This window comes from Pleurodeles waltl, chromosome 10 (assembly GCF_031143425.1).
Source record: "Pleurodeles waltl isolate 20211129_DDA chromosome 10, aPleWal1.hap1.20221129, whole genome shotgun sequence".
Taxonomy (NCBI): domain Eukaryota; kingdom Metazoa; phylum Chordata; class Amphibia; order Caudata; family Salamandridae; genus Pleurodeles; species Pleurodeles waltl.
In genome coordinates this window covers 510,447,352-510,519,440 of record NC_090449.1, presented here as the reverse complement: position 1 = coordinate 510,519,440, position 72,089 = coordinate 510,447,352, and the positions used below count along the sequence as shown (strand labels likewise).

The following is a 72,089-nucleotide window of genomic DNA, read 5'->3' as shown; positions in this document are numbered from 1 at the left end:
TCCCAAGCACACCATCAGACAAGCATGCACACACCTCACCACACAAAAGTAGCTCAGGCAAACATAAGCACCACACAACCCACAGGCACTCACACAAGTATCACCCACATACAGACACAGCAACATCCACTGCCTCCACTGTGTCCCCCTCGTCGTCGTCTCCCTCCTCCCTCCCAGTGTCGTCTACACTCTCACCTGCATGCACTACATCTACAGGCACTAGGACTCGCACCAGAACACCCAGCACCACACCCCGCTCAACTGCACTCACCACCCCCACTACCATTTACACCTCCCCTGTGTCCATTCCCAGTGTGTCTGTGACGCCCCCTCCCAAAGTACACAAATGCAGGCACCCACACACCCAACATCCATCCACCTCGCGACAGCCTCCAGTACCTGCACCCAAATCACCTAAAGTTACACCTCCTACAACCACCTCCTCTTCCTCCACTCCCAGACCCTCTCCAGCTACCCATCCCAGTGTTCGTCAGAAACTCTTCCTCAGCAACGTTGACCTCTTTACCACCACCCCCACCCCTCCAATTCATAGGTCCCGTAGTAGCACCTCAGCCAAAAAAAGTCCGGTACCAGTGGTGCGTGTCAAAGGTGTGTGGAGTGCACCGGCCACCAGGGCAGCCAGTGTGACACGGAGCCAAAGCACTGCCAGTCCACCCCCTGTAAAGCACCTTAAGTTGGAAAGTGGCCGACGGGAGAGGGTGAAGACTCCTGCCGGCAAAACATCTCACAACGGTCCTGGGGGGAGTGCCGAGTCAGCTGTGACGCCTACCAAGGTGGTGAAGGGGCAGTAGAAGTCTCCAAAGTCTGGTAAGAGCAGCACGGCGGAGAAGGCCGCCATCCTCCCCTCCGGCCAGAACGCCACCGCCAGCACTGTCGTCACTGGTCCGGAGACCACCGCCAGAGTCAGTGCCCTGGAGGGCAGCAGTATCGTCACTGGTCCGGAGACCACCGCCACAGTCAGTGCCCTGGAGGGCAGCAGTATCGTCACTGGACCGGAAACCACCGCCAGCGTCAGTGACATGCCCCGCTGGGCACTGAGGGACCGTAATGCCACACACCGCTGAGCAGGTCAGAGACAGCAGAGGCAAGCACCGCTGAACAGGACAAAGACCGCCATGGTGAAGACCGCTGAACAGGGCAAAGCACTGCTGAACAGGCCAGAGACCGCCATGGCAAAGCACCGCTGAAGAGGTCAGAGACAGCAAAGGCACAGCTGAACAGGGCAAAGACGGCCATGGTGAAGACCGCTGAACAGGGCAAAGCACAGCTGAACAGGCCAGAGACCGCCATTGCAAAGCACCGCTGAACAGGTCAGAGACAGCAAAGGCAAGCACCGCTGAACAGGGCAAAGACCACCATGGTGAAGACCACTGAACAGGGCAAAGCACCGCTGAACAGACCAGAGACCGCCATGGCAAAGCACAGCTGAACAGGTCAGAGACAGCAAAGGCAAGCACCGCTGAACAGGGCAAAGACCACCATGGTGAAGACCGCTGAACAGGGCAAAGCACCGCTGAACAGGTCAGAGACAGCAAAGGCAAGCACCGGTGAACAGGGCAAAGCACCGCCATGGTGAAGACCGCTGAACAGGGCAAAGCACCGCTGAACAGGTCAGAGACAGCAAAGGCAAGCACCGCTGAACAGGGCAAAGCACCGCCATGGTGAAGACCGCTGAACAGGGCAAAGACCGCCAAATCAAGCATCGTTAGCCCATGTGCAGCTGGGACAGTGACGGAACTGGGACCGTCACGGGGAGTGTGATGCACTCTGGGCACCAGTCCCCCTCCAGAACCAGTGGAGACCTGCATCCACTTGAGAGACTGTGGCTTTGCACTCCCCAGGATGGTACAGTGGGCAAACCACCCACTGTAGAGACTTGAGAGACAGTGGCTTTGCACTCCCCAGGATATGGCAGTGGGCAAACCACCCACTGTAGAGACTTGAGAGACTGTGGCTTTGCACTCCCCAGGATATGGCAGTGGGCAAACCACCCACTGTAGAGACTTGAGAGGCTGTGGCTTTGCACTCCCCAGAATATGGCAGTGGGCAAACCACCCACTGTAGAGACTTGAGAGACTGTGGCTTTGCACTCCCCAGGATGGAACAGTGGGCAACCCACCCACTGTAGAGACTTGTGAGACTGTGGCTTTGCACTCCCCAGGATGGAACAGTGGGCAACCCACCCACTGTAGAGACTTGTGAGACTGTGGCTTTGCACTCCCAGGATGGTACAGTGGGCAACCCACCCACTTTAGAGACTTTAGAGACTGTGGATTTGCACTCCCCAGGATACATCAATGGGCATGGAGCCCCGTCGTGGATCTGGCGTGGTGCTGTAATCCGGCTGAGGTCCCCCCCCCTTCCTTTCCCCCTGAGGTGCCTGTTGTATTTCTATCTGATGCCCCTGCAGTGTTCTCTCCGTTTGTGGACAGGTATCTAGTGTTGGCCTCGCCCATGCATTTTGGGCCCAGTGGTCCACGGACATTGATATGTGCATACCTGCAGTACTACTCGTGATGTATGATTTTCGATTGTTTATATATATATATTTTTTTTAATATATTTTTTTTATTATTATTAATTAACTTTCACTGCATTACATCTGCAACATTCTTGATGGTCATCAACAGATTTCCATTTAGTGCATATAATTTATCATTGAATATACAGCATATTCTTGCATTTTCTAATGCCCCCACCACATTTCTTCTTATCCTAGACGTGCATAGGTTACTTGGGGGTGCAATGCGCCTAGGTTGTTTCGGTGTCCTAGGGGTACATCCCTATCCTGTGGTCGCATTTAATCTGGAGTGTCTACTTGTCCGTATTGCAAATTTCTCTAAAACTACTTATTATTTTAACTTAACTTGATGGTGCTAATTCAAACAGGCTACATTCACAGCCGTGGTGGGTGTTACTCATTGTTTCCTTGTTCTTCTTTTTTTTTCCCCACCTTCTTTCGTTCAATTGAGACCTGGCCGGTACCTTCCTATGCTTATTGTCTCTGCTTTCTCATACTGAGTCGGGTGTGCTTGGGGGCCGAGAACATCCATGTTCTGTCTCTTGGGGTTCAGTCATCCTATCCCTCTAACTGCCTGTCCCAGGTGATCCTGGTCACCTTCTTTCCACTTATTTTCTCATGGTTCCCCATCATGCTCGATTGACTGTGCTCTACCCTATTAGTCGCTCTGGGTTCCCACTGCCACCCCCATTCTTTAGTCTGACTATCCCATCTCAGGAGTATTTCTTCCCACGCCGGGGCAATGGGGGTTTGGCGCATACCCCTTGCCTCCTCCCTTTTCAGCACTTGCAATTCTGCTCGGGCCCATCTTGACACATCCCGCCGCCATACGCTGGCCAATGGGCAGCTAGGAGATTTCCAAACTATCGTGATTCGTCTCCTATAGAGGACAAGTGCAAGGTCCAGGAAGCGTCCCCTCACTTTCCCTAGAGGCGAATGCGCTCTCAAACCCAGTAAGCATGACGCCGGGGATAGCCCAATCTCCACCCCCAGCACCCACTCCAGATCTGCCTGCGCTGCAGCCCAGCCCCTCTGGAGCTCGGGGCAGTTCCATACCATGTGGTCAAAGTCTGCAGTTACATTTCCACATCTAGGGCATGTCTTGGGGGTTCCCCCATAAATTCTTGTCAGTCTATGTGGGGTGAGGTATGTTCGGTGCGTGTAGTTGTACTGTATGTATCTCAACCGTGTGTTTCTGGATACCGTCCGAGGATAGGCTAGTACCCTGCTCCATTCCGTGTCTGTTAATTCCCTGCCCACTGTCTTTTCCCACTGTTCTCTTCGGGGCTGTAGTGCGTCCAGTGATTCCTCATTTTGGGACCTGTAGATCCTAGCTATTAAGTGAGATTCCCCACCAGACGTTAGTAGTAAGTGTAGTACTCTGTGGGTTGAGGGCTCTGCGTTTACCGTTCCCCAGTGCTCTTTGAGGATGTGTGTTAGTTTCCTGTACTGGAGAAACTGTCCCCTTGGGAGGCCCATTTCTATTAAGTCTGAGAAGGACCTCAGCACCCCCTCCTGAAACAGCGCTCCGACTGTCTCCACTCCCGCTTTCCTCCAGGGTCCGAGGCCAAAGCCCACCAGATTCCTATCATCTATTCCTTCCCCTAGTACTGAGAGTGGGAGCTCTGGGGAATAAGGTTGTCCCACCCCTACTCTTCTCGTACTTTTATTCCAACATGCTGCTGCTTCTCTCGTCATCATACTGTCCGCGCGCTTGGTCACTCTCATGTTCACCATCTGCGCAATGATTCTTTCCATTCCAATTTCTCCTTGAACAGTGTATCTATCCAATTGTCCCTTTCCACCCATCCACGCCGCTATCCACTGCAGTTGTGATGCTAAATAATAAAACTCAAATTCAGGGACTCCCAGGCCCCCCATGTGTGTCGGCCTGCAGAGAATCGAAAGTGCCGTACGTCTACGGCCTTCGTCCCATATAAGCTCCCTGATCACGGTTTAAGTTTGCGGACTGATCTGCAGCGGCAGGTTCGCAAAATAGTAAAGTAACTGGGGCAGGACTATCATTTTGGACAGTGCAACTCTGGCAATTATGGTTAGCCTTAGAGAGCGCCAGAACTTTACTGAGGAACGCAGGGAGCCGAGCGCCCTCCCAAGATTGCCATCCCGGAGGTCCCCCACCTCGTGGAACACCTGTATCCCCAGGTACTTAAACGTCCTCGGCGCCCAGCCTACATCCTCGGGGCACGATGCGGGCCGGTCACATCCCGCTAGTATGGGAAAAACATATGTTTTGCCCCTATTGAGACGCAATCCCGACAAGGACCCAAAGTGCTCCAGTGCATCCAGAGCCCAGGGGAGTCCTGTCTCTCCGTCCCTGAGGTAGATGAGTATATCATCTGCATAAAGGGAAAAGATGTGCTCAGGTTGTCCCCATTGTATCCCTCTGCCCCTGCCATCTCTTTGTAGCTGGGCTGCCAGCGGCTCGATGGTCAGTGCGAATAATAGTGGCGATAGAGGGCAACCCTGCCCAGTGCCCCTGTGTATTGGGTAGGTGTCGGATACCGTCTTGCCTGTCCTCACTCTAGCCAGGGGGGATGCATATAGGAGGTCCACACATTTTACCCAACCCTCTCCTAGGCCCATCTTCCTCATCACTGTCCTCAGGTAGTCCCATCTAACTGAATCGAAGGCTTTTTCGAAGTCCACGGCGAGTAATACCCCAGTCAAAGGCTTCGATTCCCTGGGCATATGTAGAATGGCAAATAGTCGTCTCAGGTTAAGGGACGTGCTCCGGTGCGGGACAAACCCATTCTGATCCTCGTGTATCAGTTTGGGCATGTAGTCAAGCAGCCGATTGGCCAGAACTTTGCTGAGTATTTTAAAATCATTGTTCAGCATTGACAAGGGGCGAAAATTAGCGACAGATGTTTCTCTAGCTTTAGACTTGGGCAGTGGGATCACCAATGCCTCCCTCAGAGTGTTCGGCAGCACACCCTGGCTCAATGCCTCAGAGTACACTTCCGCCAGTCCGGGGGCCAGCAAGGTTTCGTACTTCTTATAGAAATCCATAGGTAAACCGTCCGTTCCCGGTGTCTTCCCGGGCGCTAATTGCGATATGGCATTCTTTATCTCATCTGCTGTCACAGCTGCCCCCAGCCCCTCCTGTTCCTCAATTGTCAGCGTTGGCAATGGGAGATGCTGTAGATATGCCTCAAGAGCCGGTTCGTCAAGCTCCCCAGGTTTCCTATATGAATGAGCATAGTATTCCATGAAAGCGTCATTTATAGTGTTCGGGCTGTGTTTCCTCTCTCCCTCCATGGTAATCACCTTGGTTATAGGCTCTCCTTCCCCTCCAGGTCTTACCAGCCACGCCAGCATTCTGCCTGACCTCCCCTCCTCGGAGTGTAATGAGGCCATATAGTTTTGCACACTATGGCATCTAAGTTGTTCCTCAACCTGAGAGCGGTCTCTCCGTGCCTGGGCATACTTTTCACCTTCCTGCTCATCTGTTCCCTGTCTCCGTTCCCCCTCATGTATTTCCTTCTCGAGTCTGGTCAGTTCCCGTTCCAGCGTTCGTCTCACCCCCGTCGTCTGTCCCATACAGTATCCTCTGGTTGTCACTTTAAGGGTCTCCCACTCAACGGATCTAGAATCAGTGGATCCCTCGTTAATTTTAATATGGTCAGTTAGGAAGAGACGAAGGTCATCTCTGTACACCTGGTCCTCCAAAGCTCCAGGGGCCATTCGCCACATCGGGATGGGGGGCCTAACCTCCCTCACTCTCCAGGTCAGCAGAAGAGGATTATGGTCGGAGAGCGTACGTCCCAGGTATTCAGAGTGGACCATCCCCTGCATTAGTGTTGCTGTACAAACCACCCTGTCAATTCTTGTGTGTACCCTGTGGAGTCCTGAGTAGTATGAATAATCTTTTTCGGTAGGATGTTGCTCACGCCATACGTCTAATAATTCCCATTCATCTAGCCATTCTCTAAGTTTTTGGGCTACTTTGCTTGTCATTGCCCCCGGCAGTGGTGGGGTGGAGAGGTCAAGTTCTATGTCTAACACGCTGTTAAAGTCTCCCCCTATCAAGAGGCCTCCCCCCGCTGGCTCGTGAGTTGACCCGATAACTTTGTCATAAAGGGGATCTGATCCTGGTTAGGGGCATAAATGCAACTCAAGGTAATTGGTACACCGTGTAACCTTCCCTCTAACACCACGTATCTGCCTTCCTGGTCAATTTTGGTGGATTCCACTGCGAAGGGAACCCCAGCACGTATCCATATCAGCGCCCCCCTAGCATATGCAGAATATTCTGTGGCATACACCTGACCCCTCCATCTTCGCCTTATCTTTTCCGCTTCCCCCTTTGCTAAGTGGGTCTCTTGTAGCAACGCCACTTGGATACCCCTCCTCTTTAGGTAGGACAGAGTTTTGTGTCTTTTGTTTGGTGTTCCCAACCCCCGCACATTCCATGTTAGCATATTATACTCTGCCATATCGGAAGGACATTCACTATATTTCCTTTTTGGCCCGTCCCATTGGCCTGAAACCTTCTGTGTCTGACTGTATATCTAATACTAACAACCCACCTACTGCAGAGCGCCATCAGAACTAACAATCTTGAACCCCAACTCCCCTACCCCAGGGCGCCCCCTAAACAGAAGGCTGCCCAAAATATTGTGCAACTCAGCCAAACTGTCAACTCTAGTTCTCGCCATACTATCGGAATGGACGAGATTCTGGTGGGGGGACCACGCCCGGAGGGGCCATCAGGTCGCTGTCCACCTCCATCTCAGTGCTGCGCTGCTTTTCCGGTTACCCGAGCTCATCCGCCGTCTGGGGGGTCACCCTTGGTACCTGCACAGAGCAGCTCGACCCATCCACGAGGACATCACCGTGCCGTCTGATTCTCCGCCTGAGTCCCTGGGGGGCGACTCCTCTCTGCTCATGGAGGCAGCAGCCTCTAGTGCCGCTTTTTTCCCCATTTCCTTTTTGCGATTGGGTTGGTGCCAAGCGGGGTCGGTTCCTGGTTCGTCGCCTTCCCGAGCCCCGGCGTGCTCTCCCGTTTGCATGTCGCACCATTTGGATCCCTCAGTCCTCCAGCCAGTCCCATGCCTCCTCGGTAGTCTGGAAAAAGGTGGTCTTACCGTCCATAGTCACCTTTAGTTTTTCCGGGAAAAGAACCGAGTATTGGATTCCTTCCTCCCTCAAGGCCCTTTTGACTGTCAGGTATGATGCTCGCTTGGTTTGAACATCCAGTGTGAAGTCGGGGAAAAGTGTCACCTCCCCGTTCGCAACTTTAAAAGGGCCCGCTTCTCTGGCTCTTTGTAAAAGAATATCTCTGTCTCTGTAGTGGAGGAGTCTGGCTATCACCACACGCGGAGGGCGGCCCGGTGCCAAAGGCCTCGAAGGCACCCGGTGCGCCCGCTCCAGGGTGTAGAATGGGGTCAGGCACTCTGGGGCCACGACCGTCCGCAGCCATTCCTCCAGAAACTTCAACATGTTCGCTCCTTCGGCCCCTTCTGGCAGCCCCACCACACGCACATTGTTACTGCGGCTTCTGCCTTCCGCGTCCTCCGCTTTTTGTTCTGGGCGCGTAACCCTATCCACAAGGTACGTCACCTCGGATTTTAGGTCTTTTTGTTGCGGTGCAATTTCGGCCAGGACATTCTCCGTGTCTTTTACTCTGTCCACTAACTTGTGGTGGTCTGCCCTCAGTAGGCCAACTTCAACTACGACCTGGTTAATGTCACGTTGTAGAGTAGTTTTAGTGCCTCAATTGCACCCAAGATCTTATCTAAGGTGTCCTGCATTTTAAGCTGGGGAGGGTCCAGCGGCTCTCCCTCTTTACGTTCAGTGGGTGTCATATTGCCGATTATTTTGTCTTTGTGGCGATTCTTAGGAGACATCTGGCACCCGGGTAGGGCCACCCACGCAGGATGGGCCGAGTTCTGGGATCTCGCAAGTTTCCTTTTGGCCTCTCACTTCGTTCTCCGCCTCCGGCACCCCACGGCCACCTGTCGTACCAGATCTACCGGTGTCGCTCCAGTGGTCAGTGTCTCTTTACTCGTCGCCCTCCGAGGCCGGAATTCTCTTTGGTCCAGTTTCCACTACCGCCCGCCGGGTTACTCTCTCTCTGTTTATTATATTTTTATTTATTTGTTTAAGGGTACCCTTCAGGGTGTTGATTTTTGGGAGCACAGGTGTGTTTCAGCGGGAGTGCCAGGAGAATCACTTGCAACACCCACCCCCTTCTCTGCGCTGATTTCGGGTCTCCACCATCTCCTTTCTGTTCCTCGGAGCGGCCCCGTGAATTTTTTTATGTATCTAGAGTGTTAGGTCCTGTGTTCTCTCTGCCCCCACTCCGGGCGCGATTGTCCAGTGGTTGGGGCTCACTGACTCCGCCCGCCTCCTTGCTGCCGTATTTCTTTAGGGTTCACTCCTCTGCTCTCCGCAGCACGCCTTCAGCACTCCTTTGGCCTAGTGAGCGTCCCCCGGCCCCAGCGCCGTCACCTGCCAGGCTGCTCCGCACCCGGTCTCTCCTGTTCAGACCAGGTTCCGCCACCTTGCGCCGGAATTTCTCTCTCTCCGTTTATTATATATTTATTTATTTACTTATTTATTTAAGGGCCCACTTCAGGGTGTTAAACTTTAGAGGCGCAGGCATGTTAAAGCGGGGCTCCGCCGAAGTGCCAGGAGTACCCCTCGCAACACTCACCCTACTCCGGGGCACTGATTTTGGGCCTCTGCCGTCTCCTTTCTGTTCCTTGGTGCAGTACAGTGACTACCTATGAATTCAGAGGTCCCGTATTCTCTTTGCCTCGTCTTCGGGCGTAGGTTTCGATTGTCCGGTGGTCGGGCCCACTGGCTCGCTTCCTTGCTGTTGTGTTTCTTTGGGGCCCGCACCTCGGGTCTCCGCTACACGCCCTCGGCACTTCCTCGATCCAGCGAGTACCTTCTGGCCCCGGCGCCGTCACTCGCTAAATCGCTCCGCTCCCGGTCCCTCTTGTTCCTCGAACGCAGCCGGTCGTCTCTTCACTGGCCGCGTGCTCATACTCGGGTCCTCGGTTGCGCCGGGCTCACCAAGTGGACAGCTCTGCAGTTCCCCATCCTGCATCGGAGCCTCGGCACACCCTCGGTCCAGCTAGCGCCCCCCGGCCAACTCTGTCACCCGCTAGACCGCTCTACTCTCGGTCTCTCCTGTTCGGACCGGGTTCCGCCGCCGGATTTCTCTCTCTCTGTTTATTATATATTTATTTTTAAGGGCCCCCTTCAGGGTGCTGATCTGATCTTTGGGGGCGCAGGTACGCTCCTGCGGGGCTCCGTCGGGGCTCCGTCGGGGCTCCGTCGGAGTGCCAGGGGAATCACTCGCAACACTCACCCTACTCCGGGGTGCCGATTTCGGGTCTCCGCCATCTCCCTTCTGTTCCTCAGTGCAGCCCCGTATATTTCTTATGTGTTTGGAGGGCAGATCCCACGTTCTCTCCGCCCCGACTCCGGGTGCGGGTGCGGCGAACGGGGCCCACTGGCTCCGCCCGACTCCCCGCCACTGTGTTTCTTTAGGGCACGCACCTCGGGTCCCCGCAGCACACTCTCGGCACCCCCTCGGTCCAGCGATCGGTGCCCACTGGCTCGCTTCCTTGCTGTTGTGTTTCTTTGGGGCCCGCACCTCGGGCCTCCGCTACGCGCCCTCGGCACTCCTTTGGTCCAGCAAGCACCCTCTGGCCCCAGCGCCGTTACTCGCTAAGTCGCTCCGCTCCCAGTCCCTCTTGTTCTTCAAGCACAGCCGGTCGTCTCAGCACTGGCCACGTGCTCATACTCGGGTCCCCGGCTGCGCTGGGCCCACCAAGTAGTTCCTCAACCTGCCTCGGAGCCTCTCAACCTCGCTCCGTTCAGGCTCCACTGTTTTGCAGTGTCCTCCACAGCTCTCCCGCTTTGCGATCGCGGTTTGCCCCGAGGGCTGGGTGTAGATTTAACAGGATTATTGTAGGCCCCTCCGGAGCTCGTAACTTATGCGTGCACCATCTTCGATCGCGTGGCCACGCCCCCCATTGTTTATATATATATATATATATATATTTGGTTACTCTATTTTAATACATTACAATGTTTGGACTGATTTCCTTTTGTCTTTGCATTCTTCCGGGGGGGTTGTGGGTTATTACTGTGCGGTTTGGAAATGCATTGGAGTGTGTGTTGTAGTGGGTGAGGGTCAGGTTGGGGGTGGGGGTGTTGCGTGTGTGTCCCCCTGACTTTTGCCTCCCCCCTCCCCTATGTCGTAAGTGCAGTACTCACCGTTGTCTTCGGCGCCTATGTTGCTGATGTTCGTAGAAGAGCAGGTAGACAAGCGCAGGGAGTATTTGGAGTTCGGGCTCCATGGTGGCCTCCTTCCTCGTGGCGTGTGTTAAGGTGAGCGTTTCCCCATTGCAAAAGCTGTTTCCGCCGTGTTTTTATCCACGGTGAATCCGCCCTGGAAAAGGTGGCGGATTGGCGGGTTGTAATACTGTGGGCGGTACTTTGTCTTCCGCCTGTCTGTTGGCGGTGACCGCCGCGCTGCTTGTCTGTACCGCCGTGGCGGTCGGAGTGTTATAGTGGCTGTCTATGTTGGTGGTTTCCGCCACAGTCATAATTCCCTTTTTTGGTCCGCCGGCCTGTTTGCGGTATTACCGCAGCTTTAACACCGTCCGCCAGGGTTGTAATGACCCCGTATATGTTTGCTACCACTTCAAAAACATCATGAACCATTAAAGACTTTCACAACATTAACATTAATTCATAATTTGAAAAATTGTGATTTTAAACCGTATCTTCTTATCCACCAAGGGGTAGCTATCTTTGGGTGTATTTAACAGGCCACACTTTAAGACGTTTTTGAGAGGCAATGTTGAAAGGGGGAATAAGAGGAAGCTCTGAGGTTGCTCTAAAGTCCAGTAGGAATCAGTTGGAAGCTACCAGCCTTCCTTCAGGAGAGAAATGTTAATTAGTGGGTCTGATGTCCCTAGCTATTTCTAGGCAACCTATTATCCTTTTGTGACCATTCACAATTAATTCTACTTAAAAATAATAAAGATTGGTATAGAATTCGCAGAGCATTTGAAGGACTTTCCTATTCTCTATACCTGTAGCCCGAAATTATGATCAAATCTTTCCAAAGTGTACTACGCTCATTCCTTTCCTATCCATGATGCCAATTTTCGTCTACCAATTCTAGCTGCTCACAGGCATTAACTCTGCTTCTTAGTGGGAGTTCCTGGTTCTACCTTTCAACTCACGACCACTCCATGAATCTTCACCAGAATCTAGGATGTGGTGATGACTGCTTCCCTTGGGAGGTCAGAGTGCCATCTACTTCCGTACATGGACAACTAACTGGTGAAAGGGGAGTCTTCTGGATTGGTCACCAGGCATCTGCTGAGTAACATGACTCTTCTTCACCACCTGGAATTCTCTGTCAAGCTGCCAAAGTCACACCTCGTCCCTGCTCAGAGGTTGAACTAGCATCAGAGCGATCCTAGGTACAACCTCCAAGAGTTTTTCTTCCACCTTAGATGACCAGGGATATTCAGGATATGATTCTGATGTTTTGGGGTCCCAATATGTTCCTGCTTCTGTGATTTGGATTTGATGGTCATATGCATCTTGTTGGTGCTGTACACCACACTACAGATGAGGTCCCTTCGGTAGTGCTTTAGGAAGCATGACTCCAGCATCAGAGAAATGTATTTGCTCATATAGAGATGTTTTGCTCTGTCTTTCGGACCATTAGCGGCCAATGTGTTCCTCCAACCTCACAATGGTTCACCCTGTCAGTACTCCACAGTTGCATGCCACTGTTATTACAGATGTCTCCTCATTTGGCAGGAGTGCTCCTCCTGAGCAAATGATGATACAGGGCCTCTGTTCCTCATTGGAACAGTACTTTCACATGAATGTGCTGGACTAGAGGGTGGTCTGTCTAGCCTTGAAGGCGTTTCTTCCCTCCATCGCTGGACATGTTCTGCAATTTCTTCCAAACAACATCATCCCCATTTGGTCTTCGTAGCATACCTTTTACAAACATTGTTCTCTGACACCTTAGGTGCTCAGTGATAGATATGGTGCCAGGGATGCATTGCATGATTTCCTACGTTAATCTGCCCCACTGAGTTTCACCCCACAGGAGGTATTGCCTTGGATCCCATTCATAAGGTGAGGGATTTGAGGGAAGAAGTATCCATCAGGAAAAAAAAAACATTTGTTTAGTAGTGACACTTCTTATGGATACCATGTCTTCTGTAGATACTTCACAGACCCCTTCCTGCCCTTCTGAGGTAGTGTAGGGCATAATAAGATCCCGCGCTATGCACTATTGGTTCTATAGTTAAATATCTGTTTTGCTTAAGCTCTCTCATTTACTCCCCGCACGCCTCAGTTGGGCAGTAAAACATTTAAAGCACTAATGCCAGAATTGTAAGTAGGATAATGTTTTCACATTCTGGGTGGAGCTTGAGAGCTATTTCTGAGAAAAAGAAATCAGGGTCCGACTGCCACCTTTCGGTTATTTATCAGGTAAGGAATCTGTGGGAAGATATATTGTCTACCAGAAATGTTGTTACTGAGAGGAAGTAACTTTTCATACTGGCAATTTCGAACATCACAAAATGAATAACCTTGCATGGTGTGTATTTGTAGAAACATTGCCTAGCCCTAATTGCTAGTATCTGAGTTCTGCCATCATGAGAAGCGGGTCACATACCTGAAACAGCCTGAATACTGCCTTTTGTCTGCAAAGCCTACAGAAGGAATATAGCTGTGTCCGATGAAGATGCCCCATGTTCTTCGAGGTGCTGCTTTCTGCGTGCTTTCATTTCCTGCTCTTCCTGAATGTATCATTTCTCAAACACTGCATGAAAAGGTGTCTGTCATAGTGGCATAAGGTGAGGACAGCATACTTACTGGATTTACCGTGGATACCTTAGTGAGGGACATAATAACATAATTTGTATTGTGCATGCTTGCAATATAGACCCATTAGAACAAGGATTACTAAGAACATTAAAGTATGACACAGACTACATGGAAAGCCTCACACAGGAAGAAATCTCATGTTAAGTTCTACAAGAAGACGTATATCTCACACATTAGAAACAATGATGCACATGTGACGGGGGCTCCTTGGTTTGTACCCTGCTTGAGGTAGCTGCTTCTTGAATGGACTTAGTCATGAAACATACATTTTTCTTTATGTTTTGCACTAGTTGCCAAAATGTACCTTCAGGGGTTGATTGAGTACACCATTGTCTCCCCTCTCCCTCAAGATGGCTATACCACTTGGAGCCGGACCGCTGGGACCTGGGGAGGAAACATAACAGCCTCTGCTTCATTAACCATCAAGGTAGCCTACATTTTCCTCTGCATCAGTGAGCTCCTGCATGGTTCTTTGTTCTCATGGTTGTAAACATCATGACCAACCACCAACTTCAGGTGAGCTACTTTGATGATGCAAAACGGTTCTGTCTCCAGAATCCTCTGCCGGTGCACTAGGGAGGTAGCTGACGGTTTACTTAACCTTATTCTCCCAAAATTGTAATGTAATAGCAATTCCACACTTTGCCATGTACCAGTTTGTCACAGCTGTGTTTTGTTGTTTGATAGCAGCCTTCTAGGTCAACAAAATAATCATCTGTATGATGGATATTTCTGACTGCAGATTCCTCACCTTGTGAATATCCCCCAGGCATCAGACTGGATCTGAAAACTTTAAAACAGTATTTTGTGTGACTACGTTGATGATTTGACACAGTGTTCAACTTCGACCGGTTGGGGCATGGAACAGGGCCTTCCTTTCAACTTTGATTGATTCAGGCATAGAGTCTTTGGATGTTTGACAACATACTGTTTTGTCCACAGTCCCACATAGCCAGGGGCGTAGCTTGGTCAGTATGATTGGGGGGGTGTGAGCTTCAGATTTCCAAACAATCATGATGGGACATCTTGTTAAAACACATTATATGAGAAGCAGGGACGTGAAGGGGGCTTAAAGGACAGTAGAAAGAAAAAGGAATGTGGATTGGTTGGGTTATTTAAAATGCAATATATTTATAGCTGATCAATATTTTGTAAGTCCTTGAAATCCAACATACACTTCACATTACAGACGGAAAGCTCTTTCACCCAACTATTTACTATTTAAGAATACATTTTTAGGGGTGTAACAAACTTTCCTCCTGTAGCTATGCCGCTGCATATAACTTCGGATACATCAAGACACAGTCATCACAGGCCTTGGAATCATGTTCTGACCCCAGGCACCGTAGACCTATTTCTTGAAAGTCTGTCATGGATATCTGTTTGTGACAGTCCCTACACAAATTGAACCCTGTTGACTTAGGCAGTGGCATTTTCTTTTCTGGACTGATAACATTAAGAAGAAAGGTCTTAAAAAGAGCAAGGAATAGCTCCTGATCAGTGTCTGATCATCAGAAAAGCAGGGAACTGACTTTAGCGCACATGGGTGGCTCTGAAAGGCGGTTTGGTTTGTCATTTGCAGAGCAGAACACTATTGCCACAAAACTGTGCGACACTACCTGCCAGTGAGCAGGAGTACTGCTTTAAAGTTTCCAGATTTAGTTACACACCTAAGAAATATTCACAGGGTAAGGAATCTACAGTTAGAGTATCCATCAGAAAGAGCTTTACAGGAGCTAAGTAACTTGTTTGTCTACTTAGTTTTTCCAGAGTCTCCAGTAGCCTTCTCATGGCCCCTGGCTACCTTACTTGAGTGAGGTTCAAGAAAAGTGGCGGCTGGGTTACCTGGCTCCTTCGAATCAGAGTCTAATCAATGACACCTGATCCACAGCCTGAGCGGCTTCATGATGACAACTTTCTGTGTGGCTTGACGACGAAGCATCCTATTCACTTCAACAGATTTTGATGCCTTCACTGGACCTGATTGTGAAGATCTGAACCGAAACAACTTGCCCTCGCCTTTGCCACTTTGCTCCGTCAAAGGTACTGTTTCAGCTGACCCTGAGTTACGGTGAAATTTCACATGCACTTGAGGTGATGCATCAGTTTTTGCAGGATTCAGCTCCAGAGCCCACTTGTGAGGCCCAGTACTGGGGAGGGGCACCCCAGGCTAGGGTAGGACTCACAGATGGCAGAGTACAGCAGCACCGGAAGAGTTGCAGGCAGTCTTTGATGTCCCTGAGACTGCAGAAGAACAGAGGGCAAGCCAGCAAGCCCTTGGAGACACACTGGGTCAGCGAGATGGGTCCATTCCTTGTCCTCAGCAGGGCAAAGAACAGCAGGCAACAGGGCAGCTCAGCAATGCAGAGAAGCAGTTCCTTGGAATAATCAGTCCAGGCATCGTGCCAATCCTTATAGCACTGCAGTCTTTAGTCCAGCAGAGTTCTTCCCAAGTCCAGTAATGATTTGATTTCAAGGGGCCAGAGCCCCAGTACTTATACCAAAAAGTGCATTTGAAGCAGGGGTGACTTCAAAGCGGCTCCTTGAAGTGCACATGCCCCCTTTTATTCCAGCCCCAGCTCCAAATTATCACTTGTGGGTAATCAGTCCTTTGTGTGAGGCTCAGGTCACTATCCTTTGAAGTATAACTATGAGCCATTCCCATTCTTCCTGCCCATGAAGACTGACCACTATACAGAAGAATGCAGATGCAGGTGAGTGCCCTGTTTTGTGGCTTTTTAGAGGGAGTGCACAAATATAGCTATCACCCAGCCCAGTCTAGACGTGTATTGGAGACAGGCAGTCAGACACACAGTGCAATAGAGCAGAAAAATGCCCACTTTCTAAAAGTGGCATATAAATAGTAATAATAAATCCAACTTCACCAGTAAAGAGGATGTATCAATTCCAATTATATGAAATATGATGCTGCTACTCCTTTCTGATCAGGAATTACAGCTTATAAGTGTGTTAAGGATTTCCCCATGCTGGCCTGTGAGGGACCTAGGCCTCACAATAGTGGGAAACAACTTTGGGAGCTTTTCACTACCAGGACATGTAAAGCTGAAAAGTGCATGTCCTGCGTTTTGCTTACATAGCACCCTATGATATGGGCTACCGAGGGCCTACATTAGGGGTGATATATATGTAATAAAAGGGGAGTCTATGGTTTGGCAAGAGGTTTTAAATGCCAAGTCGGAATGACAGTGAAACTGTGCACACAGGCTCTTTAGTGGTAGGCCAGAGACATGTTTACAGGGCTACTTAAGTGGGTGGCGCAATCAGTGCTGCTGGCCTCCTAGCAGCACATAATTTACAGGCCTCGGGTATATGGAATACTACTTTATAAGGGATTTACAAGTAAATTAAATATGCCAGTTGTGAATACACCATTGTTACCAAGTTTAGGGAATAAGCTCATGCACTTTAGCACTGGCTAGCAGTGATAAAGTGCCCAGAGTCCAAAGGCCACCAAAACGATACAGTGAAAAAACGAGTGGAAAGGCAAAAGGTCTGGGGTAAGACCACCCTAATTATGCCAAATCTAACAGTATGTGGTAACTAGGTTATAACTATGCCTTTTCCTTTCCTTTAACACTTTCTTTTGTGGGTTATGTCACATTGACTACGGCAGTGGTTTAATATATAATAGTCGTATCCAGTATTGTACTGTGTATTAATTATTGTTCTAGCCCTGGTGAAGTCTATTGGTGTAATAATCTCTAGAGATGAAACACATGTTTGCTAGTGTGTGGTGGAAATGACAGAGATTCATTGGTTGCTGTTTTGTGAATAAAGAACAAAAGAAGACTGAACACAAATGAATTGATGGTGTTGGATTACTTGAGTGAAGGTGATGTGCTGCTTTAACTCTCATCTGGAGATGTATTGCCAAAGCGGCTGTTTCTGCATGTAATTGTGTGGTACATATGTTCAATTCTGACAGGGAACAGGTGGAAGAAAGAGGATAGTATGAGAGTATATGATAGATTGAGATGGACATCAGAAGAGGTTCTTCAAGTGGCCAGGTGGAAGCTGCCTTTCTCTCTTCTGGTTAATGCTAGGACATTCATGCCCTGTATATATTTCTTCAACTCAAATAACTCTTGTTCCTCTCCCAAACCCCACCAAAAAAATCAGACTCTGTCCATCTGCACTTGTCAGCTTAGCTTTTCATTCCTTCTGAATCTATAGTCCATAGTTTCCCAGTGATCTCTGCTGCCTAACCCAACCTCACCAAATGAGGCCTACAGGCCTCTTGCTAATCCAGCAAAATAATTTCTAAATGTATTGTAACATCCCTGATGAGGCCGCAAAGCACTCCGATTTTGATGTTTTTTCAGATTCCAAATTGTATACTGGAGCAGCAAAAGGATGACTCTTCACCTCTCTTTTCTACTTTAGTGAGGCCTTTTCATAAAAAGTGAGTTTCTGTGCTTCTAGGCATCTTGGGAGAAAACTTAGCCATCATGTGTTTCCAGGATAAATTCAGCCAGGAAGCAAACAATTTGGAATTGGCTGTGAGTGAAAAGTTTTTTATTTGTCCAGATGTGCCTGTCTCTAGTCTTCTCTTCCATATTTCCACAAATTCACATTTCGTCATCTGTCATTCTTTGTGCCTCTGTGTCTATCAGGGTGCATATATTTCCATCTGTCTAGCAATGCAGGTGGTTCCTTGTTTATAATTATGTATGTGTGTGGTTGTCTGTGTATGTGCACGGTTGTGTCTCTCCCCACACATATGAATGTATTACCTCCTTTGAGTGCACATTACCCATATGTTATCCTTTCTTTGTTACCCTTTACTTTTCTATGTTCCTATTTCTTTATGTTTGTGTCTCTATGTCTTGCTATATGTTACGATATGTTCTGTGTATTTTCATAGTGCACTATCACCTATGAGAATAAACTGGTGCTGTGCAGATGAGGCTAGCCTTGTGAAGATTTACTCAAACAGCCAGGTCTTCAGCTTCTTCTGGAAATCTAGAAGAGAAGAGGAGGCTCTGATATGATGTGGGAGGTTGTTCCATGCTTTGGGAACAATGAAAGAGAAGGCTTAACCTCCTTATCTGCTTTTGAATTTGCATGGGATGTATGCTAGTAAGAGTCCAGCTGAGTGGCGATGTCTGGTGAAACTGCACACAGCTGTTCAGGTAGACTGGACCACTGTTGTATAGTGCTTTGTTTGTGTGTGTGTGTGTGTGTGTGTGTGTCAAGCTTGAACTATGTGCACTTGTGTATTGGGAGCCAGTGGAGGGCCTTTAGGTGTGGTGTGACTTTGGATTGGCGTGGGAGGTTGAGAACCAGTCGCGCTGCTGCCTTCTGAGTGGTATGTAGTATTTTCTTAGTTGTTTGGTGATTTCTGCCTGGGGGTGTTCCCGTTGTACAGTCTGCTGGTGATGAATGGTCTTCCTGGTGTTTTTGTTGGCCATCTTTTTCAGCATCCTCAGGGTATAGAAGCAGGAGATGGTGACATGTTGACCTAGGCAGACATGTCCAGCTTGCTGTATATAATAATCCCATGTATTCTTGCTGGGGGTAGGTGTGGGTCCCAGTTTTTAGGTCACTAGGTGGCGTCCCACAGCAAAGCATCTTTTCCGAAGATCACTGCTTTCGTCTTGTCTGTGTTCAGCTTGAAGCAGTTGGACTTCATCCAGATGACCATTTTGGGCATGCAGGAGTTGAAGTTGTTTCTTGTACTGGGTATTGTCCAAAATAGACAGTATCTATTGTGTGTCATCGGCATAGGTAGGTATGCTGATTTTGTGTGCGCGTATGATGTGCCAGAGGAGTCATGAAAATGTTGAAGAGGGTTGGACCAAGGGAGGAACACTGTAGGACTATGTAAATTACCTCTCGGGTTTTTGAGAAGTATGGCTGTTTGGGTTCTTCCAGTAAGAAAGGTGCAGAACCATTGAAGAGCACGTTCTTTAATGTCTGCCTCCTGAAGTCATCTGATCTAGTGAGACTGGATTGAAGGCTGCAAAGAGGTCGAGTAGGATGAGGGATGCAGTTTCTCTTCTGTCAAGGATCATCTTGATGGCATCTGTTTCTGTGATGAGGGCTGTCCTAGTACTGTGGTTTGGTCTGAATCCTGATTGTATGGTCTTCAGGAGCTGGCAGTTTGCAAAGTGTCATTGCTGGCTTTTTTAGAACCTTGGCTGGGTATGGTAGAGAGATCAGATCAGATGGTAGTATGCAAGCTTGGCTGGGTCTCCTGAGAGCTTCTTCAAGAGGGCATTGAATGCTTTGTGCTTCCAAGAAGGTGGCTGTGTCGATGGATGTGTTGAGGATGCGGGTCAGGGCCTTGATGATAGGGTTAGAAACTTTATTGAAGGTGAGATGGCAACAGGTGTTTAATGGATCCCCTGAAGAAGATGTTCTTCATGATTGTTATGGTTTCCTCTGTGGTGACGGTGTTCCATTTGGTCAGGGGGTTGCCTTTGCTTGATAATTGTAGACTTGTTACAAGGTTGCTGGGGTCCGGTTGTGGGTCAGACTTACAGTATATGCCTGTGATGCTGCTTCAGGAAAAGTTTAAGAGGTTGTTGCAAGGTTCTTGGGCTGGAGAGATGCTGCTGGTGGTTACCGTGGTTGTGGTGAAGTCCATGATGATTGCAAAGATTTATTGAGCTGTTCTTGATGGGCTCGGCTAGGGGCTTATTCTTGTTTTCCTGGATTAGCTGGTGAAAGCATCCCTGGGTGGGTTAGAACATATCCTCGCCCGCTTTTCTCTGCCCTTTTTGCCTCCTCTGTTTTTTTGGGCTGTTTTATATAGCCCAGACTTGACCCGAAGGTGTTAGAGCACCTTCAGTGAGCACCATTTACATTACACAAAGTCATATTCATTTTTTTATGCACAGGGAGATTAAGTGATTTGCCCAGATGTATAAGATGTTGAGCAGATGGTGAGAATCGAACCTAGTTACCCAGTTTCAAAGCCTGCAGCTCTGGTTACAATGCCACACCCTCTCCATTCTAGTTACCTGCAAGTGCCATTTGGTCATTCTGAGTTCTTCTGTGTACCAGCAAGCCTGCATTTGTGTCCTTGCTGATTGGCTGACAGGGTACTGATGCAAGTGGTAATCCAGTCATTAAAGTTGTTTATGTCACTTAGTAAGTGACCTGTGTGCTGTGGCTAGTTCTTGTGGAGGGTGGAAGCCCAATCCACTTCTGATATGTTGTTCCAGAGTTAATGGTTGGGCTTGTTGTGGTAGTTCTTCAGCGGTGGGTGGTGTTGATTGTGACATGATTATGGTGTGCTTGCTCCAGGTGATTGATGTGGGTGTGTCGATCATAATGTTGTTGAAAGAGGTATAAATGAGGTCCAGGATGTGTCCGGCAGTGTGAGTGAGGGTTGAGATATGCTGAGTGACTTGGAAGCTTTTGAGAAGTGTGACGGAGTTGGGGTTGGTTTGATCTTCTGGATGAAAGTTAAGGTTTCCTTGTAGGATATAGGCACTGGAGTCGGTGACTAAAGATGAGATGAAGGCTGCTGGTTTGGTTGTGGATGTGCTGGAGAAGTGGATGTGATGGGGCAGGTGAAGTGTGTAGAGATGTAGGTGAAGGCTCCTTCTGTGTTGTGTGGTGTGGTGTGGTGCAGCAGCAGTGTGGCGAGCGGCATGTGTGGTTATGGTAGCGGAGTGACACAATGGGATGGATGGTGGGAGGGTTGCAGGAGTTCTGGAAGGAGTGGGGGTGTGATGAACAGGTAAGGAGCGGTGGGGTAGAGAGAGGGGGAGCTGATAGGGCAGGAAAGGGAGCGCAGGAGGAGGCATGAAGTAGGGGCATGGCGAGAAACATCAAAGGAAAAAGGAAAAGGCACCATCACGGATAAAATGAATGGCATAATCACAGGAAAAGAGACACTGCAGCAGAGTGGCATCTGTGGTTAAGATAGCAGATTGATGTAATGGGTTACGGTTGGAAGGTCACAGGAGAGCTGAAATTAATGGAAGGTGTGTGGAACAGTTAAGGAGCAGTCGGGGGGAGGGAGCCAAAAGGACAGAATAGGGAGTGCAGGAAGAGGCAGTGAGCAGGGGTGTACAGCAGAATAGCCCATGGCAAAAACAAATAAAGGCACAATCATGAGCAGGACAAGTGACACAATCACAGGAAAATGAGAGAGACAAAGGCACAATAATTGCACAATCACAGGAAGAAAAAGATGGAAAAGGGGCACAATATTAGCAAAAACAGTGGTACAATTATGTGAGAACGAGGCAGACAAAGGCACGGTAGTGGCAAAAACAAATAGTATTATCACTGGCAAGACAAACAAACAAGGCCCAAGTTCAGGTAAAGCAAACAAATCAAGGCATAATCACAGGCAAAACAAAGGCACGGTCACTGTTCAGAGAGAAAAACAGTGGCACTGTAGTGGAAATCAGAGTCGAAAAGTACCCAGGAGAGAGAGGATTCAAAAGAGTGGGTTGGAGTGAGCTAGAGAGAGGGGGAACTGGGGCTGAAGCCTCGAGGTGCTGGAGCCAGGTCCAAACGGGCTTTGACAGGTCAGAGGACTGGTCACAATTACGTCCTGGGATGGCATAAGGCTCCCACTTTTGAGTCCATTTTCCACCTTGTTTATACCTTCTTTAAGCTCATGTCCGCAGAGTATTTTGTGTTTTTACCTCTTTCCTCACAGCTGGGTCTTCCCATGTGCAGGTCAAGTAACTGTCTTTATCGATTTGGGTGTTTTTCTGTACCTCAATATCAGTGTAACGCCACATGCTTGTCTGTCAACCTCTCCCAGTACATGCCTTTCAAAGCTATAATCCCTTTGTGATTTTATTGTAAAGTAACTGTATTTGTATAGTGCTTACTCCCCCTGACGTGACAGTGAAGCGATTTAGACTGGTCAGCACGCTACTCCAGAAGTTATGGTTAGTGATATTCTTCAATGATTATTATTATTATTGGGATTAGTTTTACGTTCCTAAGTAAACCATTCCATGCATTTTCTCCAGTTTCTATGTGGTAGATTGGATTAAGGAGAGCAAGTGTGATCTTTGATCTAAGAGGGGGTATGTGAATTCATGGAAATGGTTGGCAGCATTAATAGATGAGCTAAGGAAGATTATGTATTGTTTGGTAGCAGGGGTTGACTTTTAAAGAAGAGGTTATGATCCTTTAAAACAGGTGTGGCAGTTAGCAGAAATACAATAATAGGGACTAAGGCCAACATGCTTGATACTTAGGGTAGGTTGTGCTCGGAGAGAGAAGGCATGCATAGGATATTTGAAATCAAGGGGAGACGAAAACTGAACGTTTAAATCAAGGTCATGAGAATACAGTGGAAGTTTTTTGGAGATTGCATGCAATCCCAGGGTGCAACAATTTAGAAGGAAACAATGTTATTTTCATGTGATAAAGTGCTATATTAGATACTTTTGATAAGTGCTAGAGTCAAGAGAACAGTCTATCCTTCGAAAGGCTAACGCTAAGCCCCTGCTAGACCACTGCTTTAAGAAGAACACCTGATCAGGTCAAGGGCTGGAAGCTAAAATAGTGGTTGTGCGAATATAGAGAGAAATATGTATCATGCAACATGACAGAGTATGTAGGGCACCTAACGCAAACATCAAAAAGGAGATTCTGCAAATGCTGGAGTAGATCTTATACATCAGAGTTTTAGTGCTGCAACTGCATCTTGAGTTGTTGCTCCTAAATTTGGGTGCCTTGTGCTGGGTTTCCCGACATTATCTCCCATACTTGTATGTGTGCATGCGGTCACTCGTGTTCAGGAATTGAACGGCATAAGTGCACATCATACTGGTGCCAGTGTTGATGCAAGTGCCTCATACATGTGACCATCCTTGAGTAGGTGTCTGAGCAGGGGTGAAGGCATCTTGTGGTTTGTGGATGAAGGTATAAAGTTCGACTCTGTCGGGTCTGAGTGGTTGTGTTGTCAGTTCTGGATCATGGTATAGTCAGTGTGGTTGAGTAAGAGCAGGAACTCAGTGGGAAGACAAAAGAGACTGAGGTTTTCTGGTGGTATATGGGCCAGTTTGTTTTTAGGTGGAGTTCTGTATGGAGGTAGCAAGATTGCAAACAACCTTCTCCCTACGTGTGTTATATATCTGAATATATAGAAGTGTGATGCTTCTCAAGACCTACGTGTTAATTGATCGATTTATTCTGTCGGAAAACTGTCCCGCTGTTGTGAGTTGCTCTGTGTGATGTATGGATACTGCTGTCTTGTGATTTTATTTTCAATGGTGGAGATAAAGACATGGTGACAGCATTAGTACACGTTGAAGACAGCGGGTAAGGGTATTACCCTGTCTGTGGAATAGCTGTTTTACATCTCTTAGTCAGATGAGATAGGCTTGGAAAAATAAAATCATGTCCAACATCTAAAAGAGGAAAGTAGTGAAACGAGAAGAGATCAAGAAGAATGCCAATGTGACAACAGTGGAATTGCTACTAAGCAACAAAGCTTTACACACGCACACAATTAAGGAGTCGTCAAACTAGTGTTTAAACATCAGCTGTCAGGCAGATGGGGAATGTAATCCTTGAGGAATTACGAAGTGGCTCATAAAACATACCCATGAAAGTAATCATATAGTTGATGGCCTTAACTTAAACATCCACGGAAAATAGAGCTTCATCTGTGAATAAAAACCAGATTGCAAATGTTTTGTATATATGTCAGCACATGGCCACACTTCAGTAGCGTGAAATAATTTGTCACATTAATTAACAGGGCACATGGAATACAACTGCACACATGATGATGTAAGTAACACATACACAAGCACTCTACTAGTATTTCATGGCAAATGTCATATTCCGAACAAAACAGCCCTCTTTTTCTCTCAGACAAGACAATATTTATATCCCACATTCATGCCTAATTGTGACAAATCCATTCTTCCTAAAATAGTATGGCTGGTGAGTGGGGAATGCCTGAACAGTATTAAAATGCTACACAAGAACGGGTTGTTAACCTTTTGATTGTGAATCGACAAATAACGTTACTAGGCCCTAGTTGTGTTATTGATCCCAGTTTAGGAAGGAAGATGGCATTGGAGCAACATATCCTGGATACTCTCTCATGGATCCCTGGGCATTTCTATGGAGGAGGTCAAGCCCTGACCATGGGCGTAGGAAGTGTGGGGGATGCAGGGGATATGTCCCCCCCAGATTTTGGAGTGGGGGGGACACGGGGGACAAGGGTGGGGGGGACGAGGGGACAGAAGAGTTTTCCCTTCTCTTCCGTAATTCGCAGGGCCATTAGCGCATGAAAGCGCAACCTATACTGGCCCTGCACTTGACCTGTGACCTGCCTCCAGGACACTCTCCCACTGCCCTTTTGTTGTGCAGCAGCACACAAGGGATTCCTTCTCACCTTGCCATCAGCTGCCTGCAGTCTGCACTTCGGAAAACAAAGGGAGATGAGAGAGGCCCTGGCCCTTTGTTGATTGGCGTCTGCATCCCGTCCCTCCTGAGCCAGACCTTCCTGTCCCTTGAAGATGGAACCCTGAAGACAGCAGTAAGACTTGTGGAGGTTTGGGTAATTAAATAAAGTATTTCCAAGTATCTCCCCTTATTTTTAAATACAGTGTTGTGTTGCCAAGTATCTCCCTTTTTAAATACATTATTGTTGAGTTACTGTGAAATATGAGCAGGGCAGGCTTTAGCGCGCTGATGTGACAATGTTTGTTAGGGCCCCCGTTTCTGTCGCCTCTCTCTCACTCTCTTCTCTCCTCTGTCTTCAGCTTGCCTACCCCAGTGCTAATTATTGTCCCCTAAATCGACATCCTGCCTCCCCAACATTCCGGTCTCCTGTCTCTCCCTCAGCCATCCTGGCATTTGTGACAGCCCACTCTGAAGGCCAAGGGCTGTCTGTAAATCTAATTTCCTGCCAATGGCCTGTAGATGCAAAGCCAGCATAGTGGCAACTCAAAGGCTTTACAGGACTTCACAGGCTGTGGTGGAACAGAGCCTGACACTGCTGGATAGACAGCAGAGAGACCAGCACACAGCATGGGTCCCAGAAAGAACCAGATGGGCTGAGAGATGGACAGGGCCAGCTCTAGGGCGATGCAACTGGTACCACTGCACCAGGTGCTTACTTAGGATGGGGGCGCCATGTTTGCAAGTATGTTGTGGCTTTAAAAGCACCTGCTGGGTGTTCCTTGCCACCAACAGTTTTCAGGCAACAATAAAAATCTCAAGATAATTCCGGTGATTAATGGTCTGAAGAGAGATTGAAGTTTTGTCTAGTTGAAGTTTTGACTCATCATAACGTACAGGATTACTATGCCTGCTGCAAGAACGTCTACATGCAGATCACAAAGTGCATATAATGTGAATATGTCAGTGGGTTACTGCTTTTGTCAGATGTAGGAAAGTATCCTCTTTTTGGCATGGTTACCCCCACTTTTTGCCTGTTGTCAATAAGTTTTGACTTTGTTAACTGGGATTCTGCTAATCAGGACCCCAGTGCTCTGTCCCATTAAATTTGGTTGCTTGGACCACACACACACACCACATTTATCATACTGGTGCCCCTTATAAGTCCCTACATATGGTACCCAGGTACCCAGGGCATTGGGGGATCAGGGGTTCCCCATGGGCTGCAGCACGTATTATGTATTATGCCACCCATAGGGAGCCCATGCAAAATGTGTCTGCAGGCCTGCCATTGTAACCTGCGTGAAAAGGTGCATGCACCCTTTCACTACAGGTCACTGTAAGTCACCCCAATGGTAGGCCCTCCTAGCCCCGAGGGCTGGGTGCAAGTACCTGTGTGTGATGGCACTCTGCCGGAGCAGAGGTGCCCCCACAAACCCCAGCTCCATTTTCCTGGACCTCGTGAGCGCGGGGTCACCATTTTACATGTGTACCGGACATAGGTCGCTACCTATGTCCAGCTACATAATGGTAACTCCGAACCTGGGCATGTTTGGTATCAAACATGTCAGAATCATACCCCAATACTATTGTCAGTATTGATTGTATGATTCCAATCACTTTGGGGGCTCCTTAGAGGATCCCCAGCATTGCTCCTACTATTTTTCTGGGGTTTTCCAGGCAGCCCACGCTGCTGCCACCCTTCAGACAGATTTCTGCCCTCCTTCTGCTGCTTGAGAAGCTCATGCCCAAGAAGGCAGAACAAAGGATTTCCTTTGGAAGAGGGAGGCAACACCCTCTCCCTTCAGATATAGGTGTTACAAGGCTTGGGAGGGGTAGCCTCCCCAAGCTACTGGTATGCTGTGAAGGGCACATTTGGTGTCCTCCTTGCATAAACCAGTCTGTGCCAGTTCAGGGACCTCTGCCCCTACTCTGGCACGAAACTGGACAATGGAAATTGGCGTAACCACTCCACTGTTCATCACCACCCCAGGGCTGGTGCCCGGAGCTGCTCCAGGTAGCCACTTGATTCTGCCATCTTGAAACCAAGGTGGGCAGAGGCCTCTGTGAGCATCTGAGTGGCCAGGGCAGGCAGGTGACGTTGCAGCCCCCTATTAGGTGGTCACCCTGCTAGGTGACCAATCCCCCTTTCTGGCCTATTTAGGGTTTCCCTCTTGGATGGGTCCTCAGATTCGACGTGCAAGATTCCAGCAGGACTCCTCTGCGATGTTTACTTTGACTTCTGGCCACTGGAACCGCAACTGGACTTTACAGTAACCTACAATTTGCAGTTCCAGCGACAACTTCGCCCTGCAACACTGTTTCTCTGGCTCCTTCCAGCAACTGCAACATTTACCCGGGCTGTGCTTCCTCTGAGGGCAGCAAGTTTTCAGTCTGCATGAGAAGAAAGAAGGAAAATTCCTTGGAGTGAAGGAGTCACTTACCTGCATCCGCAGGCACCAACTGCAACAACAGCTGGCTGCGTGGATCTCCTCTCCTCCTGAACTGCGTGGATCTTGCATCAGGGGTAGTAGTCTGGAGTGGTCTCCTTGGTCCTCTCTACCAGCTGACCAACTTTGGAGCAGGTAGGTCGTTGCCTTGCCTTGTGAAGAATTACTCAAACAGCCAGGTCTTCAGCTTCTTCTGGAAATCTAGAAGAGAAGAGGAGGCTCTGATATGATGTGGGAGGTTGTTCCATGCTTTGGGAACAATGAAAGAGAAGGCTTAACCTCCTTATCTGCTTTTGAATTTGCATGGGATGTATGCTAGTAAGAGTCCAGCTGAGTGGCGATGTCTGGTGAAACTGCACACAGCTGTTCAGGTAGACTGGACCACTGTTGTATAGTGCTTTGTTTGTGTGTGTGTGTGTGTGTGTGTGTGTCAAGCTTGAACTATGTGCACTTGTGTATTGGGAGCCAGTGGAGGGCCTTTAGGTGTGGTGTGACTTTGGATTGGCGTGGGAGGTTGAGAACCAGTCGCGCTGCTGCCTTCTGAGTGGTATGTAGTATTTTCTTAGTTGTTTGGTGATTTCTGCCTGGGGGTGTTCCCGTTGTACAGTCTGCTGGTGATGAATGGTCTTCCTGGTGTTTTTGTTGGCCATCTTTTTCAGCATCCTCAGGGTATAGAAGCAGGAGATGGTGACATGTTGACCTAGGCAGACATGTCCAGCTTGCTGTATATAATAATCCCATGTATTCTTGCTGGGGGTAGGTGTGGGTCCCAGTTTTTAGGTCACTAGGTGGCGTCCCACAGCAAAGCATCTTTTCCGAAGATCACTGCTTTCGTCTTGTCTGTGTTCAGCTTGAAGCAGTTGGACTTCATCCAGATGACCATTTTGGGCATGCAGGAGTTGAAGTTGTTTCTTGTACTGGGTATTGTCCAAAATAGACAGTATCTATTGTGTGTCATCGGCATAGGTAGGTATGCTGATTTTGTGTGCGCGTATGATGTGCCAGAGGAGTCATGAAAATGTTGAAGAGGGTTGGACCAAGGGAGGAACACTGTAGGACTATGTAAATTACCTCTCGGGTTTTTGAGAAGTATGGCTGTTTGGGTTCTTCCAGTAAGAAAGGTGCAGAACCATTGAAGAGCACGTTCTTTAATGTCTGCCTCCTGAAGTCATCTGATCTAGTGAGACTGGATTGAAGGCTGCAAAGAGGTCGAGTAGGATGAGGGATGCAGTTTCTCTTCTGTCAAGGATCATCTGGATGGCATCTGTTTCTGTGATGAGGGCTGTCCTAGTACTGTGGTTTGGTCTGAATCCTGATTGTATGGTCTTCAGGAGCTGGCAGTTTGCAAAGTGTCATTGCTGGCTTTTTTAGAACCTTGGCTGGGTATGGTAGAGAGATCAGATCAGATGGTAGTATGCAAGCTTGGCTGGGTCTCCTGAGAGCTTCTTCAAGAGGGCATTGAATGCTTTGTGCTTCCAAGAAGGTGGCTGTGTCGATGGATGTGTTGAGGATGCGGGTCAGGGCCTTGATGATAGGGTTAGAAACTTTATTGAAGGTGAGATGGCAACAGGTGTTTAATGGATCCCCTGAAGAAGATGTTCTTCATGATTGTTATGGTTTCCTCTGTGGTGACGGTGTTCCATTTGGTCAGGGGGTTGCCTTTGCTTGATAATTGTAGACTTGTTACAAGGTTGCTGGGGTCCGGTTGTGGGTCAGACTTACAGTATATGCCTGTGATGCTGCTTCAGGAAAAGTTTAAGAGGTTGTTGCAAGGTTCTTGGGCTGGAGAGATGCTGCTGGTGGTTACCGTGGTTGTGGTGAAGTCCATGATGATTGCAAAGATTTATTGAGCTGTTCTTGATGGGCTCGGCTAGGGGCTTATTCTTGTTTTCCTGGATTAGCTGGTGAAAGCATCCCTGGGTGGGTTAGAACATATCCTCGCCCGCTTTTCTCTGCCCTTTTTGCCTCCTCTGTTTTTTTGGGCTGTTTTATATAGCCCAGACTTGACCCGAAGGTGTTAGAGCACCTTCAGTGAGCACCATTTACATTACACAAAGTCATATTCATTTTTTTATGCACAGGGAGATTAAGTGATTTGCCCAGATGTATAAGATGTTGAGCAGATGGTGAGAATCGAACCTAGTTACCCAGTTTCAAAGCCTGCAGCTCTGGTTACAATGCCACACCCTCTCCATTCTAGTTACCTGCAAGTGCCATTTGGTCATTCTGAGTTCTTCTGTGTACCAGCAAGCCTGCATTTGTGTCCTTGCTGATTGGCTGACAGGGTACTGATGCAAGTGGTAATCCAGTCATTAAAGTTGTTTATGTCACTTAGTAAGTGACCTGTGTGCTGTGGCTAGTTCTTGTGGAGGGTGGAAGCCCAATCCACTTCTGATATGTTGTTCCAGAGTTAATGGTTGGGCTTGTTGTGGTAGTTCTTCAGCGGTGGGTGGTGTTGATTGTGACATGATTATGGTGTGCTTGCTCCAGGTGATTGATGTGGGTGTGTCGATCATAATGTTGTTGAAAGAGGTATAAATGAGGTCCAGGATGTGTCCGGCAGTGTGAGTGAGGGTTGAGATATGCTGAGTGACTTGGAAGCTTTTGAGAAGTGTGACGGAGTTGGGGTTGGTTTGATCTTCTGGATGAAAGTTAAGGTTTCCTTGTAGGATATAGGCACTGGAGTCGGTGACTAAAGATGAGATGAAGGCTGCTGGTTTGGTTGTGGATGTGCTGGAGAAGTGGATGTGATGGGGCAGGTGAAGTGTGTAGAGATGTAGGTGAAGGCTCCTTCTGTGTTGTGTGGTGTGGTGTGGTGCAGCAGCAGTGTGGCGAGCGGCATGTGTGGTTATGGTAGCGGAGTGACACAATGGGATGGATGGTGGGAGGGTTGCAGGAGTTCTGGAAGGAGTGGGGGTGTGATGAACAGGTAAGGAGCGGTGGGGTAGAGAGAGGGGGAGCTGATAGGGCAGGAAAGGGAGCGCAGGAGGAGGCATGAAGTAGGGGCATGGCGAGAAACATCAAAGGAAAAAGGAAAAGGCACCATCACGGATAAAATGAATGGCATAATCACAGGAAAAGAGACACTGCAGCAGAGTGGCATCTGTGGTTAAGATAGCAGATTGATGTAATGGGTTACGGTTGGAAGGTCACAGGAGAGCTGAAATTAATGGAAGGTGTGTGGAACAGTTAAGGAGCAGTCGGGGGAGGGAGCCAAAAGGACAGAATAGGGAGTGCAGGAAGAGGCAGTGAGCAGGGGTGTACAGCAGAATAGCCCATGGCAAAAACAAATAAAGGCACAATCATGAGCAGGACAAGTGACACAATCACAGGAAAATGAGAGAGACAAAGGCACAATAATTGCACAATCACAGGAAGAAAAAGATGGAAAAGGGGCACAATATTAGCAAAAACAGTGGTACAATTATGTGAGAACGAGGCAGACAAAGGCACGGTAGTGGCAAAAACAAATAGTATTATCACTGGCAAGACAAACAAACAAGGCCCAAGTTCAGGTAAAGCAAACAAATCAAGGCATAATCACAGGCAAAACAAAGGCACGGTCACTGTTCAGAGAGAAAAACAGTGGCACTGTAGTGGAAATCAGAGTCGAAAAGTACCCAGGAGAGAGAGGATTCAAAAGAGTGGGTTGGAGTGAGCTAGAGAGAGGGGGAACTGGGGCTGAAGCCTCGAGGTGCTGGAGCCAGGTCCAAACGGGCTTTGACAGGTCAGAGGACTGGTCACAATTACGTCCTGGGATGGCATAAGGCTCCCACTTTTGAGTCCATTTTCCACCTTGTTTATACCTTCTTTAAGCTCATGTCCGCAGAGTATTTTGTGTTTTTACCTCTTTCCTCACAGCTGGGTCTTCCCATGTGCAGGTCAAGTAACTGTCTTTATCGATTTGGGTGTTTTTCTGTACCTCAATATCAGTGTAACGCCACATGCTTGTCTGTCAACCTCTCCCAGTACATGCCTTTCAAAGCTATAATCCCTTTGTGATTTTATTGTAAAGTAACTGTATTTGTATAGTGCTTACTCCCCCTGACGTGACAGTGAAGCGATTTAGACTGGTCAGCACGCTACTCCAGAAGTTATGGTTAGTGATATTCTTCAATGATTATTATTATTATTGGGATTAGTTTTACGTTCCTAAGTAAACCATTCCATGCATTTTCTCCAGTTTCTATGTGGTAGATTGGATTAAGGAGAGCAAGTGTGATCTTTGATCTAAGAGGGGGTATGTGAATTCATGGAAATGGTTGGCAGCATTAATAGATGAGCTAAGGAAGATTATGTATTGTTTGGTAGCAGGGGTTGACTTTTAAAGAAGAGGTTATGATCCTTTAAAACAGGTGTGGCAGTTAGCAGAAATACAATAATAGGGACTAAGGCCAACATGCTTGATACTTAGGGTAGGTTGTGCTCGGAGAGAGAAGGCATGCATAGGATATTTGAAATCAAGGGGAGACGAAAACTGAACGTTTAAATCAAGGTCATGAGAATACAGTGGAAGTTTTTTGGAGATTGCATGCAATCCCAGGGTGCAACAATTTAGAAGGAAACAATGTTATTTTCATGTGATAAAGTGCTATATTAGATACTTTTGATAAGTGCTAGAGTCAAGAGAACAGTCTATCCTTCGAAAGGCTAACGCTAAGCCCCTGCTAGACCACTGCTTTAAGAAGAACACCTGATCAGGTCAAGGGCTGGAAGCTAAAATAGTGGTTGTGCGAATATAGAGAGAAATATGTATCATGCAACATGACAGAGTATGTAGGGCACCTAACGCAAACATCAAAAAGGAGATTCTGCAAATGCTGGAGTAGATCTTATACATCAGAGTTTTAGTGCTGCAACTGCATCTTGAGTTGTTGCTCCTAAATTTGGGTGCCTTGTGCTGGGTTTCCCGACATTATCTCCCATACTTGTATGTGTGCATGCGGTCACTCGTGTTCAGGAATTGAACGGCATAAGTGCACATCATACTGGTGCCAGTGTTGATGCAAGTGCCTCATACATGTGACCATCCTTGAGTAGGTGTCTGAGCAGGGGTGAAGGCATCTTGTGGTTTGTGGATGAAGGTATAAAGTTCGACTCTGTCGGGTCTGAGTGGTTGTGTTGTCAGTTCTGGATCATGGTATAGTCAGTGTGGTTGAGTAAGAGCAGGAACTCAGTGGGAAGACAAAAGAGACTGAGGTTTTCTGGTGGTATATGGGCCAGTTTGTTTTTAGGTGGAGTTCTGTATGGAGGTAGCAAGATTGCAAACAACCTTCTCCCTACGTGTGTTATATATCTGAATATATAGAAGTGTGATGCTTCTCAAGACCTACGTGTTAATTGATCGATTTATTCTGTCGGAAAACTGTCCCGCTGTTGTGAGTTGCTCTGTGTGATGTATGGATACTGCTGTCTTGTGATTTTATTTTCAATGGTGGAGATAAAGACATGGTGACAGCATTAGTACACGTTGAAGACAGCGGGTAAGGGTATTACCCTGTCTGTGGAATAGCTGTTTTACATCTCTTAGTCAGATGAGATAGGCTTGGAAAAATAAAATCATGTCCAACATCTAAAAGAGGAAAGTAGTGAAACGAGAAGAGATCAAGAAGAATGCCAATGTGACAACAGTGGAATTGCTACTAAGCAACAAAGCTTTACACACGCACACAATTAAGGAGTCGTCAAACTAGTGTTTAAACATCAGCTGTCAGGCAGATGGGGAATGTAATCCTTGAGGAATTACGAAGTGGCTCATAAAACATACCCATGAAAGTAATCATATAGTTGATGGCCTTAACTTAAACATCCACGGAAAATAGAGCTTCATCTGTGAATAAAAACCAGATTGCAAATGTTTTGTATATATGTCAGCACATGGCCACACTTCAGTAGCGTGAAATAATTTGTCACATTAATTAACAGGGCACATGGAATACAACTGCACACATGATGATGTAAGTAACACATACACAAGCACTCTACTAGTATTTCATGGCAAATGTCATATTCCGAACAAAACAGCCCTCTTTTTCTCTCAGACAAGACAATATTTATATCCCACATTCATGCCTCATTGTGACAAATCCATTCTTCCTAAAATAGTATGGCTGGTGAGTGGGGAATGCCTGAACAGTATTAAAATGCTACACAAGAACGGGTTGTTAACCTTTTGATTGTGAATCGACAAATAACGTTACTAGGCCCTAGTTGTGTTATTGATCCCAGTTTAGGAAGGAAGATGGCATTGGAGCAACATATCCTGGATACTCTCTCATGGATCCCTGGGCATTTCTATGGAGGAGGTCAAGCCCTGACCATGGGCGTAGGAAGTGTGGGGGATGCAGGGGATATGTCCCCCCCAGATTTTGGAGTGGGGGGGACACGGGGGACAAGGGTGGGGGGGACGAGGGGACAGAAGAGTTTTCCCTTCTCTTCCGTAATTCGCAGGGCCATTAGCGCATGAAAGCGCAACCTATACTGGCCCTGCACTTGACCTGTGACCTGCCTCCAGGACACTCTCCCACTGCCCTTTTGTTGTGCAGCAGCACACAAGGGATTCCTTCTCACCTTGCCATCAGCTGCCTGCAGTCTGCACTTCGGAAAACAAAGGGAGATGAGAGAGGCCCTGGCCCTTTGTTGATTGGCGTCTGCATCCCGTCCCTCCTGAGCCAGACCTTCCTGTCCCTTGAAGATGGAACCCTGAAGACAGCAGTAAGACTTGTGGAGGTTTGGGTAATTAAATAAAGTATTTCCAAGTATCTCCCCTTATTTTTAAATACAGTGTTGTGTTGCCAAGTATCTCCCTTTTTAGATACATTATTGTTGAGTTACTGTGAAATATGAGCAGGGCAGGCTTTAGCGCGCTGATGTGACAATGTTTGTTAGGGCCCCCGTTTCTGTCGCCTCTCTCTCACTCTCTTCTCTCCTCTGTCTTCAGCTTGCCTACCCCAGTGCTAATTATTGTCCCCTAAATCGACATCCTGCCTCCCCAACATTCCGGTCTCCTGTCTCTCCCTCAGCCATCCTGGCATTTGTGACAGCCCACTCTGAAGGCCAAGGGCTGTCTGTAAATCTAATTTCCTGCCAATGGCCTGTAGATGCAAAGCCAGCATAGTGGCAACTCAAAGGCTTTACAGGACTTCACAGGCTGTGGTGGAACAGAGCCTGACACTGCTGGATAGACAGCAGAGAGACCAGCACACAGCATGGGTCCCAGAAAGAACCAGATGGGCTGAGAGATGGACAGGGCCAGCTCTAGGGCGATGCAACTGGTACCACTGCACCAGGTGCTTACTTAGGATGGGGGCGCCATGTTTGCAAGTATGTTGTGGCTTTAAAAGCACCTGCTGGGTGTTCCTTGCCACCAACAGTTTTCAGGCAACAATAAAAATCTCAAGATAATTCCGGTGATTAATGGTCTGAAGAGAGATTGAAGTTTTGTCTAGTTGAAGTTTTGACTCATCATAACGTACAGGATTACTATGCCTGCTGCAAGAACGTCTACATGCAGATCACAAAGTGCATATAATGTGAATATGTCAGTGGGTTACTGCTTTTGTCAGATGTAGGAAAGTATCCTCTTTTTGGCATGGTTACCCCCACTTTTTGCCTGTTGTCAATAAGTTTTGACTTTGTTAACTGGGATTCTGCTAATCAGGACCCCAGTGCTCTGTCCCATTAAATTTGGTTGCTTGGACCACACACACACACCACATTTATCATACTGGTGCCCCTTATAAGTCCCTACATATGGTACCCAGGTACCCAGGGCATTGGGGGATCAGGGGTTCCCCATGGGCTGCAGCACGTATTATGTATTATGCCACCCATAGGGAGCCCATGCAAAATGTGTCTGCAGGCCTGCCATTGTAACCTGCGTGAAAAGGTGCATGCACCCTTTCACTACAGGTCACTGTAAGTCACCCCAATGGTAGGCCCTCCTAGCCCCGAGGGCTGGGTGCAAGTACCTGTGTGTGATGGCACTCTGCCGGAGCAGAGGTGCCCCCACAAACCCCAGCTCCATTTTCCTGGACCTCGTGAGCGCGGGGTCACCATTTTACATGTGTACCGGACATAGGTCGCTACCTATGTCCAGCTACATAATGGTAACTCCGAACCTGGGCATGTTTGGTATCAAACATGTCAGAATCATACCCCAATACTATTGTCAGTATTGATTGTATGATTCCAATCACTTTGGGGGCTCCTTAGAGGATCCCCAGCATTGCTCCTACTATTTTTCTGGGGTTTTCCAGGCAGCCCACGCTGCTGCCACCCTTCAGACAGATTTCTGCCCTCCTTCTGCTGCTTGAGAAGCTCATGCCCAAGAAGGCAGAACAAAGGATTTCCTTTGGAAGAGGGAGGCAACACCCTCTCCCTTCAGATATAGGTGTTACAAGGCTTGGGAGGGGTAGCCTCCCCAAGCTACTGGTATGCTGTGAAGGGCACATTTGGTGTCCTCCTTGCATAAACCAGTCTGTGCCAGTTCAGGGACCTCTGCCCCTACTCTGGCACGAAACTGGACAATGGAAATTGGCGTAACCACTCCACTGTTCATCACCACCCCAGGGCTGGTGCCCGGAGCTGCTCCAGGTAGCCACTTGATTCTGCCATCTTGAAACCAAGGTGGGCAGAGGCCTCTGTGAGCATCTGAGTGGCCAGGGCAGGCAGGTGACGTTGCAGCCCCCTATTAGGTGGTCACCCTGCTAGGTGACCAATCCCCCTTTCTGGCCTATTTAGGGTTTCCCTCTTGGATGGGTCCTCAGATTCGACGTGCAAGATTCCAGCAGGACTCCTCTGCGATGTTTACTTTGACTTCTGGCCACTGGAACCGCAACTGGACTTTACAGTAACCTACAATTTGCAGTTCCAGCGACAACTTCGCCCTGCAACACTGTTTCTCTGGCTCCTTCCAGCAACTGCAACATTTACCCGGGCTGTGCTTCCTCTGAGGGCAGCAAGTTTTCAGTCTGCATGAGAAGAAAGAAGGAAAATTCCTTGGAGTGAAGGAGTCACTTACCTGCATCCGCAGGCACCAACTGCAACAACAGCTGGCTGCGTGGATCTCCTCTCCTCCTGAACTGCGTGGATCTTGCATCAGGGGTAGTAGTCTGGAGTGGTCTCCTTGGTCCTCTCTACCAGCTGACCAACTTTGGAGCAGGTAGGTCGTTGCCTTCCCATGCAGCACAGTACCCACATGCACTGCGTCTCTTGCAGCTACCAAGGCTTGTTGACCTCTCCTCCAAGGGATCTTTATGCTCTGTGCAGCCCCATCTGGGGCTGGGGAAAAACCAGTAACTTACCTCTTTTCTCCTGTGGGGCGCACTCTGGTACTTACCTGTGGGGTTTCCTAGTTCCTCCAGCTCCCCTCTACCGATTCCACTTCCTTGGGTGGGGACCCGGCTTTCACATTCCACTTTTTTAGTATATGGTCTGGTCCCCACTAGGCCTTCAGTGTTGCCTATTGCTTTTCACTGTTTTCTATTGCTATTTATGCCAACTTCTGATTGCTACTGTACATATAATAGTGTGTTACTTACATCCTATTGGAGTATTGCCTATCTGGTGTTTTAGTGTTTGTGATACTGTAATAAGGAACCTATATTTTCGTAACACATGTTTCTTTCATGTGTGTAAGTGCTGTGTGACTACAGTGGTATTGCATGATCTTTGCATGTCTACTAGATAAGCCTTGGCTGCTCATCCACAGCTACCTCTAGAGAGCCTGTCTTCTAGACAATGCCTACATTACACTAATAAGGGATAACTGGACCTGGTACAAGGTGATAATACCATACATAGGTACTCACCACACACGAGGCCAGCTTCCTACATCAGAGAGCTCCATTTTTTGTCCCCTGCAAGTTATAAATTAAAACTGAATATATAACAGTGAGCAATTAATTCATCAAAGAGCTGCATGCAAACATCAAGGTATAGATTAGAGTGTTATGATTTCCCCCCACTTTTTCATTAACAATGTTGCAAAACAAGTTAATTTGAGCGCAAATCAATTCTTATTATTGAACCATGGTGTTATGTTTTAAATTCAGAGTTTGCGCTTCTCCAGATAAAGCACTCTTAAACTATACCTGCTACCAGTATGGATGACCTGTGACACCTACACCTTGTAGTCCTCTGTCTTATGTAACATTTCATATACAGCGATTTACACACACATGATGATTGTCTCTGCGTAATGTCTGTGCGATGTAAAGTGCTTTGACACCCTAGACTGGTATGAGGGATGAATGATGGAACAACACATGCGTATATCGTGCATGCCTTAACAAGGTGGTCTCAACAACGACCGTGTCTTTACTACGCATGCCTTTACAACAAATTTCGTTGTAAAAGCATGTTTGGTGAAGGAACATGCGTGGTAAATTCTCCCCGCCCTGCCCCCTTACACCTGATACCATACTCCATCCTGCCCAAGCACTTAAAACTGACTCTGCCCTGAGCCCTAACCCCCCCGCCCTGAGCCCTAAAAGTAACCCTGCCCTGTCCTAAAAAATACCCGACCCCCACTCTGAACCCTAAAACCTACCCTGAACTGCCCTAAAAACTATATTGATGCTCCTGCCCCCACCCTGAACCCTAAAACCTACCCGCTCTGTCCTAAATACTGCATGACCCCCACCCTGTCCTAAAAGCTACTTGTCCCCCATGCCTTCGTCCTGAACCCTAAAACCTACTCCACCCTGACTTAAAATCTACCCTGACCCTACCCTATCCTAAAAATGACCCCAACATCCCACCCTAAACCCTGCCACAGCCCTACTTACCTCTCTCTCCTCTACTTCTTCCTGTTCCACCCAGACTGCTAGACTGCTCTCTGTGCTGTAACCACGCATATGCGTGGTAAAGACGTGTGGTAAAGGCATGTGTGCTAGACCCATATGTGTGGCAATGGCAGTGTGGTCATTGCATTGCATTGCATTGATTGCGTTGTAAGGGATATTTCCCTGTAGAGTGGTGCTATAAAACTAATGAAATGCATCTGAGAGAGAGTGGTGATGGATAGTAGTGAGGAAATCCGTGGCAGAGGTGGTCACTGGGGGGTGCCAACAAACAGTGTCGCACAGGGCACCACCAGCACTAAGGCCGGCCTTGTCAGACAGCACAGCAGTTCACAGGAAGGTAGCAGCACTGCCACTTGACAGTCAGACAAGGACCTAGCAGCAATCATAGGCCTTACTGGCCTTCATAGGCAGGCGGGGACCCAGACTCTGACACAGCCTGACAAGAAAGAAAGCGCCCAACAGGCAGCACAGTGCATGGCAGGCATCACAGGAATCGACAGGAAGCACTGCGCTCAGCAGGCAGCACAAGCCTCTTAGGACTTCACACAGGCGAACAGCAGCACAGAGCCTATCGCTGTCTAACAGGCAGCAAAGGGTCCAGCAGACAGGGAATTGCAGGCCTCATAGGACTCGACTGGAAGTGATCCCCTTCCCCTATCTACCCCCCTCCACCCCCCACAGCAACCCTACTGTGTGCAAACTTTGTGCAGGGGGCCCACCTCAAGGTTGTCCCTGTCCCCCCCAGAAATTTAGTGTCTCCTACGCCCCTGGCCCTGACATAAGGTTACCCGGGGACCTCAGCATTCTTATATGTGGCATTTCATGCTTCAGTCATAGATGTTCCGTGCAATGGCTCTCCTCTGGATGGCGCTAGACTTCCTAGTCATGAGAAGTGCAAATCTGGTCCCTGGGTGCCAGTCCGTGGGTGGATAGGAAGGGAGAAGAATGCAGGGACAGAAATATAGGGAAACAGTGAGAAAGGGATTATAACAAGTCTACAAGAGCGAGAAGTGTAAAACGTGCTGGAAGAAAGCGGCATGAGGGGGAATCAGACAGGTTAGTCTTGGTATTTGGCATTCCCAGTATTCGACAACGGACTCCTAAGGAGTATTTTGGGATTCCACATTTACGTATTTATCCTACATTTTGAGCACTGCTTTTAATTTTAGAATTAAAGCCCTCGACTATCGGATCAGCAAAAACTTTTCAGTTTCAATGAGCAGTCCACAGGGCGACACCGAACCGCAGGCAGTCAGCGTTTTTGCTCTCCCTGGGGTTGTACCGCAGGAGGTGGGCGAAAAGACACACGCAACAATCGCACAAAAGTTCTGTAACAACATGCAGGACAAGTCTGCATTTTGCATAGAATGGGCTGCAGGTGCTGAATTCCGGAATTCCCTGCACAGTACAGACTCCTAACACCCCTTCTGCCACCGCTCATAGTTTTGCTCTTCCAGCTCCCAGCCTTTGATGAAAGACGGACCATCATCCCAGGCTGTAGAAGAAACTGCTGACGTTTGCGACCTGCTGTTGACCTTTGAGGCGGGAAACTGCTAGACGGATTTCGGAAAAAGACTGCTATGCGTCATGGACCACAAGAAAATAAAGATGCGGGGTGGACAGGAAATGGTTAGGGTTAGTGGGTAGTAGTACTTCAGGAGTGGGGGACGCTGAGGGGTTTGGGTGTCTAGTGAGATGGAGGGCTCTTTAAAGGAAACAAAACACAGTTCTTAAGCATCCTGAATGCCTTCCAAGGATTAGGGTATCCGTTGTATTAAAAAAAAGCTTGCGCAAAGGAAGAAATCGAATACTGAGTTAAGCATTTCAGTCGTTATGATATTTCGCGGGAGAGACGCTGCCACATCCTACGAAAATTACAAAGCATCCAATGCACTGCACCACATCACCTCCCCCCAAAGGAGCACATTACTCAATTGCTTGAATCATGACTCCTGCCAATGATAGCAAGACGTTCAGCTTCTACGGCTCTCTGCATTGTTCACAAAACATACAAAGTGCCTTGCAATATCTGTTATTTAAGTTCTTATGACACTCCTAAACAGAACACTACGCTCCAGACTAAAACTATAATTGGTGGCCGTTACCTAGAGTAAAAAGTCCATTGGAAGAATTTAAGTTCCAATGATACTCCTAAACAAAACATTGCTCTCCAGAATAATACTGCAAATTGGTGGCCCTTGCCTATAGGGAAAAGTCAATTGGAACAATTTAAGTTTCATTGATAATCCTAAACAGAACACTGCACTCCAGAATAACACTACAATTGGTGGCCCTTGCCTACAGGAACAAGTGTTACACATTACTTTCTAATAAGGAATGACTGCAATTCAACTCGGGAGCTGCAGAGTAAATCATAATCGACAGCTCATTGCAACCATAATTTGTGCACCTTCCATGACACTGTTAGCTGCTGCATCCCAGGATAAGATAACAGCACTTCCTGGGTCGTAACACACGCCTCTGCAATCCCTGTGGAGCAGGTGGCCCTCAACCCTTCAGAGGCCCCCAAACTCTTCAGATGGGCACCATTCTGCCCAAAGCCAAAGAATATTTGTGAGATACGCGAGACTCACGGGGCCTTCTCCACACTTTGCAAAGGGGAGGGGCAATAATTTTACTTTACGCCACTGACCACTTATCTCGTCCCTTACGCATAACACCAAAACATTTCCACGTACGTTCACAACCAATCCAAAATTATTCCAATCACTTATGCCCCATCCATGTGGCATGTTAAATGTCCGATAATGTTCTTTGGTCCCCAACAATGAGGTATGACGGAAGCGTTATACAAGGGAAACATCCTTTTTTACGACTTTGTTTTTACGAAAGTAGTGGTTAACGAAAGCGCAACAACGCTTTTTTTAACCACAACTCAGTTATTTTGTGCCTTAACTACGTATGTTCTGAACAACGAACATGCGTGGTTAAGGTACAAAGAAGGGAGTTGGCGAAGGAGGACGACGCAGGTGTGTAGTGCTTTCCTCTTATTTAGTCTCTAAGCACTAACATAACACAACAGAAATGCACTTCTGAGGTCAAAGAAGACTTTTATTGTTATTTTATTCTTCCCCAACCACAATGTTTATGAATGAATGACGAATTAGTAGCTTTCAAGTCCGCGTTAATCAAACAAAATATATCAGTTTGCAATATACACAGCAGGTTATATTTATAAGATATTGAATGCAAAGCAAAACAAATACTTCACCGTGTAGGAACTATTTACAGCTACATCTTTCTAAGGTCTGCAAGCTGATGACCCCTGTCAGCCGCGAGAAAGAGTGTCATCTACCCACACGGGATGCTGGCAGCTGGCGCCAAGCTCCAGCACGAGGTCCGGCAGATTCGAATCTGACTCTCTGCAGCCTGTTACATTCGTTACAAAGGTGTGCCCCCTCCTCTCAGACCTGGGAAACTGAGCAAGCCCTTTGGAGACTGGCCAGGTCTCCAAGACTACTCCTGTTCCCAAGCTCAAGGGAAGAGAAACAACGCCCATGTACTCTCTCTTATCAGGTCTAGTCTACTGTGAGAGCAAAACATCTTGGTTCTCTGGAGCAAAAACACAGCTTGGAAAAATACAGAACTCCACGTTAAAGGCAATGGGCAGCTAACCTAAATATCAAATGCAATGTCATGTTAAAGGCAATAGGCAGCTAACCTAAATATCAAATGCAATGTCTAGTGTCATGTCAAAGCCAATAGGCATCTAAGCTGAATACAAAATACAATGTCTTATATCATGTCAAAGCCCATAGGCAGCTGAGCTGAATACAAAATGCAATGTAAAATATCATGTCAAAGCCAAAAGGCAGCGGAGCTGAATACAAAGTGTAATGTATAATATCATGTCAAAGCCAATAGGCAGTTAAGCTGAATACAAAATGTAATATATGATATCATGTCAAAGCCAATAGGCAGAATATCTAATAGCATGTCAAAGTCAATAGGCAGCTAAATTGAATACATCATGTCAAAGTCAATAGGCATGCAATGTCAAAGCCAATAGGCGGCTAGACTGGATACAGCATGTCAAAGCCAATAGGCAGAATACAGAATGTATTGGCTAATGCAATGTCAAAGCCCATAGGCGGCTCAACTGAATACAGAAAGTAATGGCTAATGCCATGTCAAAGCCAATAGGCAGAATACAGAATGTAATGGCTAATGCAATGTCAAAGCCCATAGGCGGCTCAACTGAATACAGAAAGTAATGGCTAATGCCATGTCAAAGCCTATAGGCACAATACAGAATGTAATGACTAATGCAATGTCAAAGCCCATAGACGGCTAAACTGAATACAGAAAGTAATGGCTAATGCCATGTCAAAGCCAATAGGCACAAAACAGAATGTAATGACTAATGCAATGTCAAAGCCCATAGGCGGCTAAACTGAACAAAACATACCATGTGCTACTGGTGAACATTGAGCGACTAATATGCGCAGTGGTGAAACACAAAGTCATTGGTCAAAACAACACTTTATCAAATGGCAGGACATTCCGCCCTTTGACCAATGAATTTTTGTTTCACATATCTCTTGTGTCAAACCAAAAACAAAAAACATCAGCACAAAAAAAAAACATTATGATCAAAGCAATCCCTGTAAAGCAATAGAAGTGAATTAACACATTGATTTCATAACCTTTCACATCAGATACATCTACATAGAAAAGACTGGGCAATTTTTTTTTTTTTTTTTCTCTAAATGAGTCTCTAATTCAACAGTGTTAGCAATTTGATGTGGCATGAGTTCTACTCATGTAAAGGTGCACGGTCCACCTGAAAGGTTTGCTGGAAGATAAGCAAAAGTCAGAGTTCCATACGAGAGGGAAAAAAAAAAAAACACAGCAAACAAGTTGAACTTGAACTGAAGGCGCAGTTTGCGCAAAATGGATCCATGGTGCTGGCACTTTACTCAGCCAGGTTCAGGTTGGGGATTCGGTCCCTTCCCCGACCCCACACGCACACACCGGAAGGGGGACCACGCAGCACACTCAGGGACAGTGGCGAAACGTGGTAGGATCTGCAAAAGAAACAAGTATGACTTTTCTTGCAAATAACATTTTTCATTTAAACTGCACCCTTCCTCTTTCTTTCCCTGTTTTATAATCAGCAGGACGTTTTTGGGGCCCTTTGTTATATTTTCTGCAGGTTCTGGAGGGTCACTTGGGGCGTCAGCCCACACATCAGCACTGAGGTTTTTATCTGCTGCGCCACAGCTCCCCTTTTCTTGCACTGTCAGAAGGGCTGGGGCAGACTCCTTCTTTACCAAACCTCCATTCACTGCATTTTTGTCAAGTTGGGCCATTCTGTCTCCAATTTGTATGAATAAATCAGATTCTTTTCTAGGTATCAGCATAATTTCGATTTTTCCTTGGTAATTTGCAGCAATCACTCTCCCTAAAACCTGATCAATTTGCCATTTCAGTTCTGGCAACTTTCCTCTCCCCAACTGCTCTGTGACTGCTTGCATGACAGATTGCTTTTGTGCATGCTGCACAGTTTTTATCAAATCTAGGGGAATGTGCATCTCTCTCATCTCTGCCCACCTGTAAGTGGCTTTTTCACATTTCTGGTGCACCCACATAGCCATCCCCACTAAGGAAGAATTCTGGGTGAACACTTCTCTCTCTGCATTTTTCTCATTAACATCTGCAAGGTAATTGAACCAGTTAGGTGCTAAAACATTATCAAAGAACCAAAAATCAGCATAAAAATGACACATCTCACGTAGCTCTTGCTTTAAAATCTGACACACATTATACAACTCTGTTCCTTCTACTGTGCCAGAAAGCAACATTTCAGTCAATGAATCATTAGTAAAACAAACATGCTTTTTATCTTCAGTAGACACGAATTCAAATGGTGCACACAATTTCATTGGTAATTCTTTTATCTGTGGTACTCTAGCCCTGTCTTGCAAGTACCAGATCCATTGTATGATTCTAGCTAGGGGCACTATTTTCTTTCCTTGCTCATGATTTAAATGTACATCAGTTTTTCCTTCTTGCACTGCGCAGAAACCTGAAGTCTGCATTATTTCATTTGCCAAATCACAAGCGCGCAGCTGCATATAATTTTTCACAGTGACCATATACAAAAGTGTTAGGATTTCTCTCAAATGAGGGCTATTCTTTTTCCAAAAATCAAACAAGCTAATGAAACTCGGGGTGTCTTGCTCTAAAATCTTTCGTTTTACTTGTGCATTTTGCAACGGTAACTCGTAAATCACATTCTGGTCTCTCTCCTCCGTGTTATCAGTTAAGGAATGCATTTTGGCTGCCAAAAACCCTGGCTCACACAGAAACTCAGTGCAGCTCGGAGCTGTCTTAACCCCCTCATTACTGGAATGGGACAAGAAAGATTCTTCATTTTTATAACTTTCAGCATTATTTTGAATTATCGTATCCTGGCTAATTTGCTCACGTAAATTCCTATTTTCATGTTCCAACTTCCTACATTTCTCCTGCATTTCTCTGTAAGCAGATAAAGGTATCCAGACCTTTCTGTCATCATTACTTCCAAAACACACGTTTTCTACATATATACAACGGGAATTATTTCTCAAAACAACATCAGGCATTTTAGCTACACATGCATTTTCTTCTGTAATTCCCCAAACAGAAAACAATTCACAGTTTTTCTTAGCACCATCAGGCAGTTCATCAACACATGTATTCTCAGACATGGTCTGCCGTGCTACTGTGATTCTCCAAACAGAAAACAATTTCTGTAATTCTCCAAACAACAAAAAACAATTACACTTTTAAAGTGTGCACTTAGAAATCTACTAACTCGTCAAACCCCTTCTTAATCACCTCTTAATGACCGACCCCACGACTCCAGGTACCAATTGTAGTGCTTTCCTCTTATTTAGTCTCTAAGCACTAACATAACACAACAGAAATGCACTTCTGAGGTCAAAGAAGACTTTTATTGTTATTTTATTCTTCCCCAACCACAATGTTTATGAATGAATGACGAATTAGTAGCTTTCAAGTCCGCGTTAATCAAACAAAATATATCAGTTTGCAATATACACAGCAGGTTATATTTATAAGATATTGAATGCAAAGCAAAACAAATACTTCACCGTGTAGGAACTATTTACAGCTACATCTTTCTAAGGTCTGCAAGCTGATGACCCCTGTCAGCCGCGAGAAAGAGTGTCATCTACCCACACGGGATGCTGGCAGCTGGCGCCAAGCTCCAGCACGAGGTCCGGCAGATTCGAATCTGACTCTCTGCAGCCTGTTACATTCGTTACAAAGGTGTGCCCCCTCCTCTCAGACCTGGGAAACTGAGCAAGCCCTTTGGAGACTGGCCAGGTCTCCAAGACTACTCCTGTTCCCAAGCTCAAGGGAAGAGAAACAACGCCCATGTACTCTCTCTTATCAGGTCTAGTCTACTGTGAGAGCAAAACATCTTGGTTCTCTGGAGCAAAAACACAGCTTGGAAAAATACAGAACTCCACGTTAAAGGCAATGGGCAGCTAACCTAAATATCAAATGCAATGTCATGTTAAAGGCAATAGGCAGCTAACCTAAATATCAAATGCAATGTCTAGTGTCATGTCAAAGCCAATAGGCATCTAAGCTGAATACAAAATACAATGTCTTATATCATGTCAAAGCCCATAGGCAGCTGAGCTGAATACAAAATGCAATGTATAATATCATGTCAAAGCCAAAAGGCAGCGGAGCTGAATACAAAGTGTAATGTATAATATCATGTCAAAGCCAATAGGCAGTTAAGCTGAATACAAAATGTAATATATGATATCATGTCAAAGCCAATAGGCAGAATATCTAATAGCATGTCAAAGTCAATAGGCAGCTAAATTGAATACATCATGTCAAAGTCAATAGGCATGCAATGTCAAAGCCAATAGGCGGCTAGACTGGATACAGCATGTCAAAGCCAATAGGCAGAATACAGAATGTAATGGCTAATGCAATGTCAAAGCCCATAGGCGGCTCAACTGAATACAGAAAGTAATGGCTAATGCCATGTCAAAGCCAATAGGCAGAATACAGAATGTAATGGCTAATGCAATGTCAAAGCCCATAGGCGGCTCAACTGAATACAGAAAGTAATGGCTAATGCCATGTCAAAGCCTATAGGCACAATACAGAATGTAATGACTAATGCAATGTCAAAGCCCATAGACGGCTAAACTGAATACAGAAAGTAATGGCTAATGCCATGTCAAAGCCAATAGGCACAAAACAGAATGTAATGACTAATGCAATGTCAAAGCCCATAGGCGGCTAAACTGAACAAAACATACCATGTGCTACTGGTGAACATTGAGCGACTAATATGCGCAGTGGTGAAACACAAAGTCATTGGTCAAAACAACACTTTATCAAATGGCAGGACAAGGTGAGAAGGGGTCGACTAAGGTAAGTGGTGGGTTTAGGTTTTGGGGAGGGGGTGAGGGCGGGGGGTTTTAGGTTTTGGGGTGGGGTTGGGGGGTGGGGCGTTTTTGGTTTTGGGGAGTTGGTGGGGGTTAGGGGGTTTTAGGTTATGGAGTGTGGTTGGGGGTGGGGCGTTTTTGGTTTTGGGGAGGGGGTGGGGGGTCAGGAGGTTTTAGGTTTTGGGGTGGGGTTGGGGGGGTGGGGCGTTTTTGGTTTTGGGGAGGGGGTGGGGGGTCAGGGGGTTTTAGGTTTTGGGGTGGGGTTGGGGCGTTTTTGGTTTTGGGGAGGGGGTGGGGGGTCAGGGGGTTTTAGGTTTTGGGGTGGGGTTGGGGTTGGGGGGGTGGGGTGGGGCGTTTTTGGTTTTGGGGAGGGGGTGGGGGGTCAGGGGGTTTTAGGTTTTGGGGTGGGGTTGGGGGGGTGGGGCGATTTGGGTTTTGGGGAGGGGGTGGGGGGGTAATGCTTTTATCAGGAATGCCTTTACAACGAATATCGTTGGTAAGGCATTCGTGGTAAAATCATTAGTAGTAGCAATGAGGTCGGTGTTCCGACCTCGTTGTTAAAGCACTAGTTGTTTAGGAAATCGGTGTTCCGTCGTACAACCGTTATACAAAGTTAAAAATCCATTCATGCTCCAATGTTTTGTAATAGAGTTTGGGAGTCTAATGCACAAGCTGTGCAAATGTGTGTGTGGCCTCAAGGTTATTTATACTATATGAATCCATCCTTTACTACATACCACTTCTTATTCATCCTTTTTACTGGCGTAGGAGTGATTAGAATAGTGCATACACAATAATTGTGAGTTTTAAATCAGTTTGCATGCAAGTCAAGGCTGGCACAACTGACCATTCGATTAAATACTCCATAAAACTGACAGTGCATATTCTTTGCAAATCTGGTGCATGTGAAGTGCATACATTTTGGTTAAAACTACACATTTTAAGAATTTTTAATTCAAGTTAAAAATAAATGTGGTTTGGTGGTTAGTGGGGAATGATGACACTTACATTTGGCAACGGTGAAAGAAGTAGTAGGTGATGCCAACCGCAGTGCTTTCTTAAGAAGTACCTTGGTCTCTTAACACCTCTTTAGTTTTATAAAGTAAGCTCTCTATCATGTGGTTCAGCTCTAATACCTTTTTTGTCTTGTTTTTTTCCCCAAGCAGATGGTGTCATAAACCGCATTCTTTGTGCCAGCTTAGGGTCTGATTTAGATTTTGGCGACTGGGTTTAATCTTATTCCTAGGTAAAAGTGAACATGTACATCAAACAGTAAATTAGCCGGATAGGATGATGTTTGTGGTATTTTGTTATTGTAAATGATGTACTTAATTTACACGTTTTGCATCCATTATAACTGGAACAGTGAGCTGGGTGGTGTTGCCAAATTGCATGCTCACTTTACTTCCTTTAGTTTCCGCCTTAGAATGAGGGCCAAATATATCCTTATATGCAGGTAATGGAAGTAACGTCTGAATCAGGAATTCAACAGCATGCATTTTCTTTACCTTTCAGCTGCTGAAATCACATGTGCTCGTCATATCAGTGTTTTCTTATTTTATTAGCTTTGTACAGTTCAGGGTTTATGTTTGTATTTTACTTTTATGATGTTCCTTCACCTTCAGGATGTGTTACAAACCTTTTTGGTTCTTTGCGCCAATATAACATCACAGCAAAATGGCTGTTTCTGGTTCACCTGTTACAATGATTTTAGATTAAACATGTGACAGGTTTTGGGTGCAGAAGAAGTTGAAGACCTTAAATGTTAGATCAGTGATGTTAATTGAGCAAAACATTGAGACATTGGGGTTCTTTTAGCATTGTCTAATGTTTAGAGACCACAAGATTTTACTAAGATTTACATTTCCAAAAAGGCAAGGATATTATGGGGTGGATTAATCAGGGGCATCTGGATATACTGCTCAAACCAGGAATTATTAATCCTGTAATGCTAATGTAACATTTTCAAAAACATTTGTTGTGCAAGCAGAGCTGTGCATTTGAAGAACTAATAGGATGTGTTAGGGGTTTTCAGCACAGAATCCTTTTGAAAAAAGGCACTGTGCCAATTGCACTAAAGTTATAAAAATACCTTTGAGTGTAAAATTTGAATGCTCGAATGGGTATCAGATATACTTCTGGCAAAAAAGAAGGAGGGGCAGGTTAGTTTATGTGCAGACCTCAGATTCTTAAATCAAAATATTTTGGTTGAGTGCCACCCATTCCTCAAAGTCCGAGAAATGCTGGCACTATTGGGGAGGCAAAGTACTTCATTATAATTTATGTGATGTTTGTATACCACCAAGTCCATCTAGAAAAAGAATCACAAATGCTTACCACCTCTGTAACACCTTTGTTGTGCATATAAATATCTTTGATTTGCTATGTGGGCTTGCTTCAGTGACAAGTGTTTTTCAAAAGTGAATTCACTGTGTTTTAAAAGACCTCACTGGCATTAAGGCATTACAAGATGACAATATGATATCAGCTAAGACTCATGAGCAGCATAACACCATTGCAGACAAAGTTTTAACACTTCTTGGTGAGCATGGCGTAACTGCAAGTAGAAGTAAGAGCAGATTCCTATTTGGGGCACAGAATTGCACCACAAGGAATCAAATCCAAGGATTTCCTTGTGAGAGCAATTTTAGATGCACCTGCTCCACCATGTAAGGACCGCTCAGGTTTTTTGTTTTTGTTGTTGTTATGAGTGAGTACTACTCAGGATTCGTAAAGGGATAAGCTGTTCTTATGGAATCACTCAAGATTGTTAGAAAAAGAAAGAAAAATTTAGATGGACGGAGAATGAGCAAAATGTTTCAGAACAAATTAAGTTGTTGATGTCTGAAGTGCCCTCATTAAAAATGCATGTTAGCAGTCACAAGTGTGCTGTGAAGGTTAATGCAAGTTTGGTGGGTCTTGGCACTGTTTAATGCCATAATCTAAATGAGACCGAAAATACTAATGGATTTGCTTCACTAACTTTAAGGGATGCTGAAAAGCAGTATAGGTAACATCGAACATGAAGTGTTAAGATGGTCCTGAGGGGTAGAAATGTTTAAGACATATGTTTGGGGAATATATTTTGTTTCTGGTGGATACTTCTACCTGCAGATTCCTCAGCTTTTAAATATTCTTACAGGCACCAGACTGGACCAAATTATTTTCTCCATAGCTCTACCCTGATGGTAAGGGCCACTGGATTCAGATCAATGCCAGGTGTGATGTCTGTGAGATATGCTAGGAACTATAAAACACCTCCTCTAATGAGGTGACAGCAGTTCCCTTAAATCTAAGCATTCCACATGGTTAGAAGCTCTCACAGAGTTCATGTCAATACTAGTGGAGTGAGATGCTGGTGACCGATCCCCATGACGTTTGCCTCTGGTGTCTAGACTCTGATCATGACTTCCAGACCTGCGAGTCATGCCAAAGTATGCATCCCAAGGCTGTGAAGAAGAAAGAAGCTAAACTCTTTATGGCCTGAGACAAGGATAACGGGTGGGGCAGGTACAAGTTAAGGCCTTGATCATGATTGAGATTACAGGGGCTCCTCGATGCTAAGGTCTTCCTACTGTGAGTACAAAAAGAAGAGGATACCTGGCAGCAGCAGGAAGAAGAAGAGAGGTGAGTCGCTGAGGGATTCTTGCCACAGGCTTCTCTTCTGAGCCAGTGCTGTCATGAGCCACACTCCTTCTGAGTCAAAACTTCTGGTATCAGTGAATTCCTGACGCCTTCACCACTTCTACACCCAGCACCCCATATTCAGCCCAATCCCAACTTCCTAGCACCCAGTCGGGATCTGCTGCTGTACCTGAACGCAATGTTCAAGGTATTCAGGTAGGCTATGTTCCCCTCCGAAGCACCATCGGGTGCCATGCGTCTTATCCGATTGTTGTGTAGACTACCACCAATGTAACTTCCCTCTGTGCCGTTCATCTCTTTCATGCCCCAGTCAATAGTGCTATTTATACAAGTGCTGCTGTCAACTGAACCAATAGCGACTCCACTGAGGCTCTCAGTATCTCAGGTATCACACACCAACTATGTCATAGGCCTGACACTATCAGTTCTTACACTGACCTCCGAGCCTCTGGATACAGTTGAGAGGTTGAGGCAAGAAGTCTAACCCTCCCTGGAGAAGCAGCTATTTAGACAGAAACATTATTCCTTGTTTGACCACCTTGGCACAGATTTTTACCAGGAAAAGTCTGGGGACTCTCGGGATGTTCCTGAGTCTTTTCAAGAACAGGATGAGGCCAGTGGACTTGACACCTTGCCCAAGTTAGAATTCCCTGAACATTCTGGCCTTTTCCTACCAAGTACTGCTTCCTACCATGCGATTATCAGAATAACATCACACAAATTTCAATTACCATTGCCCTCCTGAGAGATCAAGGTAAACATTTTTTCAGGGTGTTAAAAATGGGGTCTGTAGTTGGCAGTCAGTTAACAACCTGTCCAAGTAGAGACCCTCACTCCAGGTAGGGTAAGGGAGTCAAACATCAAAGATAACCCCTGCTCTTCCCCTTGGTAGCTTGGCACAAGCAGTCGGCTTATCTCAGAGGCAATGTGTAAAGTATTTGTACAAACACACACTGTAACACAGTGAAAACACCACAAAAGGACTCCACGCCAGTTTAGAAAAATAACCAACATTTATCTAAATCAAACAAGAACAAACAACAAGAATCTAACATACACAAGCAAAAATATGATTTTTTACTCCATAGAAATCAATGGATGCATTGTTTTAGCACAAGGTACCTGGTATAAATAAAAAATAAAGCCGCACGGGTGGGTTGTGCATCAGAAAAGCAAACGATGTGTCGATTCCTTACTCGCAATTGTAGGCCATTCGTTGATTCTTTCTTCACCGAGTAATCAATGCATCGGTTTTCGGACTAACAGCCTCAGGTCCGTGCAATGATTGTTGAAGATTTTGATGCCTAGGGAGGATGCGTGGAAAATCCAGATGCACGGCAGCAATTAATCTGTGCTGAGCTGGCGATGCATCAATTTCACAGGCACTTTGTCGATTTTTCAGCCGTGGAGCAGGCGCTGCGTAGCTTTTTCTGCTGCTCAGCTGCAGTGTATAGATTTTCACGTTGAGTTCACTAGCTTCACCTTTCAAGGGCCCAGGGACTTGGTGTGGCACTAATTGGAAGGGTAGGGGTCTCAGCAAGAGAGCTCAGGTGCTGGCAGATGAAGTCATTGATGGCCCTGAGACTTCAGAACAGGGAACAAGCTCAGTCCAAGCCCTTGGAGAAACTTCACAGGCAGGATTTCAGAAAGTAAAGTTCAATCTTTTCCATCTTAGGACAGAAGCAGCAGGCCAGCACAGCAAAGCAACAGGCAACGTGCAAGTCCTCCTCAAGCAGAGAGCTTTTCTTCTTGGTAGAGGTTCCTCTTGATCCAGAAGTAATCTGAAGTTGTGGGGTCAGCAGTCCAATACTTATAATAATTTCTGCCTTTGAAGTAAGCAAACTTCAAAGGAAAGTATTTGTAGTGCACAAGACCCTACCTGTTCCTTGCCCTGCCCCAGGCACACTCTAGGGGGTTGGAGACTATTGTGTGTGGTCAGCCACAGCCCTTTCAAGCTCAGATGTCAGCCCTTTGCTCCCACTCTAGCCCAGGAAGACTCATCAGGATATGCAGGACACACTTCAGCTCCCTTTGTGTCACCGTCTAGAGTGAATTCACAAGCAGCTCAACTGTCAGTCTGACCCATACATGTAGTCAGCAGCCAGACAGAGCTACTGAATGGTTAAGCAAGAAAAGACCCACTTTCTAAAAGTGCAATTTTCAAACTTACAAATCAACTTTACCAAAAGATGTATTTTTAAATTGTGACTTTAGAGAGTCCACACTCCTGATCCCAAACTGCTCCCAATGGTAAATTACACTTAAAACATATTTCAAAGCAATCCCTATGTTAACCTATGGAACGATAGGCCTTGCAATAGTGAAAACCAAATTAGGCAATATTTCACTATCAGGACATGTAAATCACACTGGTACATGTCCTACCTTTTAAATACACTGTACCCTGCCCATGGGGCTACCTTGGGCCTACCTCAGGGGTTACTTACATGTAGTAAAAGGGAGGTTTTGGGCCTGGTGAGTGGGTACACTTGCCAGGTCGAACTGCAGTTTAAAACTGCACACACAGACATGACAGTGGCAGGACTGATATGTTTACTGGGCTACTCATGTGGGTAGCACAATTACTGCTGCAGACCCACTAGTAGCCTTTGATTTACAGGCCCTGGACACACACAGAGCACTTTACTAAGGACTTACAAGTAAATCAAATATGCCAATCATGGATAAACCAATCACCAATCCAATTTAGGTAGAGAGGACTTGCACTTTAGCACTGGTCAGCAGTGGTAAAATTCCCAGAATCCTAAAGCCAGCAAAAACAAAGTTCAGCACAGGATCATAACAGGAGGTCAGAAGCCACAAAGGCAGGGTAAACCATGCCAAGGGCTGACAGGTCTAACACAGGGGTTCTACAACCTCCACTCCACTCAGCAGAAGCTTTGATTCCTTTCAATGAAGTCCTACTAAATCCTAACCTAGCTGGGAGATGAAGCCATTGTTGTCTCCAGCTGTTAACAGGAACACAGCAACATGATACACACTAACTCTAGTTGACCCCTGGTGTCTCTCTGAGTACCCTTTCCCAGAAAACATGACCATCCTCATAACTCTCAGCTAGCAATTTCCCTTTGGCTCTAATTTACTGAGAACCCATCAGTCAGAAACCTGGTCCAAAAAAGTGTCCGCATCGGGAAACCTAAACCGGAAATTGCTAAATGCCACATGTCTCTTAGGCAAATAATTCATGCATGGGATGTGGCTGCTCTCATAACACTTAAACTGCCCTACAATCTTAAGTCTCACTTCATAAACATTATTTGTCATATTAGGCTGCTGCGGCTAATGTCATCATGTCTGGTCTCTGCAGTGGTGGTACTGTTGCCAGAGGTACAGGGACTTCAGTAGCAGAATGCAAACAGAGGTTGAAAGTACTTCAAGCAAGTAATTTCCACCTCCTCCATCCCTGCCACCGGCGTGAAGCAGCTCTAGTTTGCTGTTGTCAGGACTTTCGGGTCCATTGGGAGGCCATGTGTTCTTTTTTCCATGGGCCCAGAGGGCCATAACCTCAGACAAATAGGTACTACAAATTGTGGAAAAGGGTTATGCCTTACCCTTCCCTCAGTTCACTCCTCATATTTACCCTCAAATACAGATTCTTTTCAAGATTCCCTTCTTCCGCTGCAGCATGAGGTGGCAATCTTGCTTCAGAAAGGAGCAGTGGAGTTGGAGCCACAGCAGAGAACTGGGCACCTGGAGCCCACCCAGTGCCTTCTGTTTATATGGGCAGTACTAGATACCACCTTGACACAGGCCTTTGCACCCACACAGAGGCTACAGGGCTTCCATACACTGCTCTTGTGCTTCCAAGAAGGCCCTTGCATTCCGGTCCTATGTGTTTGGTCTTCTGCCATCTTGCATTCTCCTGGTCATACTTGCCCTTTGCACATGAGGCCCCTCCAATGGTGTCTCCTTCGGAATTGGTTCCAACACAGAAGAGATTTGTTGGATTTCTTAGTGATCCCGTGAGATACTGCAGCAGAGCTAGCCTGGTGGGGTGTGGAGGAGAACCTGTCCAGAGGAAAGCTCTTCCCTCTCAAGGTGTGACCATGGTAATGACAGATGCCTTCACTGTATCTCTGGGAGTTCATCTTGAGGGACTGGAGATCAGAGGCCTTTAGTCTGCAGAAGAGCAGAGTTTCCACATTAATCTGCTCAAAATGAGGGTGATTTGCCTACCGCTTACTGTACTCCCCCTTCCCTTCAGGGTTGGTCAGTCCAGATCCAGACAAACAATGTAACTGCACTGTCGTATGCCAACAAGCAGGGGGGATTATACTCCCAGTCTATCTGTCAAGATCCTCTGAGTCTCTGGTCCTGGGTGCACAAGCACAGAGTTGATGTCATGTTGCTCACTACAAGTGGAGTCTCCACCCGGAGGTTTTGAAGAACATCTTCGATCAATGTTTGCTTGCCTTATGTGGATTTCTTTGCCACTTGTTCCAATTCACAGTGTCTGAAGTTTTTTGCCCTCCAGCATTCTGTGCAAGGAGCTTTGAGGATGCATTTTAATTGAAGTGAAACTTCGCTCTTCACCATGCGTTTACTCTTAAGTCATTCATTCTTCGGTTTCTTAGGAAGATCTGCGAAGACCGTGCCTAAGTCATCCTAATGGCTGCACATTGGCAGAGAGAAGTGTGTCATGTAGACCTTTGGCACCTCTTTCTGTCTCCACCACTACATCTTTCTCTCAGGGTGGATCTTTTCTTGAGGGTCGAGAGGCTGCTCCTCCACCTAAATCTCCACAGCCTACATCTGCATGCATGGAGATTGAGTGGGGACCCTGATTGTCTTCTAGCTGCCTGATGAAGTGGTGGATGTGATCTTATCTGCTCATTGTTGCTCCACTAAATATATTTACTCTGAAAGGTGGCACATGCTTGTCGCTTGGTGTGCAGATTGCAAGATTGACCTCTTGAAAGTGTGGCTATCTGATATTCTCAGGCCCAGGAGGCATATGCCATGGCTATTGTAAATTGGTATCAAGTGTCCTTGCCGGCTCTCCTTTCCCTTCTGGACCAACCATCCCTTTTCAAGTACCCCCTTGTTTTACAATTCTTGAAAGGCTTGACCAACATCTTTCCTCCAACTCCTTTTGTTATGCCACAGTGGGATTTCAATTTGGTTCTTACTCTTATGGGAACTCCAGCTAAGCCCCTACACAGTTGTTCTTTAAGACGTTTTACCTGTAAAAAATGTTTTTCTAATGGCCACAACTTCAGTCAAACATGTTAGTGAGCTGCAAGCACTGGGTGTCAAGCCACCCTTCACCCCTGTCTTGCGCAACAAGTTGCTCCTGAGAACCTGACCTGCTTTCATCACAAATGCAGTAACCCCATTCTACCTGAGTTGATCTGTCACTCTCCCATCCTTCTTTCCCCGCCTCAGCCTACAACAGTAAAGGAGAGGCTGCATAGGCTGGATCCAAAAAGAGCAGTGAGACCACGTGAAGGACTTCCGTGTGGATGATCAGCTCTTTGTGGTCTATAGGTAGCAGAAAAGGAAAATCAGTGTATAAAAGGACCTTATCTAGGTGGATTATTTTGTGAATTAAAATATGCTATGCCAATTTAGTGTGCACAGAGTCCAAGGGTTCCCCAGAGGCTAAGCAGAGGTTAAAGTGGATAATGCTAATGCTCTCTTTTGTGGTAGTATGGTCGAGCAGTTAGGCTTATCAGAGGGTAATGCAAAGCATTTGTTGTACACACACAGTCAATAAATGAGGCACACACTCAATGACTAACTCCAGGCCAATGTATTTATATTGGAAAAATATATTCTGTTATTTTATTTCTAGAAACAAAAGGATCTTGTTGCAGGTAAGTACATTTGCAAGTAAGTATCAAGCATATGTATCAAAGACACATTGTTTAGATTTCGTAAATAAAACGGTTTACAGGGAAGTAACACTTTTCACTTTTAAAATTTGACAAACTGCAATTTTCAGAACAGTCCAGGGGGAAAGTGTTAGTGCAATTTTGAGGAGGTAAGTACTTGACTTACATTTCCAGTCTCCGGGAGTTAGGATGTCCACAGGTCGGGTTTCAGAATGACCCCAAACTTAAACCACCAGGAACACGTACCCGGTCGAGTGCAGAGGTCAACGTTGAGGGTAGATTTAGAATGGGATCCTATGGATACTGGGGGCACTCAGAAAGAGATCTGCGGGCAGGTAAGTACCTGCGACTTTGGAGAGCAGACCTGGGTGGTTAAGTGAGCACCGAGGGGTCAGCACCAAACGCACACCCTCAGTGACACAGGGGCGGCCGGGTGCATACATAGTATCTGGCTCCTGATGCTTTTGAATACGGGGAACCCCAGGGGTCAAAAAGATGGTGCAGGCTGGGTCCAAGTGGTTGGTTCCGGGAAACCACAGGCCAGACAAGGAGGTGGGCCATCCGCTGAATGTTGCTGGATCAGTGGTCCGATTTCCCAAGGCCAGGGTTCTGCTGTTGCAGGGGTACCTTTAGGCATCGGGAGTCTTTGTCTGGTTCTCTCGCGGTCGGGTGGGGGTCCTCCAGATTTAGGCTGTAGGCATCATCGTGTTGGCCAGGATGGGACAACCCAGGAATATCCTAGGGACGTGCTTTGGACTGGTGGTCCACCTGGACACGGGCCGTGGGCATCAGGTGCAGAGTGGACAGGACTTGCGGATCTGGGGCAGATTTGGAGTCTTTTTCAATTGTTTCTTCTGGAAAAGGCCACTGTCCTCAGGAGTTCCTGGTCCTCTGGTGGGCAGGCAGTCCTCTGGTGGTTTGGAGAAGTCACTGGCCCTGCAGAATGAGTCACCTTTTCGTAGCAGAGTCCTTGAAGCTGCAGACAGGCTGGTAGGGCTGGGGCCAAGCCAATTGTCATCTGGAGTCTTCACTGCTAGGGGTTCGCTTAGCAGCTATTCTTTTTTCTTCTTCATGTTGAGGTCAACAGGAATGTGGTGAGCTAGGTTCAGGGGAGCCATTAAATCCTAGATTAAGGGGTGTTACAGGTTTTACTTAATTTTCCTGCCAAGCTTGCCATCAAAAGTGAGGCTTTGTTTGAGGGTGGGCATCTTCACTATCTGGAGTGCTCTGGGGCACTGTAACAGGAAGCCTGGGCCTTTGATGCTCACCACCAAGTGTTACAGTTCGGGGAGGTGTGAAGCACCTCCACCCAGAGCAGGCTCTGTTTCTGGCCTCAGAGAGCACAAAGGCTATCACCCTATGCAGCCAGAAACCTGTCTTTTAGTAGCAGGCTGGCACAGACTGTTCAGCCGTACACTGAAGGGTTGGTTGAAATACAGGGGCATCTCTTAGATGCCTTCTGTGTGCATTGTACAATAAATCCAACACTGGCATCAGTGTGGGTTTATTATGCTGAGAAATTTGATACCAAACTTCCCAGCTTTCAGTGAAACAATCATGGAGCTGTGGAGTTTGTAATGACAAACTCCCAGCCCTTGTGTCAACACCAGAGCAGTACGCGCTCTATTGATGACAAAAATGCAAAAACCCAGCACTCTCAAAACAAACTAATTTATGCATTGTGCTGATATGTTGTGGTTTAACCTTTTGCATTGCAGAGTTCAATCCTGAAAACTTATTTTTAATATACTTACAAATACTGTTCCTTTGCAATGTATTGCTGCAGGTTTTCAGAGTGTGTTAGGGTGTGGCCCCTTTCCAGGGCCTTTCAGAGACTTTCCCTGCAACATGCCTGGGCGTGGTTCTTGGCTGGGCCAAGACTCTATAAAAGAGAGCCAGCCCAACTCCCAGTGCTCACTATTCAGAGGTCCCGGTGCAGAGCAGCAGCTTCTTCCTGAGCTCCTGTCCCGGTGGCCTATTTGGATCTTCCAGTCTTCTGCCCTAATCCTTCATTGGTGATCATTGTTCCAGGCGGTAAGACGGTGGTTGGACTGTCCCGACACCGTTATTTCGAATTTTCATATTCTTGGTTTAAATTCTTAAATGAGTAACAGATTACTTGCGCGCTACCATTTCTTGACATTTATATGGTAGTTTACAAATAGGCAAGACGAGCGATTCGTTTTATGGTGTTTAAACATTGTTGTCCATTGCGCGCTATTATTTCTTGACATTCGCATTATGTTTTACGAATTGGCAAGACGCACAACTTGTTTCATGAGCATTTAACTTTGTTGTTCATTGCGTGCTACCATTTCTCGACATTTTACATGGTGGCTTAAGAATCGGCAAAAGAAGCGCGATTCGTTTCATTGTACTTTGATCTTGTTATTTATTGTGAGCTGTTATTCCTTGACATTTACATCGTGTTTTACGAATCGGCAAGACGCTCGATTAGATTAATGATGATTTGACTTTGATATTCATTGCGTGCTACCATTTCTTGGTATTTTACATGGTAACACTCGAATTGGCAAGACGCACGATTCTCTCCTCAAGTTTAATTCATGTTGTTTATTGTATGCTACTATTCTAAGATATTTAGTATGTAATATTCGAGTTGACAAGTTATGTGATTTGTTTCCTGAATCCACGGTGCACAATCCTTTTATAGTGTTTACTATATATATATATATATATATATATATATATATCTGCATTATGCGCAATTTGTGTTGAAACATTTTAAGAGTACACAGAAGGCCAGAGTTTCTAGATGCAATATTGCATGGTCCTAAGATACATTCTCAAAACAGGATTTATATGGCTGGTTTAAAATTTAGTCAGAATGTTTTTTCTGATTCTCATGTAAAGAAAAGTACTTGAATAAGAAAGTTTTCATTTAATTCATCTTGATTCCACTACAGGTATCCGGCCATCTTGAAACTTAGTCATTTTAAACTTAACTCTTAGATTGTTCATGTTTTCAGAGTGACTAGGCTTAGAATCATAGTCTAGTATTGATTTCAGGAGATATAATTTTCATATTTTGTGTTCTAACCTTTTTCTTACTACAGGTCTCCTTCCCAGCTGTTCCCTTCCTAATCCCCACTTCCCCTCTTGAACTCTCTCAGTCTCTGTAATTTATCTATTAGAGTCTTGGAGCTGTTCAGTGGTGGACGTGTTGGGAACGTGCACAGACCCCGAGGATCTGGTGACTCTGACACCATGTACTTAATATGGCCATACTGCACTTACAATGTCTAACAATGGACTTAGACACTGTAGGGTAATATTGTTCATGCAGCTGTGCCCTCACCTGTGGTATAGTGCACCCTGCCTTAGGGCTGTTAGGCTTGCTAGAGGGGTGACTTACCTATGCCAGAGGCAGTGGTTGGTGGGCATGGTACCCTGTGAGGGATACCATGTTGATATTACCTTTTTCTCCCCACCAGCACACACCAGCCCCCACTAGCAATGTGCATGTGTTTGGTGAGGGGTCTCTCAGGGTGGCACAATACATGCTGCAGCCCTTAGGGAACCTCCCTGGTCGCAGGGCCCTTGGTACCCCTAGTACCTTTTACAAGGGTCTAATCTGTGTGCCAGGGGTGTTCCAATTGTGGAAACAGTGTAACAGTTTAGGGAAAGAACATTGGTGCTGGGGACTAGTTAGCAGGATCCCAGCACACTCTCAGTCAAATCAGCAACAATATCAGGCAAAAATTGTGGGGGGTTAACCATGTCAAAAGGGGCAATTTCCTACACAATCCCCTCCTAAACGAAAGAGGATGAGACTAACCTTTCCCAAGAGAGTCTTGATTGTCTAAGTGGAAGAACCTGGAAAGGCTATCTGCATTGGCATTGGCAGCCCCAGGTCTGTGTTCCACTGCAAGGTCTATTCCCTGTAGGGAGATGGGCCACCACAAAAGTTTAGGGTTCTCACCTTTCATTTGCATTAGCCATCTGAGAGGTCTGTGGTTAGTTTGCAGAATGAAGTGAGTACCAAACAAGTATGGTCTCAACTTTTTTAGGGATCAAACCACTGTAAAGGCCTCCCTCTCAATGGCATTCCAGTGTTGTACCGTGGAGGGTAACCTCCTGCTAATGAAAGCAACAGGCTGGTCATGGCCATCATCATTGGTCTGGGACAGGACTGCTCCTATCCCATGTTCATCTGCCTGCACAATAAACTGATTATAGTAGTTTGGAGCTTTGAGAACTGGTGCTGAGCACATTATCTCCTTCAGGGTGCCAAAGGCCTTTTGACAGTCAAGAGTCCAGTTTTCCTTTTGGGCATCTTTTTAGAGGTCAGTTCTGTGAGGGGAGGTCACAATGGACCCGTACCCCTTCACAAACCTCCTGTAATAACCAGTCAAGCCAAGAAAGGCCCTGACTTGAGTCAGGGCTTTTGGAACTCCAAGTCCAGAATTGTCTGGATGTTGGGTTGTAAAGGTTGCCCTTGGCCTCCACCTACAAGGTGGCCTGAGTATACAACAGTACCCTGCCCTATCAGGCATTTAGATAGCTTGATAGTGAGGCCTGCTGATTGCAGAGCCTTCAAAACCTTCTCCAGGTGGACCAGGTGATCCTGCCAGGAGGAGTTAAAGACAGCAATATCATCAAAATATGCTGAACTGAATTACTCTAAGCCAGCAAGGACTTGATTCCCCAACCTTTGAAAGATGGTAGGGGCATTCTTTAAGCCAAAGGGCATATTAGTGAACTGGCAATGCCCATCAGGTGTAGAGAATGCAGTCTTTTCTTATGCTCCAGGTGCCATTCTGATCTGCCAGAACCCTGCAGTTACGTCAAATGTACTAAAGAAATGGTTGCACCTAATTTGCCTATCGACTCATCTGCTCTTGGTATAGGGTGTGCATCTGTCTTGGTAAAAGAGTTGAGACCCCTGTAGGCCACACAAAACCTCATCTCTTTCTTTCCATCCTTGGAATGAGGGTTGGGGACTTAGACCACTGGGCTAACCTAGGGACTGTCGGAGGGTTCAATAACTCCTATATCCAACATCTTGTGGACTTCCACTTTGATGTTCTCTTGTTGGGCCTGCAAACCTGAATGTGCTTTAGTAAAGAACTCTTAAACCACTCCTCTGCCTTTGCAGGGACCAATGTTTGTTGTAGCCCCATCAGAATGTTTTACAGTTATCAATGCTTGTTGGAAACAATGCTTGCTTAGGATATGTGTTGCTCAAGCCTCCAGCAACCCTATGACTCAGGCTGGGTGCGGCTCCCTATGACTCAGACTGGGTGTGGCTGGATGCAGCAGGTATTTAAACCACACCCGGCCTGAGTGAATTGCTTGCTGTAAAGTTCACTGGCTGCAGAGAAGGAGTCTCTGCTTCTTTACATTTGATCTTCGTGTTCAGTCCTGTATCCTGGATGCCGCTTCTGGGGAATTGAAAAGATTGAGAGAATTGACTACTAAAAAGCCAGTAACGCACTGCATGCGCTTGAAAAACATTATGGCGGTCATTCTGACCGCGGCGGTCCATGACCGCCAGGGCGGAGGGCAGCGGAAGCACTGCCAACAGGCTGGCGGTGCTTCCTGGGCTATTCTGACCGCGGCGGTAAAGCCGCGGTCAGAAAAGGGGAACCGGCGGTTTCCCGCCGGTTTCCCCCTGGCCCAGGGAATCCGCCGCAGCGCCGCCATGGGGATTCCGACCCCCTTCCCGCCAGCCTGTTTCTGGCGGTCTTCACCTTCAGAACCAGGATGGCGGGAACGGGTGTCGTGGGGCCCCTGGGGGCCCCTGCACTGCCCATGCCACTGGCATGGGCAGTGCAGGGGCCCCCTCACAGGGCCCCATACAGATTTTCACTGTCTGCTTAGCAGACAGTGAAAATCGCGACGGGTGCCACTGCACCCGTCGCACCCCTGCAACTCCGCCAGCTCCATTCGGAGCCGGCTTCCTCGTTGCAGGGGCTTTCCCGCTGGGCCGGCGGGCGGCCTTTTGGCGGTCGCCCGCCGGCCCAGCGGAAAGTTGGAATGGCCGCCGCGGTCTTTTGACCGCGGGCGGTCATTCGGCGGTAACCGCATGGCGGGCGGCGACCGCCGCCTGCCGCAGTCAGAATGACCGCCTATGTGTGAAAACGTGACCCTTGCTGACTTGATATGTGAAAGACGGATGTTTCTGAGTGTGATGCACCTAAGAAGGCACATCATTGGCATTTAAGGTCACTGGGATGGTCGCCGCTAGTTGTGTAATAACGCTTATCCTTGTTGCTTGTTATATGTAGCAGAAAGGAAATTATTTTGTGCAATTATCATTGAAACAATGTGTTGTGAATACTTTTCTTATCGCTAAGTTCAACATGACATTTGCATAATTGGTGCTGGTGATATGGAAAATTCTGTCAATGGCCTAAAAGTTTCATTGCTATGCTCAACTTCCGCTGTGATGTAGCAGTGATAAAACAGATCGCTTGTGTTATTGATATTAATGCTACAATCCCAGAGTGTTATAAACATTGCACTGTGATCTTTTGGTATTAACCATATGTTTCCAGAGTGATGCAAACTTTGCACCGTCATTTTTTATATTAACCCTATGTTTTCAGTGTGATCAAAAGACACTGAGTGTATGTTCCTTGGAATTCTAAGAACAGTGCGTAAATTAACTCATGAATATCTGCAAACCTAAGTACCTGATAATTTGTTGTCATTATTTGTTATCTATTTAAATGTCTAGGGAGTCAAGTGAGTCAGCATCTTAGGAAATCTCATCAAGGTCATCAAACAAGACATCCACAGAACTTCAAGTACATTTAGGTAGGCATTAATTAAGGTGACTTGGTATCAATCTGGGGTCACAGTGGGAGTAGTCATAGATAATATAGGAGGTTCAAGTTTCTTATTTAATTACAGGCAATCCGTACCATTTCCCGAAAATTCCTAGAGAGAGGGAAAGCCATCTAAAGCAGGAAAGGGGAACCTAACAGATACACCTAGCTTGCACATAGTAGTCGGAGACTAGTATTTACATGGTTATGCTTTATGAGCTGCTTGATTGATATGTAATTTGGCATAGGAAATTACGGCTCTTCAAGTACCATCACCAGTCGTTCGGATCCATAACTGTGGCTCCAGTGTCTCTCTCTCTCTTTCATCCATTCCCTTTACCCCAGGGCATTCCGATGCTGATCATGTGATTAAGTGGGACGCTCGTAACGTCTAGAAGGAATTGGGAATAAGCAGCTTGGTCAACATTGTGTCTCTGTGGGACAAACAAGTTAGTGCTTGAGAGTACAGCAAGCCCATGTTTAATTTTTCACCCGGACACAAAAGAGACACAAGAGGGTTCCCTAGTGGATTTAGCGCACATGTTAGGGAGTTTGCAATGCAAAACCTAGGTATTATCACAGCGTTTGGATGCTCTTCAGCCCACGCTTGCAGCTCAACCACCTCCTTTGGGTAAACCTGCATTCTTTGGAGTAACACCTCAACCATTTCCATTGGGTACTGCTCAAGAACAATCACTGAATAAGGCCTTGGTAATCCAGGTCACTACACCATTTCCTGTACCTTTGGCCTCCCCAGAGTGCTATGCAGGGGATCCTGCTAATTTCGCTATAGTTGAAATCAATGCCACCTTCATTTTCTATGCCGACTAAACGCTTTTCCCGATGAACAGTCTAAGGTGCCATTTGTTCTCTTGTATTTGGCTGGCACTGTAACCTCATGGTCCATTCCGTTAGTAGAATGGGATTATCCGTTATATGATTGTCAGGCCTTTAAAACTTAAATTAAAAAATGGTTTCACAAGCATACATTTCTGCAAACAGTAGACTCGGAACTGCTTAGTTTAAAGAAAGGAAATAGGGATTTGCTGACATATATAACTGCCTTTAATAGACTGGTGGCAGAGTCTGAATGGCCGCTAGAAAAGACGGGGTCCTTCTGTTTTAGAGGGTAAAAAGAGGAATTGAAGGATCTTTTAATGCAAGTAGTTAATTTACCCGATTCTTGCGAAGACCTGATTGATTTAGTGGTCAAATTGGATCACCGTTTATCGGGAGATGAAGTGACAAAGGTCGCATCAATCACAAGCTGTTAGTGATCAAAGATAAGAGACAAGAAACAAACAAAGGCACTAATGAAGGTGAACTGATACAAATCAGTACTGTTAGAGGCCCACTTACCAAAGAAGAATGAAGACGTCAGCAAACGTTGTGTTGGCATTCCGGAAAAAAGGGTCACTTTTTGAAAGATTGTATGGTTAAGCCTAAAAAAGTAGTCTAAGCTGAAGGCTTTGAAAGTGAGAAGTGTGAGGGAAACTAGAACACCCGACTACAGTAGAAACTACTTGTTCGGGTGTGAAAAGACCAGAAGTCTTCCATTTTTTTGGCCCAAACCAGCTCCCAGAGAGGATTCCATCACTTATATATATCTGCACAGATGGAATGGCAATAATTTGATCGCCCAGTTCTGCTCAAGTTCCTGGTGGATTCAGGGGCCATTGGGAATTTTGTGGTAATCGCCTTTGCAAAACAACTTGGGATACAACTTTTGCCTAAACCTAATCTGGAGGTAGTTAAAGCTATCGATGGGAGCCATTTGTCCTCAGGCCCAGTCACCAAAACTACTTGTGAGGTACTAATGTGCTTATACTCTAATCATGGTGAAATCCTACACTTTGATCTAATATGTGACCCCCAATTCAAAGTTATTTGAGGAATCCTATGGCTGCAAAAGCATAATCCCACTATAAACTGGGCTACACAAAGTGTTACCTTGCAGTCCAAAGACCACTTTTGGGCTACTTGTGAGGTACTAATGTGCTTATACTCTAATCGTGGTGAAATTATACACTTTGATCTAATATATGACCCCCAATTTAAAGTTATATGAGGAATCCTATGGCTGCAAAAGCATAATCCCACTATAAACTGGGCTACACAAAGTGTTACCTTGCGGTCCAAAGACCACTTTTGGGCAGAAGCCCAACCAGATAAAGGTATTGCATCAAGTGTAGGAAATGCAGAGAAAGAAGAACCTGCACTACCTTCAGTATACTGAGAATTTGCAGATGTCTTCGACAAGAGGAAGGCTACTACATTACCACTGCATTGTCTCTTTGACTGTCGGATAGATTTAGAGCCAGGCTCTCAAATTCCTTGTAGTAGAATTCACGCTCAAACTGAAAGGGAGACTTCACATTTGCAACAGTATTTAGATGATATGCTGGCCATAGGATTTATAAGACCTTTTAGGTCCCCAGCTTCATCGCCACTATTTTTCTTTCCTAAGAAAGGAGGGGAACTTGGGCCTTGTATTGATTATAGAGCCTTGAAAAAGATTACAATCAAAAATAGATATCTGTTACCTTTGTTCTCAAACCTTATAGATCAGGTTAAAAATGCACAAGTATACACGAAATTGGATTTGCGAGGGGCGTACCATCTTGTGAGAGTCTGGGAAGCTGATGAGTGGAAACAGCCTTCCGGACCAAATTTGGTTTAAATGAGAACCTTGTCATGCCTTTCAGACTCTGCTATGCTTCCAATATTTTATCAATGAGGCACTACATGATTTTCTTAATAAATGTGCTGTTGTCTATATTGACGATATTTTGATTTATTCCAACACCTATGAAAAACATGTTGCGCATGTCAAGGCCATTTTACAAGCCTTAGGACAACATCACCACTTCACGAAGATAGAAAAATGTAGTTTCCATGTTCAACAAGTAGAATTCCTCGGGTATATCCTAACTCCAAATGGGGTACACATTGAACCTAGAAAAGTTGAAGCTATTGCTCAGTGGAAAGCTCCACAAAGTGTGAAAGAAGTACAAACCTTCCTAAGGTTTGCCAATTTTTATAGACATTTTATTGATCACTTTTCCTCCATTGTAGCTCCCATCACAAAGTTGCTTTGAAAAGGAATGAAGTTTCAGTGGGGAGAAGAGGCAGATCAAGCTTTTCACCAATTGAAAGACAAGTTTAGTACCTCCCCATTTTATGACACCCGAATCCTACACAACCGTTTATGGTAGAAGCAGATGCCTCAAAAGTAGCGGTAGGTGGGGTCTTGTCTCAATGCGATCCTGGAACCGCTGTGCTCTATCCTGTGGCTTACTTTTCTCACAAATTGAACCTAGACAAAACGAACTATTCAGTAGCAGATCGAGAATTACTAGCAATTAAACGGGCCTTTGAGGAATGGAGGCATTATCTCCTAGGGAGTTTACATACCATTTCCATTTTAACAGATCATCAGAATTTGCAATTCTTCAAGTTGGCATGCGCTCTTTCTACACGACAGTTGAGGTGGTCTCAATTCTTTAATGATCATGACGTTACTATCCAGTTCCAACCAGGTCACAAGAATGGAGAAGCAGACACACTTGCTAGGTTAGCTCACACCATTACTGAACAGGTGGAAGAACCACCTTATATTATTTTATCAAACCAGCTAGTTGGGGCCAATACCTTTTATTCGGATTTGTTGCAAGAGGTGCAACGAGAGCAGGAAAGTACAGTAGCCATAGAACCTCTGCAACACCACACTACGGACATCACTAGTTGTGGGGTTTGAAGTATGTAGCACAAACGTTATACCTATCCACAAAAACACTGCAAGATAAAGCCTGTGAGTGGTGCCACGTTAGTAAGCTTGCTGGTCACCCAGGGAAAAATAGACTCTAGAGATCCTTCCACAATACTTTTGTTGACCATCTATATCCAAAGTCACAAAGGCCTATGTAGCAAATTGTGTAAACTGCGCACAAGGGAAGAGTTCACATCAAGCCCTCACTGGTCTTTTACAACCCTTGCCCACACCACCTGCGCCTTGGCACACCATATCTTTAGACTTCGTGGTAGAATTGCCAAAATCTCAAGCTGGGTTCACCACTGTTACAGTAGTGATAGATCATTTGACCAAAATGCCACATTTGATCCCTCTAAATGCTTTACCCTCAACTATGCAATTAGCCTATGTATTACTACAGTCAATAGTTTGTGTGCATGGTCTTCCTTCAGTAGCTGTGTCCGACCGAGGAATACAATTTGAGGCCAAATTTTGGAAATACCTTTGTCAGGAATTGGATATGGATGTCCACTTGTCGAGTCATCACTCACAATCAGATGGGCAAACCGAGAGTGTTAACCAGTGTATGGAGCAATATTTGCATTGTTATCTCCTAAATTCAGCAGTGGTTTGGGCTGAGTGCTTGTGGGCAGCCGAATTTGCATATAACAATGTAATCCATGCATCCACTGAATATTCACCCTTTTAATGCAATTATGGGTCTCATCCTCGAATGTTGGATTTGATTGTAGTACCTCAGTAAACCACTCCCGCTGTACAAGACTTTTTACAACAATTAAGCGACATTCAAAGAAATGCGCAAGATAACTCAACATTAGCAAAACAGACATACAAAATATATGCAGACAAAAAAAGATGTCAGGAACCAAACTATGAAGCAGGACAAAAGGTTCGGTTATCAACTAACCACTTAATTTGAAGGGAACATGAAAGTTTCATCCAAGATTTGTTGGTCCTTTTACCATCATCAAAAAGATTAACGAGGTGGCAGTGAAGCTAGACCTTCACTACCAATTTACCCAGTGACCCATGTATACTTATTAAAACCAATAGCAGACCCTATCCACTGCTCAAAAAGACCCCTTCCAATCACAGTGGATAATCAACTGGAGTATAAGGTCAGGCCCATAGTAGACTCTAAATGAGTACATAATAATCTTTACTACTTGTTGGAGTGAATGGTTATGCGCCGGAGGATCGTTCATAGGAACCAGCAGGACATGTGCATGCTTCCTGATTGGTTACTCATTTCCACCATCTATACCCCAATAAACTGAAACTATTTGGGAGGGCCTTTGGAGGGTTGTACTGTCAGGCTTGCAAACCTGGATGTGCTTCAGTAAAGAATTCTTAAACCAATGATCTGCCTTTTCCGGGACCGATGTTTGTTGTAACCCCATAAGAATGTTTTACAGATACCAATGTTTGTTTACAAAGACCAATGCTTGTTGGAACCAATGCTTGTTTAGGACATGTGTTGCTCAAGCCTCCAGCATCTCTATGACTCAGTCTGGATGTGGCTCTCTATGACTCAGACGGGGGGTGGCCGGATGCAGCAGGTATTTAAACCAAACCCGGCCTGAGTGAATTGCTTGCTGTGAAGATCACCGGCTGCAGAGAAGGAGTCTCTGCTTCTCCACATTTGATCTTCATGTTCAGTTCTGTATCCTGGATGCCGCTTCTGGGGATTGAAGAGGTTGAGATAGTTAACTACTACAAAGGCGGTAATGTGCTGCGTGCGCTCAAAAAGCATTTATTTCTGAAAACTTGACACTTGCTGACTTGATATTCGAAATTTGGATGTTTCAGACCTTGATGAGCCTAAGAAGGCACAATATTGGTGTGTAAGGTCACTGGGAAGCTCGCCGCTAGTCGCGTAAGCTAGTTGTTGTTGCTACTATTTATTGCAGAAAGGAAATTCTTTTGTGCAATTGTCATAAAAAAATGTGCTGTGAATATGTTTGTTATTGCTAAGTTCAGTATGACATTTGCATAATTGGTGCTGGTGATATGAAATATTCTGTGAATGGCCTGAAAGTTTCACTGCTATGCTCAACTTACGCTGTGATGTAACAGTGATAAAACTGATTGCTTGTGTTATTGATATTAACCCTGTGTTCCCAGAGTGTTACATACATTGTACTGTGATCTTTTGGTATTAACCCTGTGTTTCCAAAGTGAGGGAAACTTTGCACTGTAATCTTTGATATGAGCCTTATGTTGTCAGTGTGATCAAAAGACACCGAATGTGTGTTCCTTAGAATGATAATTACAGTGCGTAAATTAACCCATGAATGTCTGCAAACCTAATTACCTGAGAATTAGTTGTCATTATTTATCTATTTAAATGTCTATGGAGTTGAGTGAGTCAGCATCTTAGGAAATCTCAGCAAAGTCATCAAACAAGATATCCACGGAACTTCAAGTACATTTAGGTAGGCATTAATTAAGGTGCCATGGGATGAATCTGGTGTCACAGTGGGACTAGTGATAGATGTTATAAGAGGTTCATGGTTCTTATTTAATTAAAGGTAACCCACATTGTTTCCCAAAAATTCATAGAGAGAGGGAGAGCCATCTAAAGCTGGAGAGGCAAACTTAACAGGTACACCTAGCTTCCACTACTAGTATATACATGGTTACGAGTTATGAGCTGCTTGACTGAAATGTAATTTTTCAAAGGAAATTGCTACTCTTCAAGGACCTTCACCAGTCGTTCAGATCCGGACCTGTGGCTCCTGTGTCTCTCTCTCTCTCTCTGTCTTTCTCTCTCTCTCTTTCACCCAGGGTGGTCCAATGCTGATCATGTGCATTTAAGTGGGAGGCATGTAACGTCTAGGAGAAATTGGGAATAAGCAGCTTGGTCAACATTGTGGGGGTCATTACAACATTGGCGGTAAAAGCCGCTTACCGCCGTGCAGAAGACTGCCAACACACCGCCGTGGCTGCAGAATTACGCCACGGTCATTGTGACCCACAGCTCGGAATCCGCCAAAATCCAGACACCCACACAAGTCCGCCACACCAAAGGTCAGTGATAAACTGGCGATAACAAAACCTCCACCGTCACGCCAACAGGAATATGCCCACACTATCACGACACACGAATCCACGCTGCGGTCTTTCAACCGCGGTATTCCATTGGCGGTACACACTGCCGCGCTCAAAATACACACACATTTACAAAACACTACCAATTTGGACAATTCCAAATACACACACCTGATACACATACACACACCACTCCCACACATCCAATACAATATAAAACACACACCCACACAACCCTCAAACCCTTACGACCACAATTGCGACTGAGGGCCAGAGAGAGAGACACCACCATCTACAAACTAGCATCCACAGGTACTCAACACATCACTCACACAACATCCACACACCTCACACAACACACCTCTACGTATCACCCCACACATCATAACACACACCACCCCACACATCACCCACACCAGCCCATGGCACCACAAAGACACCCCAGGTTCTCTGAGGAGGAGCTCAGGGTCATGGTGGAGGAAATCATCCGGGTAGAGCCACAGCTCTTCGGATCACAGGTGCAGAACACCACCATAGCTAGGAAGATGGAGCTATGGTAAAGAATCGTGGACAGGGTCAACGCAGTGGGACAGCACCCAAGTACTAGGGATGACATCAGGAAGAGGTGGAACGACCTACGGGGGAAGGTGCGTTCCGTGGTCTCAAGAAACCACATCGCAGTTCAGAGGACTGGCGGCGGACCCCCACCTCCTCCCCCACAACTAACAACATGGGAGGAGCAGGTCTTGGCTTTACTGCATCCTGAGGGCCTCGCAGGAGTAGCTGGAGGAATAGACTCTGGTAAGGCAAATCTTAACTATTACATCCCCCACCCACCTGCATGCTATCACTTACCCCCACCCTCGCCCGCACCCCCATCACTCCAACTCCTCACGTATGTCCCAATATCACAAACCACACATCCCAAACTCAAGCCCTGCATGTAACACCAAAGCATGGACACCCATCACCAATGCATGGCCACTACACATACCCATACACCCCCCTAAACCATTATCACACAAAGTCCTACACAGGAATGCAAGCACTGGGGTACAGGGTCACCCACCCATTGCACACCATGGCACACACAGATGCAATAATCATGCCTTTACACCCCTGCAGGACCCCTACCCAACGTCACCGAACAGGAGGGTCCAGATATGTCCACTCCACCCACAGAAGAGGCCCAGAGTGATGACAGCAGCTCTGTCCAACTGGATCAAGATGACCAGCCCGGCCCATCTGGGACCTCGGGACAGTCGGTTCCCCTCACACTGGCACAGGCCACTACAGAGCTTGCCCCCTCTGGAAACACCAGCGCAGCACCCACCCAGCGGGCCCATACCTCTGTCCCCAGGACACGCCAATCAGCAGTGTGTCCACCACTACAGGTAACTCAGGCTAACCCACCACCCCAACAACACCAGGGACCTGGGGGCAGTGGTAGTGGGCACACGGTTCAGGGAACAGAGGCACAGGAACACAGGGGAACTGGGAGGGCTGCTCTGCGACAGGGGGAGGACAGGGAACCCACTCTCCACGAGGCCCTCTCCAAAATCATGGGAGCCTACCACCATTCCCAGGAGATGATGGCAACGGTACTGGCCAAGTTTCAGGAGACCAAGTGGCTGCAGGAGGAACAGTATTTGGGCTTCAGGGAGGAACTCAAATCCATCAATACCACCCTGGGCACCATTGTAGGCGTGCTGAAGGAACTTGTCAACACCAGGAGGGACACTGTGGCTCAACAAGGGGCCCCTGACACTAGCCTACACGATGAACTGCCCACCACCTCTGCCGGCGCTAGTGTACAGGAGGCACCACCACACCACCACACCAGCACCCCACCCCCTGCAGATGGAGAACCACCCCGCAAACGGTCCCTGAGATCCAGGACAAAGACAGAGAACAATGCCAAGTCCCCCACCAAGAAATGAGACCACCCTGATTGTCATCCTTCAGTGCCACTTTGTCACACTGTCCATACTTAAACTGCCCCAGCTCCACTTCGTATGCCCCTTTGGAAAACACACCTGTGAGACTAATAGACTGGACTCTGCCATGGACATTCCTCTACCATCAGCCCTGACCATGTTACAACCCCCTCCACTATTGAGCACTTAAATAAACACCCTTAAATCAAAAAACAATCTGGAGTCAGTCTGTGCTTTCGAAAATGTGTATTTGCAATTACAGTGGCAAAATGCTATATCAAATGTAATGTCAACATACCTATGTCACACATCACTATTCCATGCGTAAACAAAGCAGATGTCACACAGTGGGACCCACATCTGTGAAATCGTAAGGGAAAGTGACAACTCAGTGACCATACACTGGGTGAAAATGACAGACAGATGAGAGGTAGTAGAATTAAATCAGGTGTAGCAGGCTGTGTTGTCTTCTTACCTGTGTCTCACTGGAAGTATTGCAGGATCACCATATTCCTGTTGTCT

At 46.4% G+C, this 72,089-nt stretch overlaps 1 protein-coding gene across 2 annotated transcripts; it reads right to left on the bottom strand.

The window, feature by feature from the left end:
• Positions 1-41,179: 41,179 nt before the first annotated feature.
• On the bottom strand, positions 41,180-45,801 carry LOC138261684 (uncharacterized). Of its 2 annotated transcripts, none has more exons than XR_011199137.1 (2): positions 45,188-45,801; positions 41,180-43,117 (listed from the first exon to the last, which is right to left on the bottom strand). XR_011199137.1 is itself a non-coding variant. In XM_069210930.1 (2 exons), the coding sequence occupies exons 1-2, from the start codon at positions 44,780-44,782 to the stop codon at positions 43,006-43,008; spliced, it is 1,251 nt and encodes a 416-aa protein (XP_069067031.1). In that variant the 5' UTR covers positions 44,783-45,172; the 3' UTR covers positions 41,180-43,005. The 2 variants fall into 2 exon arrangements, 1 of the variants encoding a protein (XP_069067031.1); XM_069210930.1 differs by lacking the exon at positions 45,188-45,801 and adding an exon at positions 43,644-45,172.
• Between the last annotated feature and the right edge of the window lie 26,288 nt (positions 45,802-72,089).

What these genes read in the sequence shown, in the direction of transcription:
- LOC138261684 (XM_069210930.1), bottom strand. Translation starts at nt 44,782, where the DNA reads ATGTCTGAGAATACATGTGTTGATGAACTGCCTGATGGTGCTAAGAAA. An exon ending in TGTGAAAAAGCCACTTACAG is followed by an intron (nt 43,118 to 43,643) that starts GTGGGCAGAGAT and finishes TTTCTTTTGCAG; the next exon opens with ATCCTACCACGTTTCGCCAC.